Source organism: Stenella coeruleoalba (assembly GCF_951394435.1).
Source record: "Stenella coeruleoalba genome assembly, chromosome: X".
Lineage (NCBI taxonomy): Eukaryota > Metazoa > Chordata > Mammalia > Artiodactyla > Delphinidae > Stenella > Stenella coeruleoalba.
In genome coordinates, this window is record NC_137152.1 from 41,810,786 (window position 1) to 41,882,874 (window position 72,089).

Consider the following 72,089-nt stretch of genomic DNA (forward strand, 5'->3'; position numbering starts at 1 on the left):
ATGCTTGTACTGAGTTCGTTTCTCTTTTTTATTTTTTCTTTTTGTCCTATTCATGGGCTTGGACTGAACTGTCCCTGAAAATTATTTTTTGTTCCTGAGAGAAGTGCATGCATATTTTTGCCCAGGCTTTTGCTCACAGGAGATATGCAGTTTGGACCATCAAAAAATGTGCAGGCTTGGATTGCTGTTGGCTCCTATTGGAGGACGGACCATAAAAAGGAACTAGTCTGGATTATTGTTTCCACAACATATATTGCTATTTAACATTAAAGACAATCCACCCTATGAAATGTGCTGCTGACTACTGTGATTGCCTTGTGTAGGACACAGGGACCAGGTCACCACTGTGGGAAGTAGGTGTGAGAATATCCCAGAAAGAAAATGGATATGGGCAGTGTCGTGCTGGTGCAGGAAATACAGTTGGCCTGGGAGTGGGGAACAGAACAGTGACCTCCTCTCTCTGATGTCAAGGTGAGAGCTGGAGATCTGGCCTCCAGGTAGGGAGCATATGGCCAAAAACCATCCAGTTGGTGGATAATAATCTTTCCCATACATGATACCAGGCTAGGGGGCTAAGGAGAGGGACAGCCAATAAGCGGTCCCTTTCAGAGGAGCGTGGGTGACATTCTTGTGGAGAGGTAATATCTGGTATCCATTTACAGTTTTCCTTTGTGGCCTGGTAATTATCATCTGTTATCCCCAAGACTCCTGTAAAATTCTATTAAGCACACATACAGAGAAGATATTGCATCCATTAAAAAACAAAACAAAACAAAGCGATGTTATGAAAAAGGCATCTTTGGAGAATAAGAAAGAGTGCTTAGAAATTTTAAATGACTGCCAAAAATAAAAATCTTCAATAGAAGATAAAGTCAAGAAAATGTCCCAGAATGCAGAACAAAAAGGCAAAGATATGGAAAATATGAGAGAAAATAAAAAGACAATCACCCAGGAGGTCAAAATCCAACTAACAAGAGGTCTAGAAAGGGAACAGAGAAAATAGAGGAGAAAATTTGCAAAGAAATAAAACAGTGATTTCTTAGAGGAGGCGGACCTGAGTCTTCAGATTGAAAAGGCCCAACCACCAGGTGCCCAGTAAAACAGATGAGGAAAAAACACACTTTTGGGCTCATCATTGTGATATTTCAAAACACTTAAGTATGAAGGGAAAAAAATGTAAGCTTCCAGAGGTAGGGAAAACAGGTCGCCAACAAAAAATTAGAACCCGGCTTCTAATCAGCAACACTACATGCTAAAAGCAATATGTGCAACATTCAGAGGAAAAATATTTTTAACGTAGAATTCTAAAGACAAACTATCATTCAAATATAAAGGTAAAATAATGCTACATTATCAGACATGCAAAGACCCCAAAATTTGCCTTCTTAGGAAGTTACTTGAGGATGTTCTCCAACAAAATATGTGACGTATCAGTCAGGATTGTTGGATGCAAGTAAGAGAAGCTGACTCTAGTTAACTAGAGCAGAAAAGGGATTTATTGCAAGGTCATTATTGTAGCTCACAGAAGTCTGGAGAATCGGGCAGGAGAAGCCACAACTAAGGCCATGCTGGGGGGACAGCTGGGTTTGAATACTGCTACTGTCACTGCTAGCCCCACTGCTGTGACCCCTGGACGTGACCCCAGCATCACATGCCATTGAAGATGAACTCTAATCATCTTTCTGTCTGTTCTCATTTATTTGTGGTCACCTTCAGCATTGTGTTAATCATGCTCTTCAGTCCATGGCACATTATTTTCATCAGTCCATTCAAGGCCCCTTTTTTGCTTGATTTCATTGTAGTATTATTTTTCCCTGTCAGTCCCCACCCCACCCCAACTCCCACTCTCCTGCCCACTTCAGTGAACAACTCCAGTGTTTGTCATGTATATACACTTCCAATCCATCTTCCACAGATCTCCTTAGATATATGCACAGCCATCATATTATACAGTGTTGTTTTACATTTACACAGGTGGTATTATGCTGTAAGTCTCATTCTCTTTTTCACCTTTTCCATTCAACACTAGGTTTTGGAGACCTATCTATGTGACTATATGTAAATTTAGCTATTTTCTTTTTACTGTTTTATATATTCCATCTTATGAATATATCAATTTGCTTATCCAGTCACACGTGATGGTCACCTGGGTTGCTTCCAATTCTTCACTATCACAAACAGTGCTGCAAAAAACCACCTCAACTATATTTCCTTAATGACCTGTGTAAGAATTCTCTGGAGTATATACCCAGGAGTGCAATTGCTGGGTCGTAGGGTATACACCTACTGAATTTCAGGAGGTACTGCCAACTTAGTCTCTGGAATACCTGTAGCAGTTTACACTCCCACCCACACTTTTCCTTTTCCTCACATCCTCATCAGCACTTGATAATATCTGAATTTCTACATGTTGCCATCCTTTTTTTGATTTCTCAATGTTATTTTAATTTTCATTTCTTTAATTATTAAGAGAGTTGAAAATCTTTTAATATATTCAAGTTTCCTCTTGGGTAAATTCAAGTTTCTCATTCTGTTACTCTTCATATCCTTTGCCTGTTTTCCTATTGAGTTTACTATCTTCTTTTTCTAGTTATTAATCTTTTGTCAGTTTTGCTCATTGCAAATATATTCTCCTAATCTATCACCCACCTGTTAATCTTGTATATTTCTGTCTCCTTTGTGTTGCTTACTCTGGATTCAAAACCATGAACAGAGTATCCAGCCCTTGCTGCCTGGTGGGCAGGGAAAGGAAATCTGACCACCTTCAGTTTCCATAGAGGAAGTGGGGGCCTGCCTTCCACCGAGACTCACACGATGGGGAATCCTCCCAATCAGGATGGAGATTTAGATACTAGGTAGTCAACAGAGTTCACTCCTTTGGTTGGCCAACATCCACATATACCCTTCTTCCCAGACTTACTCTAAAAAAACGCTTTCACAATATAGTGCGTCATATAACCAAAAAATGCACTCATTCCTTCTCTGAAGGGTGAGACCAGCAAGTATAAGTTATAATGGTTTCTGGTGCAGGTGATATAAAACCCAACTCAAACTGGTTTAAATAACACAAGCAATTTATTGGCTCGCTTAACCGACAAGCCCATAGGCAGGGAAGACTTCAGGCCTGGTATGATCAGGAATATGGTTCCATTTCCCTGTAATTCTCTTGGCTGTGCCTTCTCCATTTGTCAGCTCCATCCTCAGGTAGGCCTTCCACATGTTCACAAGATGGTTAATAGCAGCGACCAGGCTACATGCTTCTTTGTTCATGTCCAAGGGAAGACAGGCTACGTCTTCCCTCAAAAACTGAACAAAAGCTTCATTGTGACTGGATCATCTCTGAACCAATCATCACTGTGGCAAAGGGGAGAGAGAGATTATCCATAAAGTTCTATACCTAGAGCTGGCAATGGGGTCAGTCTCACTCAAATTGCATAGTTGTTGTACAATGGGGGAGGAGAGGAATGGATGTTGGAGAACAACTACAAAGTCCACTACAAAGGAGTAAACTAAGAAAGAGGAAGTTATGGGGTCCAGGAAAGATTGTGTCCAACCCAGAAGAGTAATGAAGGGACGTCCCAGGATGACAGTTTTGCTGCAAGCCTATAGAGCAATCAGTCCAAATTGGAGCAGGAAGACAGAGGGCTGAGGAGGAACATATCTGGGAAAAAGCAGGATTCAAATGATTTTATACTTTCAATTATTTTGAACAACTTAAGAAGGTAATATATCAGAAGATGCAAGGAAAAAAGAAAGACAATTAGAAACCCCTGGGTGAAAAATATATAAGAAAAGAGATTTAATCCTACTATACTAATTAGACTTTTATGGAACAGTATTTATGTAATCATAACAACATAAAGACTTTATTGACTTTAAACTTTTAGAATGACCTGTTGGCACAGTATGGATGATTTAATTGTGGTTACAGAACAGAACATAAATATTACTAACCTTATTAATAGAAACATAAAAGTACAGCTAACAGGGGCTTCCCTGGTGGCACAGTGGTTAAGAATCCGCCTGCCGATACAGGGACACGGGTTCGAGCCCTGGTCCAGGAAGATCCCACTTGCCGCAAAGCAACTAAGCACGGGTGCCACAACTACTAAGCCTGCCTGCCACAACTACTGAAGCCCACACACCTAGAGCCCATGCTCCACAACAAGAGAAGCCACTGCAATATGAAGCACATACACCACAACCAAGAGTAGCCCCCACTCGCCACAACTAGAGAAAGCCCGTGTGCAGCAACGAAGACCCAATGCAGCCAAAAATAAATAAATAAATAAACAAATAAATATTTTAAAAAGTACAGCTAACAGAAATTGAGAGAAAGAGGGGAGTTAAGTCTATTATTTAAAAATGCAAAGCTGGGGCTTCCCTGGTGGTGCAGTGGTTGAGAATCCACCTGCTAATGCAGGGGACAAGGGTTTGAGCCCTGGTCTGGGAAGATCCCACATGCCGTGGAGCAACTAGGCCCGTGAGCCACAACTACTGAGCCTGCGCGTCTGGAGCCTGTGCTCCACAACAAGAGAGGCCGCGATAGTGAGAGGCCCGCACACCGCAATGAGGAGTGGCCCCTGCTTGCCACAACTAGAGAAAGCCCTCGCACAGAAACGAAGACCCAACACAGCCCAAAATTAATTAATTAATTAATTAATTTTTAAAAATGCAAAGCTAAGGAATAGCTGATATATAATTAGCAATATGGTTATATTAAGGGCATGGGAGGAGGGCCCTTGGGTGGTATAAATAGCAGGATATCAACAGATAATGTCTAAAATTGATAAATAAGTTTATAAATAGAAAAATCTATATATTATTTAGATATATGTAGATATTTACCAGAACAACAACAAAACTCAGTTAAGTGTTAAAAGTAAACCAGTAGACTTCCAGGTCAAGAGAGCAGACTTATCACATGTTTTAGCAGAGTTTCTTCCTGAGAATCTGCTAAAATGACAGTGAAAACATAAAAATAAGGTATTATAAACACAATGATGAAGTGAATGGGAGCTGGTCCATCAGCAAAAAATATATACATTCCAATAAATTTCTGGAAGATAGGAAGTAAAGGGAGGAATGGTGACTGATGAAGAATGGTGAGGGAAACTATAGTCTGGAGTATGCATGGAAGTATTGTCATGAAGGAGAAGCTGATCTTTTTCTCCAGAAGCCTGCAATGTCTTGGGTCTTGACAGTGCCAGGTATGATGAAAAGTGGAAGGGAGATGTGTGGCTGAAAACAGTTTAATTGAAAGGCTGTGTATAAAGCCATCAACTCACCCCCTTGGGCACAATTCACAGCAGCCAGGTGCCTAACCATTAGGGTTCTGCTTTAAGGAAATTAAACAACCTCAGAGAAAATATTTATGCATTCTGGAATTCAGGGACTCTGCAGCATAGCAGTCAGTTCTCCTCCAATCATCTTAAAGGAAAGTCGCCAGTTGCCTAGCACTTTCCCCATACACAGAGCTTCCAGTCAAATTTTTATTTCTGCATCCTTAAATATTAGTCAACAACCATGGATCACTAGGCATTTGAGAAAAGATTGCAACATGAAAAAAAGAGACCAAAATAAGTAATAGGGGAAAAACAATCTCAAATGAAATAGGTATTTCAAAGAAGAGAAGGAAATATTAAAATGCCTCTAATTATTATCTCAGAGAGATTCAAGGTGATAGTGCATACACAAAACATGAACAGGATGCTCTAAGAAAGGAAAAGAGAACATTAATGAAATACTTGGAAATTATAAAAGTGGTTGGCAAAACGAAAGGAAATGCAATACAACAGTTGGAAGATAAGTTAAAATTTCTTCCAGAAAAATAAACAAAAATAAAAAGAAGAGATAGAGTTATGAAAGGAGAATTATGAAAGGAGGGAGGTGGGAGGCAAGGAGAAAGTGAGGGAGGGAGAAATAGGAGGGGTGGAAAATAGGAAAGGAAGTACAAAAACTATAAAAGATCAATTCCAAAGGTCTAACATTCAACTTGAAGGAGTTCCAGAAGGAGAACAAAAAAATTGGAGAGGAACGTATCAAACAAATATATAAGAGACTTTCCCAGAGTTAAAGGACTTCAAAGTGAAGAGACCTAACAAATGATCATAATTATGTAAAAATTTTACATTATTTATTTATATATTTATTTATTTTAGCCATGCACATGCAGGATCTTAGTTCCCTAACCAGGGATCAAACCCATGCCCTCTGCAGTAGAAACACTAAGTCCTAACCACTGGACTGCCAGGGAATTCCCTACATAATTTTAGAATACCAAGAATAAAATTTTTATAAACAACTATTTTTAAATGGGGAGGAATAGCATAGAAGTACTTTCCCCTATTCCTTCCACCAAGTATGACTAAATCCTAGGACTCAGTCTCCATTGCTTTATAAAACAAACCTAAGAAGACTCTGAAATGGGGAGAGAAAAAGGCAAGTCAGCTAGGGAACTCAGCAACAGAAGAGCAGCACTGTGGTGAGTTTCCTGGGTTTGCTTTTGCCCCCACATATCAAGGACTTGGTGCTGGAGAAGGTGGCAATTAGTTAATAGCCACTCGAATCCAGCCAAACACCACAGAAAAATCTTTGGCCCTACCAGAAAAGGCCACATGGGGAGCCTAGGCTTCCACACTTGCTGGCTCTAGTGAGTAATCCCTCCCCCTTCCCACTGGGGAGGTGCCAGAGAAAGTTGAGTTGGAAGCCAGAACTCGCAACCTCAACTGAGTGGGGATCTTGGACTTCCACACCCAACCGGCAGTAATGAGGACATCAATTGTTCCCTCTTCCACTGGGACAGCGGTGTCTGAGGAGGCAAGCTAAAACAGAATATTTAAATAAGATCCAGGGTCACATAACACAATACCCCAAATGCCCAGTTTTCAGTAGAAAATTACTCATCATACCAAGAACCAAGAAAATCTCAACTTGAATGAGAAAAGACACTTGATAGACTCCAACATTGAAATGACAGAGATGTTGAAGTTATCTGACAAAAGTTTTTAAGGAGCTGTCATAAAATGCCTCAATAGATAGTTAGAAACCATGCTTAAAAGAAATGAAAAAAATAGAAACTTTCAGCAAGGAAATAGGAGATATAAAGAAGAACCAAATGGAAATTTTAGAACTGAAAACACAACCAAAACAAAAACCTCAATGGATGGGCTAACAGGAAAATGGAGAGGACATGGGAAAGAATCACTGAACTTGAAGACTGAACAAAGGAATTTACCCAATCTAGACAACAGAGAGAAAACAAACTGGTAAAAAAAAAAAAAAAAGAACAGAATGAGGGTGTGTGGCTCAGAGACATGTGAGACTATAAGAAAACATTTGAAATTCATGCCATTGGGGTCCCAGAGGAGAGGAGAGAAAGAAATGGGGAAACTTACCTGTAACGCAATGAGATTCAGACTGCCTATCAAACCTATTATCGATACTGGAATGCTAGAAGTAAATGGAGCAATGCCTTTAAAGTTCTGTGGGAAATTGACATTGAGCCTCAAACTGCATAACCAAATGTGAGGATGAAACAAAGATATTTTCAGACATGCAAGGACTCAGGAAGTCTATCTCCCACACAACCTTTCTGAGGAAGAAATCCCCTACAATTATTTTATTGCTGTCAATTTTGCCTTCAGATCTGTCAATATTTTCTCTATATATTTAAGTGCTCTGATGTTGTGTGAATATATGTTTATAATTGTTCTATTTTTCTATTGAATTGACCCTTTTATCATTATATAATGACCCTTTTCTCTAGAGATAACTTTAGACTTGAAGTCTATTTTGTCTGATGTAAATATAGCCACTCTTGTTTTCTTTTGGTTACCGTTTGCATGAAATATCTTTCTTCAACTCTTGACTTTTAGCCTATGTGCGTCTTTAAATTTTAAGTAAGTCTCATAGACAGCATATTGCTGGATAATTTTAAAATATCTGTTCAACCACTTTATGTCTTTTGATTGGTGAGTTTAATCCATTTACATTTAATTATTTATAGGTGAGGACTTACTATTGCCATTTTGTTGTTTTCTGTCTGTCTTGAAGTTGTTTTGTCCCTCTCTTCCTCTCTTGCTGTCTTCCTTTGTAATTTGATGATTTTTTTGTAGTGATTTGCCTTGAATCTTTTCTCTTTATCATATGTACATAGTTTTTTATTTCTGGTGAGTTTGAGGCTTGCATAAAGTATGTTGTAGTTGTAACATTCTATTTTAAATTGATAACAACTTAACTCTAATCACACACAAAAACACTACATACACTTTTACTTCCACCCACACACTTTGTGTTCTTGTAGTGAGAGTTTGCTTATTTTTATACTATGTACCCATTAACAAATTTTTATCTAGTAAATTTATGTTAGGGTTAAAAGTAATTTATGGGGGAGATTAGCTCAAGATGGCAGAGTCAAAGGACATGAGCCCACCCACTTCTCATGAAAACACCAAAATCACAACTAACTGATGAACATGCATTGACAAAAAACAAACAAACAAACAAAAACTCGCTGGAACCTACCAAAAACATGATACCCTACATCAAAAGACAAAGAAGAAGCCACAACAAGATGGTAAGAGGGGTGCAATCATGATAAAATCAAATCCCATACATACCAGGTGGGCAACCCCAAACTGGAAAACAAATAAATCACAGAACTTATCCCACAGAAGTGAAAGTTCTGAGCCCCACATCAGGCTTCCTAGCCTGGGAGTTGGACAAAGGGAGGAAGGGTCCCCAGAGAATCTGGCATTTGAAGCCAGAGGCATTTGATTGCTGGAAATCCATGGGATGGGGGGAAACAGAAACTCCTCTCTTGGAGGGTGCCCACAAAGTCTTATGTGCACCAGGACCCAGAGGAAAAAAACAGTGACCCCATAAGAGACTGGGCCAGACATACCTGCTAGTATTGGATGGACTCCTGTGGAAGTGGGGGGTGGCTATGGCTCACTGCAGGGACAAAGACACTGGCAGCAGCAGTTCTGGGAAGTACTCATTGGCATGAGCCCTCCCAGAGGCCACCATTAGCCACACCCAACAGCCCATAGGCTCCAGTACTGGGTCACCACAGGCCAAACAATCAACAGGGCAGGAACACAGCCCCACCCACAGGCAGATTAGCAGATTAAAGTTTTACTGAGCATGCCACTGCCCAGCAGAGGGACAAGACCCAGCTCCAACAACCACCAGTCCCTCCCATCAGGAAACTTCCATGAGCCTCTTAGACAGCCTCATCCACCAGAGGGCTGACAGCAGAAGCAAGAATAACTACAATCCTGCAGCCTATGGAACAGAATCCACAATCACAGAAAATTAGACAAAATGAAATGGCAGAGGAATATGTCCCAGGTGAAGGAGCAAGATAAAACCCAAGAAAAACAACTAAGGGAAGTAGAGATAGGCAACCTGCCAGAAAAGGAATTCAGAATAATGATAGTGAAGATGATCTGGGATCTCAGAAAGAGAATGGGGGCAAGGATCAAGAAGATGAAAGAGAGCTTCCTGGTGGTGCAGTGGTTGAGAGTCCACCTGCTGATGCAGGGGACACAGGTTTGTGCCCTCGTCCGGGAAGATCCCACATGCCATGGAGCAGCTGGGCCTGTGAGTCATGGCAGCTGAGCCTGTGCGTCTGAAGCCTGTGCTCTGTAACAGGAGAGGCCACAACAGTGAGAGGCCCGCATACTGAAAAAAAAAAAAGATGCAAGAAATGTTTAACAGAGACCTAGAAAAACTAAAGAACAAAAACCAGAAATGAACAATAATATAACAAATGAAAAATACACTAGAAGGAATTAATAGCAGAATAAATGAGGCAGAAGAACAAATAAGTGACCTAGAAGACAGAATGGTGGAAATTACTTCCATGGAACAGAATAAAGAAAAAAGAATGAAAAGAAATGAAGACAGTCTCAGAGGCCTCTGGGACAACATTAAATGCACCAATATTTGCATTATAGGGGTCCCAGAAGAAGAGAGAGGGAAAGGAGATGAGAAAATATTTGAAGAGATAATTGCTGAAAAATTCCATAACATGAGAAAGGAAACAGTCACCCAACTCCAGGAAGTGGAGAGAGTCCCAAGCAGGATAACCCAAGGAGGAACACACTGAGACACAGAAAAAGACAAAGAAAAAATATTAAAGCAACAAGGGAAAAATGACAAATAACATTCAACAGAACTCCTATGAGGTTATTGGATGATTTCTCAGCAGACTCTGCAGGCCAGAAGGGAGTGGAACAATATATTTAAAATGATGAAAGGGAAGAACCTACAACCAAGAATATTGTACCCAGCAGCCAAGGCTCTCATTCAGATTTGATGGAGAAATCAAAATCTTTACAGAAAAGCAAAAACTAAGAGAATTCAACACCACCAGACCAGCTTTGCAACAAATGCTAAAGGAACTCCTCTAGGCGGGAAAGAGATTAGCAACTTAAAAGAACCTTGTACGTATATAGACTGCTATATCAAAACCTCATGAGAAGGGAGACCTTCAAGATGGCAAAGGACTAAGACGTGGAGATCACCTTCCTCCTCACAAGTACATCAGAAATACATCTACATGTGGAACAACTCATACAGAACACCTATTGAATGCTGGAAGAAAGCCTCAGACTTCCCAAAAGGCAAGAAACTCCCCATGCACCAGGATAGGGCAAAAGAAAAAACAGAGACAAAAGATTATGAATGGGACCTGCACCTCTGAGAGGGAACTGTGAAGGAGGAAAAGTTTCCACACAATAGGAAGCCCCTTCACTGGCGGAGACAGGGGGTGGGAGGGTGGGGGGGAAGCTTCGGAGCCATGGAGGAGAGCACAGCAACAGGAGTGCAGGGGGCAAAGCAGAGAGATCCCTGCACAGAGAATTGGTGCTGACCAGCACTCAAAGGCCTGAGATGCTTGTCGGCTCACCTGCCGGGGTGGGTGGGGGCTGGGAGCTGAAGCTCCGGCTTCAGAGGCCAGATGCCAGGGAGAAGGCTCGGGTTGGCTGCATGAACACAGCCTGAAGGGGGCTAGTGTGCCACAGCTACCTGGGATGGTGTCCAGGAAAAAGTCTGGAACTGCCTAAGAGGTAAGAGACCATTGTTTTGGGGTGCGTGAGGAGAGAGGACTCAGAGCACCACCTAAACGAGTTCCAGAGATGGGCGCAAGCCATGGCTATCAGCATGGACCCCAGAGATGGGCATGAGACGCTAAGGCAGCTGCTGCAGCCACCAAGAAGCCTGTGTGCAAGCACAGGTCACTATCCACACCTACCCTCCCCAGAGCCTGTGCAGCCCGCCACTGCCAGGGTGCCGTGATCCAGGGACAAGTTCCCTAGGAGAACACATGGCGTGCCTCAGGGTATTGCAATGACATGCTGGCCTCTGCTGCTACAGGCTCACCCCACACTCTGTACCCCTCCCTCCCCCGGTCTGAGTGAGACAGAGCTACCTAGTCAGCTGCTCCTTTAAACCCCTCCTGTCTGGGCAGGCAACAAATACCCTCAGGCGACCTAAATGAAGAGGCAGGGACAAATCCAAAGCTGAACCCCAGGAGCTGTACGAACAAAGAAGAGAAAGGGAGATTTCTCCCAGCAGCCTCAGGAGCAGCAGATAAAATCTCCACAATCAACTTGATGTACCCTGCATCTGTGGAATACCTGAATAGACAATGAATCATCCCAAAATTGAGGCAGTGGACTTTGGGAGCAACTGTAGACTTGTGATTTGCTTTCTACATCTAATTTGTTTCTGTTTTTAGGTTTACCTTAGTTTAGTATTTGCAGTTTATTATCATTGATAGGTTTGTTTACTGATTTGCTTGCTCTCGTCCATATATATATATTTTTTCCTTTTCCTCTTTTTGTGAGTGTGTATGTGTATGCTTCTTTGTGTGATTTTGTCCTTAAAGCTTTGCTTTTACTATTTGTCCTAGGGTTCTGTCTGTCCGGTTTTTTGTTTTTGTTTTTGTTTTGTATACTTTGTAGTGCTTGTTATCATTGGTGAATTTGTTTCTTGGTTTGGTTGCTCTCTTATTTCTTTCTTTTATTTTTTACTTTTCTTTTTACTTGGTAATTTTTTATTTTAAATAAATTTTTAATTTTATTTTATTTTATTTCTTTCTTTTTTCTCCCTTTTCTTTTACTCAGACCAGGAGTCAGGACTGTGTCTCTGAGGTGGGAGAGCCAACTTCAGAACACTGGTCCACCTGACACCTCATGGTTCCACATAATATGAAACAGCGAAAGCTCTCCCAGAGATCTCCATCTCAACACTAAGACCCAGTTCCACTCAATATCTAGCAAGATACAGTGCTGGACACCCAATACAAAACAACTAGCAACAGAGGAACAAAACCCCACCCATTAGCAGAGAGGCTGCCTAAAATCATAATAAGGTCACAGGTACCACAAAAAACGCCACTGGACCCAGTCTGGCCCACCAGCAAGACATGATCCAGCCTCATCTACCAGAACACAGGCACCAGTCCCCTCCACTAGGAAGGCTACACAACCCACTGAACAAACCTTACCCACTGGGGGCAGACATGAAAAACAATGGGACTATGAGCTGGCAGCCTGTGAAAAGGAGACCCCAAACACAGTAAGGTAAGCAAAATGAGAAGACAGAGAGACACACAGCAGATGAAGGAGCAAGGTAAAAACCCATCAGACCAAACAAATGAAGAGGAAAGAGGCAGTTTACCAGAAAAAGAATTCAGAGTAATGATAGTAAAGATGACCCAAAATCTTGGAAATAGACTGGAGAAAATAAAAGAAATGGTTAACAAGGACCTAGAAGAACTAAAGAGCAAACAAACAATGATGAACAACACAATAAATGAAATTAAAAATTCTCTACAAGGAATTAATAGCAGAATAATTGAGGCAGAAGAACGGATAAGTGACCTGGAAGATAAAATAGTAGAAATAACTACTGCAGAGCAGAACAAAGAAAAAAGAATGAAAAGAACTGAGGACAGTCTCAGAGACCTCTGGAACAACATTAAATGCACCAACATTCGAATTATAGGGGTCCCAGAAGAAGAAGAGAAAAAGAAAGGGACTGAGAAAATACTTGAAGAGATTATAGTTGAAAACTTCTCAATATGGGAAAGGAAATAATCAATGAAGTCCAGCAAGTGCAGACAGTCCCATACAGGATAAATCCAAGGAGAAACACACAAAGACACATACTAATCAAACTATCAAAAATTATAAACAAAGAAAAAATATTAAAAGCAGCAAGGGATAAACACCAGATAACACACAAGGGACTCCCCATAAGGTTAACAGCTGATCTTTCAGCAGAAATGCTGCAAGCCAGAAGGGAGTGGAAGGACATATTTAAAGTGATGAAAGGGAAAATCCTACAACCAAGACTACTCTACCCAGCAAGGATCTCATTCAGATTTGACAGAGAAATTAAAACCTTGACAGACAAGCAAAAGATAAGAGAATTGAGCACCACCAAACCAACTTTACAACAAATGCTAAAGGAACTTCTCTAGGCAGGAAACACAAGAGAAGGCAAACACCTACAATAACAAACTCAAAACAATTAAGAAAATGGTAATAGGAACATACATATTAATAACTACCTTAAATGTAAATGGATTAAATGCACCAACCAAAAGACAAACACTGGTGGAATGGATACAAAAATGACCCCTATATATGATGTCTACAAGAGACCCACGTCAGACCTAGGGACACATACTGACTGAAAGTGAGGAGATAGAAAAAGATATTTCATGCAAATGGAAATCAAAAGAAAGCTGGAGTAGCAATTCTCATACCAGACAAAAGAAACTTTAAAATAAAGACTATTAAAAGAGACAAAGATGGACGCTACATAATGATCAAGGGATCAATCCAAAAAGATATAACAATTGTAGAAGATATAATAACAATTGTAAATGTTTATGCACCCAACATAGGAGCACCTCAATATATAAGGCAAATGCTACCAGCCATAAAAGGGGAAATCGACAGTAACACAATACTTGTAGGTGACTTTAACACTCCACTTTAGCCAATGGAGAGATCATCCAAAATGAAAATAAATAAGGAAACACAAGCTTTATATGATGCATTAAACAAGATGGACTTAATTGGTATTTATAGGACATTCCATCCCAAACAACAGAATATGCTTTCTTCTCAAGTGCTCATGAAAAATTCTCCAGGATAGATCATATTTTGAGTCACAAATCAATCCTTGGTAAATTTATGAAAGTTGAAATCATATCAAGTATCTTTTCTGACCAGAACGCTATGAGATTAGATATCAATTATAGGAAAAATAACTGTAAAAATACAAACACATGGAAGGTAAACAATACACTACTAAATAATCAAGATGTCACTGAAGAAATCAAAGAGGAAATCAAAATATATCTAGAAAAAATGACAATGAAAATATGACGACCCAAGACCTATGGGATGCAGCAAAAGCAGTTTTAAGAGGGAAGTTTATAGCAATACAATCCTACTTCAAGGAATAAGAAATATCTCAAATAAACAACCTAACTTTACACCTAAAGCATGTAGAGAAAGAACAAAAAAATCCCAAAGTTACCAGAAGGGAAGAAATCATAATGACCAGATCAGAAATAAATGAAGAATAAATGAAGAAAACAATAGCAAAGATCAAGAAAATTAAAAGCTGGTTCTTTGACAAGATAAACAACATTGATAAATCATTAGCCACACTCATGAAGAAAAAAAGGGAGAAGACTCAAATTAATAGAATTAGAAATGAAAAAGGAGAAGTAACAACTGACACTGCAGAAATAAAAAGGATCATGAGAGAGTACTACAAGCAATTATATGTCAATAAAATGGATAACATGGAAGTAACGGACAAATTCTTAGAAAAGCACAACCTTCCAAGACTGAACGAGGAAGAAATAGAAAATATGAACAGACCAATCACAAGCACTGACATTGAGACTGTGTTTAAAAATCATCCAACAAACAAAAGCCCAGGACCAGATGGTTTCACAGGCGAATTCTATCAAACATTTAGAGAAGAGCCAACATCTATCCTTCTCAAACTCTTCTAAAGTATAGCAGAGGGAGGAACACTCCCAAATGCATCCAACGAGGCCACAATCACCCTGATACCAAAACTAGACAAAGATGTCACAAAGAAAGTAAACTAGAGGCCAGTATCGCTGATGAACATAGTGCAAAAATCCTCAACAAAATACTAGCAAACAGAGGCCAACAGCACATGAAAAGGGCCATACACCATGATCAAGTGGGGTTTCCCCCAGGAATGCAAGGATTCTTCAATATATGAAAATCAATCAATGTGATACACGATATTAACAAATTGAAGGAGAAAAACCATATGATGATCTAAATAGATGCAGAAAAAGCTTTCAACAAAATTCAACACGAAGTTATGATACACACCCTCCAGAAAGTAAGCATAGAGGAAAATTATCTCAACATAGTAAAGACCATATATGACAAACCCACAAGCAACATCGTTCTCAAGGGTGAAAAACAGAAACGATTTACTCTAAGATCAGGAACAAGACAAGGTTGCCCACTCTCACCACTCTTATTCAACATAGTTTTGGAAGTTTTAGCCACAGCAATCAGAGAAGAAAAAAGATACAAAAGTAATCCAAACTGGAAAATAAGAAGTACAGCTGGCACTGTTTGTAGATGACATGATACTATACATAGAGAATCCCAAAGATGCTACCAGAAAACTATTAGAACTAACCAATGAATCTGGTAAAGTAGCAGGATACAAAATTAATTTACAGAAATCTCTTGCATACCTATACACTAATGATGAAATATTTGAAAGAGAAATTAAGTAAACACTCCCACTTACCACTGTAGCATACATAATAAAATACCTAGGAATAAACCTTCCTAAGGAGACAACAGACCTGTATGCAGAAAGCTACAAGACACTGATGATAAAAATTAAAGATGATACAAACAGATGGAGAGATATACCATGTTCTGGATTGGAAGAATCAACAGTGTGAAAATGACTATACTTCCAAAAGCAATCTACAGATTCAACGCAATCCCTAACAAACTACCAATGCATTTTTCACAGAAGGAGAACAAAAAATTTCATAATTTGTGTGGAAACACAAAAGACCCGGAATAGCCAAGGCAATCTTGAGAAAGAAAAACGGAGCTGGAGGAATCAGGTCCCCTGACTTCAGACAATACTACGAAGTTACAGGATAAAGACAGTATTGTACTGTTAGAAATATAGCTCAATGGAACAGGATAGAAAGCCCAGAGATAAACTGATGCACATATTGTCACCTTATATTTGATAATGGTGGCAAGAATATACAATGGAGAAAAAGCCTCTTCAATTAATGGTTCTGGCAAAACTGGACAACTACATGTAAAAGAATGAAATTAGAACACTCCTTAACACCATACACAAAACTATACTCAAAATGGATTAATGACCTAAATGTAAGGCCAGACACTATAAACTCTAAGAGGAAAACATAGGCAGAACACTCTATGACATAAACCACAGCAAGATCCCTTTTGACCCACTTCCTAGACAAATGGAAATTAAAAAAAAATAAACAAATGGGACCTAATGAAACTTAAAAGCTTTTGCACATCAAAGGAAACCATAAAAAAGACGAAAAGACAACCCTCAGAATGGGAGAAAATATTTGCAAATGAAGCAAGTGACAAAGGATTAATCTAAAAAATTTACAAGAAATTCATGCAGCCCAATATGAAAAAAAACGAACAACCAAATCCAAAAATGGGCAGAAGACCTAAGTAGATATTCCTCCAAAGAAGATATACAGATTGGCAACAAACACATGAAAGGATGCTCAACATCACTAATCATTAGAGAAATGCAAATCAAAACTACAATGAGGTATCAACTCACACCAGTCAGAATGGCCATCATCAAAAAATCTACAAACAATAAATGCTGGAGAGGGTGTGGAGAAAAGGGAACCCTCTTGCGCTGTTGGTGGGAATGTAAACTGATACAGCCACTGTGGAGAACAGTATGAAGGTTCCTTAAAAAACTACAAATAGAACTACCATATGACCCAGGAATCCCACTACTGCGCATATACCCTGAGAAAACCATAATTCAAAAAGAGGCATGTACCACAATGTTCATTGCAGCTCTATTTACAATAGCCAAGACATGGAAGCAACCTAAGTGTCCATCGGCAGATGAATGGATGAAGATGTGGCACACATATACAATGGAATATTACTCAACCATAAAAAGAAACGAAATTCAGTTATTTGTAGTGAGGTGGATGGAGCTAGAGTCTATCATACAGAGTGAAGTAAGTCAGAAAGAGGGAAACAAATACCTTATGCTAACACATATATATGGAATCCAGAAAAAAAAAAGGTTCTGAAGAACCTAGTGGCAGGACAGGAATAAAGATGCAGACGTAGAGAATGGACTTGAGGACATGGGGTGGGGGAAGTGTAAGCTGGGACGAAGTGAGAGAGTGACATGGACATATATACACTTCCCAGTGTAAAATAGATAGCTGGTGGGAAGCAGCGACATAGCACAGGGAGCTTGGTTCAGTGCTTTGTGACCACCTAGAGGGGTGGGATAGGGTGGATGGGAGGGAGACGCAAGAGGGAGGAAATATGGGGATAAATGTATATGTATAGCTGATTCACTTTGTTATAAAGCAGAAATTAACACACAATAGTAAAGCAATTATACTCCAATAAAGTAGTTTAAAAATGCAAAAACAAAAAGCCTCATGGGAACAGCAAACCCAAAAACTATGACAGATATACACACAAGGAACCCCTGGTGGCACAGTGGTTAAGAATCCACCTGCCAATACAGGGGACATGGGTTTTATCCCTGGTCTGGGATGATCCCACATGCCATGGACCAACTAAGCCCGTGCACCATAACTACTGAGCCTGAACTCCTGAGCCCATGAGCCACAACTACCGAGCCCACGAGCCACAACCACTGAAACCCCCACATCTTAGAGATTGCACACCACAACTGCTGAGCCCACATGCCGCAACTTCTGTGCCTGCAAGCTGCAGTTAATGAAGCCCACGTGCCTACAGCCCATGCTCTGCAGCAAGTGAAGACACCACAATGAGAAGCCCACACACCACAATGAAGAGTAGCCCCACTTGCTGCAACTAGAGAATGTCCTCACACAGCAATGAAGAAAGAATGCAGCCAAAAATTTTTTTAAAATACACACACATAAAAGAAAAAGCAACCCAAACACAACACTAAAGATGGTTATCAAACCACAGGAGAAGAGAAAAAAGAGGAAGGGAAGTAAAAAGCCCTGCAGAAACAAACACAAAACAATTAAGAAAATGGCAATAGGAACATACATATTGATAATTACCTTAACTGCAAATGGATTAAATGCTCCAAGCAAAAGACATAGACTGGCTAATGGACACAAAAACAAGACCCATATATATGCTGTGTACAAGATACCCACTTCAGAACTAGGGACACATAGACTGAAAGTGAGGGGATAGATAAAGATATTCCATGCAAATGGAAATCTAAAGAAAGCTGGAATAGCAATACTCATATCAGAAAAAATAGACTTTAAAATAAAGAGTGTTATAAGAGACAAAGAAAGACACTACATGATGATCAAGGGATCAATCCAGGAAGAATATATAACAATCGTAAACATATATGCACCCAACATAGGAGCACCTCAATATATAAGGCAAATACTAACAGCCATAAAGGGAGAAATTGAGAGTAACACAGTAATAGTGGGGGACTTTAACAACACACTTTCATCAATGAACAGATCATCCAGGCAGAAAATTAATAAGGAAACACAGGCTTAAATGACACATTAGATCAGATGGACTTAATTGATATTTATAGAGCATTCCAACCCAAAGCAGAAGATTACACTTTCTTATCAAGTGCACATGGAACATTCTCCAGTGTTGACCACATGCTGGGTCACAAAGTGAGCCTCGATAAATTTAAGAAAACTGAAATTCTATCAAGCATCTTTTCTTACCACAATACTATGAGACTAGAAATCAACTACAAGAAAAAAAACTGTAAAACACACACACACGTGGAGGCTAAACAATATGTTATGAAAAAAACAGTGGATCACTAAAGAAATCAAAGAGGAAATAAAACAATACCTAGAGACAAATGAAATCACAATGATTCAAAACCTATGGGATGCAGCAAAAGCAGTTCTAAGAGGGAAGTTTATTTGGTTTTTTTTTTACATCTTTATTGGAATATAATTGCTTTACAATGGTGTGTTACTTTCTGCTTTACAACAAAGTGAATCAGTTATACATATGTTCCCATATCTCTTCAATCTTGTGTCACCCTCCCTCCGACCCTCCATATCCCACCACTCTAGGTGGTCACGAAACACCCAGCTGATCTCCCTGTGCTATGCAGCTGCTTCCCACTAGCTATCTATTTTACGTTTGGTAGTTTATATATGTCCATGCCTCTCTCTCGTTTTGTCACAGCTTATCATTCCCCCTCCCCATATCCTCAACTCCATTCTCTAGTAGGTCTGTGTCTTTATTCCTGTCTTACCCCTAGGTTCTTTATTTTTTTTTGTTAACATCTTTATTGGGGTATAATTGCTTTACAATGGTGTGTTAGTTTCTGCTTTATAACAAAATGAATCAGTTACACATATACATATGTTCCCATATCTCTTCCCTCTTGCATCTTCCTCCCTCCCACCCTCCCTATCCCACCCCTGCAGGCGGTCACAAAGCACTGAGCTGATATCCCTGTGCTATGCGGCTGCTTCCCACTAGCTATCTACCTTACGTTTGGTAGTGTATATATGTCCATGCCTCTCTCTTGCTTTGTCACAGCTCGCTCTTCCCCCTCCCCATATCCTCAAGTCCATTCTCCAGTAGGTCTGTGTCTTTATTCCTGTCTTACCCCTAGGTTCTTCATGACATTTTTTTTTCTTAAATTCCATATATAAGTGTTAGCATACGGTATTTGTCTTTCACTTTCTGACTTACTTCACTCTGTATGACAGACTCTAGGTCTCTCCACCTCATTACAAATAGCTCAATTTCGTTTCTTTTTATGGCTGAGTAATATTCCATTGTATATATGTGCCACATCATCTTTATCCATTCATCCGATGATGGGCACTTAGGTTGTTTCCATCTTCGAGCTATTGTAAATAGAGTTGCAATGAATATTTTGGTACATGACTCTTTTTGAATTATGGTTTTCTCAGGGTATATGCCCAGTAGTGGGATTGCCAGGTAAAATGGTAGTTCTATTTTAGTTTTTTAAGGAAACTCCATAATGTTCTCCATAGTGGCTGAAACAATGCACATTCCCACCAGCAGTGCAAGAGAGTTCCCTTTTCTCCACACCCTCTCCAGCATTTATTGTTTCTAGATTTTTTGATGATGGCCATTCTGACTGGTGTGAGATGATATCTCACTGTAGTTTTGATTTGCACTTCTTGAATGATTAATGATGTTGAGCATTCTTTCATGTGTTTGTTGGCAGTCTGTATATATTCTTTGGAGAAATGTGTATTTAGGTCTTCTGCCCATTTTTGCATTGGGTTGTTTTTTTTGTTGTTGTTTTTTTTTGTGGTACGCAGGCCTCTCACTGCTGTGGCCTCTCCCGTTGTGGAGCAGAGGCTCTGGACACGCAGGCTCAGTGGCCATGGCTCATGGACCCAGCCGCTCTGCCCCACGTGGGATCCTCCCGGACTAGGGCACGAACCTGTGTCCCCTGCATCAGCAGGTGGACTCTCAACAACTGCGCAACCAGTGAAGCCCTGTTTTTTTGTTATTGAGCAGCATAAGCTGCTTATAAGTTTTGGAGATTAATCCTTTGTCAGTTGCTTCATTTGCAAATATTTTCTCCCATTCTGAGGGTTGTCTTTTGGTCTTGTTTATGGTTTCCTTTGCTGTGCAAACGCTTTGAAGTTTCATTAGATCCCATTTGTTTATTTTTGTTTTTATTTCCATTTCTCTAGGAGGTGGGTCAGAAAGGATCTTGCTGTGATTTACATCATAGAGTGTTCTGCCTATGTTTTCCTCTAAGAGTTTGATAGTTTCTGGACTTACATTTAGGTCTTTAATCCATTTTGAGCTTCTTTTTGTGTACGGTGTTAGGGAGTGATCTAATCTCATATTTTACATGTACCTGTTCAATTTTCCCAGTGCCAATTATTGAAGAGGCTCTCCTTCCTCCACTGTATATTCCTGCCTTCTTTATCAAATGTAAGGTGATCATACGTGCATGGGTTTATCTCTGGGCTTTCTATCCTGTTCCATTGATCTATCTTTCTGTTTTGTGCCAGTACCATACTCTCTTGATTACTGTAGCTTGTAGTATAGTCTGAAATCAGGGAGCTTGATTCCTACAGCTCCGTTTTTCATTCTAAAGATTGCTTTGGCTATTCAGGGTCTTTTCTGTTTCCATACACATTGTGAAATTTTTTGTTCTAGTTCTGTGAAAAATGCCAGTGGTACTTTCATAGGGATTGCATTGAATCTGTAGATTGCTTTGGGTAGTAGAGTCATTTTCACAATGTTGATTTTCCAATTCAAAAACATGGTATATCTCTCCATTTATTTGTATCATCTTTAATTTCTTTCATCAGTGTCTTATAATTTTCTGCATACAGATCTTTTATCTCCTTAGGTAGGTTTATTCCTAGATATTTTATTCTTTTTGTTGCAATGGTAAATGGGAGTGTTTTCTTCTTTTCACTTTCAGATTTTTCATCATTAGTGTATAGGAATGCCAGAGATTTCTTTGCATTAAGTTTGTATCCTGCTACTTTACCAAATTCATTGATTAGCTCTAGTAGTTTTCTGGTAGCATCTTTAGCATTCTCTATGTATAGTATCATGTCATCTGCAAACAGTGACTAGTTTACTTCTTCTTTTCCGGTTTGGATTCCTTTTATTTCCTTTTCTTCTCTGATTGCTGTGGCTAAAACTTCCAAAACTATGTTGAATAAGAGTGGTGAGAGTGGGCAAACTTTTCTTGTTCCTGATCTCAGTGGAAACGCTTTCAGTTTTTCACCATTGAGGACAATGTTGGCTGTGGGTTTGTCAAATACAGCCTTTATTATGTTGAGGAAACTTCCCTCTAGGCCTACTTCTGCAGAGTTTTTATCATAAATGGGTGTTGAATTTTGTCAAAAGCTTTCTCTGCATCTATTGATGATGATATGTTTTTTCTCGTTTAATTTGTTGATATCGTTTATCATATTGATTGATGTGCATATATTGAAGAATCCTTGCATTCCTGGAATAAACCCCACTTGATCATGGTGTATGATCCTTTTAATGTGCTTTTGGATTCTGTTTCCTAGTATTTTGTTGAGGATTTTTGCATCTATGTTCATCAGTGATATTGGCCTGTAGTTTTCTTTCTTTGTGACATCCTTTTCTGGTTTTGGTATCAAGGTGATGGTGGCCTCGTAGAAGGAATTTGGGAGTGTTCCTCCCTCTGCTATATTTTGAAAGAGTTTGAGAAGGATAGGTGTTAGCTCTTCTCTAAATGTTTGATAGAATTTGCCTGTGATGCCATCTGGTCCTGAGCTTTTGTTTGTTGGAAGATTTTTAATCACAGTTTCCATTTCAGTGCTTGTGATTGGTCTGTTCATATTTTCTATTTCTTCCTGATTCAGTCTTGGCAGGTTGTGTATTTCTAAGAATTTTTCCATTTCTTCCAGATTATCCATTTTATTGGCATAGAGTTGTTTGTAGTAATCTCTCATGATCTTTTGTATTTCTGCAGTGTCATTGGTTAGTTCTCCTTTTTCATTTCTAATTCTATTCATTTGAGTCTTCTCCCTTTTTTTCTTGATGAGTCTGGCTAATGGTTTATGAATTTTGTTTATCTTCTCAAAGAACCAGCTTTTAGTTTTATTGATCTTTGCTATTGTTTCATTCATTTCTTTTTCATTTTTTTCTGATCTGATTTTTATGATTTCTTTCCTTCTGCTAACCTTGGGGTTTTTTTGTTCTTCTTTCTCTAGTTGCTTTATGTGTAATGTTAGGTTGTTTATTTGAGATGTTTCCTGTTTCTTAAGGTAGGATTGTATTGTTATAAACTTCCCTGTTAGAACTGCTTTTGCTGCATCCCATAGGTTTTGGGTCGTTGTGTCTCCACTGTCACTTGTTTCTAGGTATTTTTTTATTTCCTCTTTGATTTCTTCAGTGATGACTCATTATTAAGTCGTGTATTGTTTAGCCTCCATGTGTTTGTATTTTTTACAGATCTTTTCCTGGAATTGATATCTAGTCTCATGATGTTGTTGTCGGAAAAGATACTTGATACAATTTTCAATTGTCTTAAATTTACCAAAGCTTGATTCGTGAGCCACGATATGATCTATCCTGAAGAATGTTCCATGAGCACTTGAGAAAAATGTGTATTGTTTTGTTTTTGGATGGAATGTCCTATAAATATCAATTAAGTCCATCTTGTTTAAAGTATCATTTAAAGCTTGTGTTTCCTTATTTATTTTCATTTTGGATGATCTGTCCATGGGTGAAAGTGGGGTGTTTAAGTCCCCTACTATGAATGTGTTACTGTCGATGTCCCCTTTGATGGCTGTTAGTATTTGCCTTATGTATTGAGGTGCTCCTATGTTGGGTGCATAAATATTTACAATTGTTACATCTTCTTCTTGGATTGATCCCTTAATCATTATGTAGTGTACTTCGTTGTATCTTCTAATAGTCTTTATTTAAAGTCTATTTTGTCTGATATGAGAATTGCTACTCGAGCTCTCTTTTGGTTTCCATTTGCATGGAATATCTTTTTCCATCCCCTTACTTTCAGTCTGTATGTGTCTCTAGGTCTGAAGTTGGTCTCTTGTAGACAGCATATACATGGTGTTGTTTTTGCATCCATTCAGCCAATCTGTGTCTTTTGGTGGGAGCATTTAGTCCATTTACATTTAAGGTAATTATTGAATGTATGTTCCTGTTCCCATTTTCTTAATTGTTTTGGGCTCGTCATTGTAGGTCTTTTCCTTCTTTTGTGTTTCTTGCCTAGAGAAGTTCCTTTAGCATTTGTTGTAAAGCTGGTTCGGTGGTGCTGAACTCTCTGAGCTTTGGCTTGTCTGTAAAGGTTTTAATTTCTCCATCAAATCTGAATGAGATCCTTGCTGGGTAGAGTAATCGTGGCTGTAGGTTTTTCTCCTTTATCACTTTAAATATGTCCTGCCAGTCCCTTCTGGCTCCAGAGTTTCTGCTGAAAGTTCAGCTGTTAACCTTATGGGGATTCCCTTGTGTGTTATGTCTTATTTTACCCTGGTTGTTTTTAATATTTTTTCTTGGTATTTAATTTGTGACAGTTTGCTTAATATGTGTTTTGGTGTATTTCTCCTTGGATTTATCCTGTATGGGACTCTCTGTGCTTCCTGGACTTGATTAATTATTTCCTTTCCCATATTAGTGAAGTTTTCAACTATAATCTCTGCAAATATTTTCTCAGTCCCTTTCGTTTTCTCTTCTTCTTCTGAAACCCCTATAATTTGAATATTGCTGAATTTAATGTTGTCTCAGAGGTCTCTGAGACTGTCCTCAGTTCTTTTCATTCTTTTTTCTTTATTCTGCTCTGCAGTAGTTATTTCCACTATTTTATCTTCTAGGTCACTTCTCAGTTCTTCTGCTTCAGTATTCTGCTACAGATCCAATCTAGAGAATTTGATTTTAACATCTTTATTGGGGTATAATTTCTTTACAATGATGTGTTAGTTTCTGCTTTATAACAAAGTGAATCAGTTATACATATACGTATGTTCCCATATCTCTTCACTCTTGCATCTCCCTCCCTCCCACTCTCCCTATCCCACCCCTCCAGCCTGTCACAAAGCACTGAGCTGATATCCCTGTGCCATGCGGCTGCTTCCCACTAGCTATCTACCTTACTTTTGTTAGTGTATATATGTCCATGACTCTCTCTCGCCCTGTAGCAGCTCACTCTTCCCCCTCCCCATATCCTCAAGTCCATTCTCCAGTAGGTCTGTGTCTTTGTTCCTGTTCTACCCATAGGTTCTTCATGACATTTTTTTTCTTAAATCCCATATATATATGTTAGCATATGGTATTTCTCTCTTTTTTTCTGACTTACTTCACTCTGTATGACAGACTCTAGGTCTATCCACATCATTACAAATAGCTCAATATCATTTCTTTTTATGGCTGAGTAATATTCCATTGTATATATGTGCCACATCTTCTTTATCCATTCATCCGATGATGGGCACTTAGGTTGTTTCCATCTCCGGGCTATTGTAAATAGAGCTGCAATGAATATTTTGGTACATGACTCTTTTTGAATTTTGGTTTTCTCAGGGTATATGCCCAGTAGTGGGAGTGCTGGGTCATATGGTAGTTCTATTTGTAGTATTTTAAGTAACCTCCATACTGTTCTCCATAGTGGATGTACCAATTCACATTCCCACCAGCAGTGCAAGAGTGTTCCCTTTTCTCCACACCCTCTCCAGCATTTAGTGTTTCTAGATTTTTTGATGATGGCCATTCTGACTGGTGTCAGATGATATCTCATTGTAGTTTTGATTTGCATTTCTCTAAGGATTAATGATGTTGAGCATTCTTTCATGTGTTTCTTGGCAGTCTGTATATCTTGTCTGGAGAAATGTCTATTTAGGTGTTCTGCCCATTTTTGGATTGGGTTGTTTTTTTTTTTTGTTATTGAGCTGCATGAGCTGCTTGTAAATTTTGGAGATTAATCCTTTGTCAGTTGCTTCATTTGCAAATATTTTCTCCCATTCTGAGGGTTTCTTTTGGTCTTGTTTTTGGTTTCCTTTGCTGTGCAAAAGCTTTGAAGTTTCATTAGGTCCCATTTGTTTATTTATTTTTTTATTTCCATTTCTCTAGGAGGTGGGTCAGAAAGGATCTTGCTTTGATTTATGTCATAGGGTGTTCTGCCTATGTTTTCCTCTAAGAGTTTTGTAGTATCTGGCCTTACATTTAGGTCTTTAATCCATTTTGAGCTTATTTTTGTGCATGGTGTTAGGGAGTGACCTAATCTCATACTTTTACATGTATCTGTCCAGTTTTCCCAGCACCACTTATTGAAGAGGCTGTCCTTTCTCCATTGTAAATCCTGCCTCCTTTATCAAAGATAAGTTGTCCATATGTGTATGGGTTTATCTCTGGCTTTCTATCCTGTTCCGTTGATCTATCTTTCTGTTTTTGTGCCAGTACCATACTGTCTTGATTACTGTGGCTTTGTAGTATAGTCTGAAGTCAGGGAGCCTGATTCCTCCAGCTCTGTTTTTCGTTCTCAAGATTGCTTTGGCTATTCGGGGTCTTTTGTGTTTCCATACAAATTGGGAAATTTTTTGTTCTAGTTCTTTGAAAAATGCCAGTGGTAGTTTGATAGGGATTGCTTTGAATCTACAGATTGCTTTGGGTAGTATAGTCATTTTGACAATGTTGATTCTTCCAATCAAGAACATGGTATATCTCTCCATCTATTTGTATCATCATTAATTTCCGTCATCAGTGTCTTATAATTTTCAGCATACAGGTCTTTTGTCTCCTTAGATAGGTTTATTCCTAGATATTTTATTCTTTTTGTTGCAATGGTAAATGGGAGTGTTTTCTTCTTTTCACTTTCAGATTTTTCATCATTAATGTATAGGTATGCCAGAGATTTCTGTGCATTAATTTTGTAACCTGCTACTTTACCAAATTCATTGATTAGCTCTAGTAGTTTTCTGGTAGCATCTTTAGCATTCTCTATGTATAGTATCATGTCATCTGCAAACAGTGACTAGTTTACTTCTTCTTTTCTGGTTTGGATTCCTTTTATTTCCTTTTCTTCTCTGATTGCTGTGACTAAAACTTCCAAAACTATGTTGAATAAGAGTGGTGAGAGTGAGCAACCTTGTCTTGTTCCTGATCTTAGTGGAAATGCTTTCAGTTTTTCACCATTGAGGACTATGTTGGCTGTGGGTTTGTCACACATGGCCTTTATTATGTTGAGGAAAGGTCCCTCTATGCCTACTTTCTGCAGAGTTTTTATCATAAATGGGTGTTGAATTTTGTCAAAAGCTTTCTCTGCATCAATTGAGATGACCATACGGTTTTTCTCCTTCAATTTGTTAATATGGTTTATCACATTGATAGATTTGCGTATATTGAAGAATCCTTGCATTCCTGGAATAAACCCCACTTGATCATGGTGTATGATCCTTTTAATGTGCTGTTGGATTCTATTTCCTAGTATTTTGTTGAGGATTTTTGCATCTATGTTCATCAGTGATATTGGCCTGTAGTTTTCTTTCTTTGTGACATCCTTTTCTGGTTTTGGTATCAAGGTGATGGTGGCCTCGTAGAAGGAATTTGAGAGTGTTCCTCCCTCTGCTATATTTTGAAAGAGTTTGAGAAGGATAGGTGTTAGCTCTTCTCTAAATGTTTGATAGAATTCGCCTGTGACGCCATCTGGTCCTGAGCTTTTGCTTGTTGGAAGATTTTTAATCACAGTTTCAATTTCAGTGCTTGTGATTGGTCTATTCATATTTTCTATTTCTTCCTGATTCGGTCTTGGCAGGTTGTGCATTTCTAAGAATTTGTCCATTTCTTCCAGATTGTCCGTTTTATTGGCATAGAGTTGCTTGTAGTAATCTCTCATGATCTTTTTTATTTCTGCAGTGCCATTGGTTACTTCTCCTTTTTCATTTCTAATTCTATTGATTTGAGTCTTCTCCCTTTTTTTCTTGATGAGTCTGGCTAGTGGTTTATCTGTTTTGTTTATCTTCTCAAAGAACCAGCTTTTAGTTTTATTGATCTTTGCTATTGTTTCCTTCATTTCTTTTTCATTTATTTCTGATCTGAATTTTATGATTTCTTTCCTTCTGCTAATTTTGGGGTTTTTTTGTTCTTCTTTCTCTAATTTCTTGAGGTGCAAGGTTCGGTTGTTTATTCGAGATGTTTCCTGCTTCTTAAGGTGGGCTTGTATTGCTATAAACTTCCCCTTAGAACTGGTTTTGCTGCATCCCATAGGTTTTGGGTCGTTGTGTCTCCATTGTCATTTGTTTCTAGGTATTTTTTGATTTCCTCTTTGATTTCTTCAGTGATCACTTCATTATTAAGTCGTGTATTGTTTAGCTTCCATATGTTTGTATTTTTACAGATATTTTCCTGTAATTGATATCTAGTCTCATAGCATTGTTGTCGGAAATGATACTTGATACAATTTCAATTTTCTTAAATTTACCAAGGCTTGATTTGTGACCCAAGATATGATCTATCCTGGAAAATTTTCCATGAGCACTTGACAAAAACGTGTATTCTGTTGTTTTTGGATAGAGTGTCTTATAAATATCAATTAAGTCCATCTTTTTTAATGTATCATTTAAAGCTTGTGTTTCCTTATTTATTTTCATTTTGGATGATCTGTCCATGGGTGAAAGTGGGTTGTTAATGTCCCCTACTATGAATGTGGTACTGTCGATTTCCCCTTTTATGGCTGTTAGTATTTGCCTTATGTACTGAGGTGCTCCTATGTTGGGTGCATAAATATTTACAGTTGTTATATCTTCTTCTTGTATCGATCCCTTGATCATTATGTAGTGTCCTTCTTTGTCTCTTTTAATAGTCTTTATTTTAAAGTCTATTTTGTATGATATGAGAATTGCTACTCCAGCTTTCTTTTGGTTTCCATTTGCATGGAATACCTTTTTCCATCCCTTTACTTTCATTCTGTATGTGTCTCTAGGTCTGAAGGGGTTCCCTTTTAGACAGCATATATAAGGGTCTTTTTTTTGTATCCATTCAGCCAATCTATTCCTTTTGGTGGTAGCATTTAGTCCACTTACATTTAAGGTAATTATCGATAAGTTTGTTCCTATTCCTATTTACTAAATTGTTTTGGGTTCGTTATTATAGGTCTTTTCCTTCTCTTGTGTTTCTTGTCTAGAGAAGTTCCTTTAGAACTTGCTGTAAAGCTGGTTTGGTGGTGCTGAACTCTCTCAGCTTTTGCTTGTCTGTAAAGATTTTAATTTCTCCATCAAATCTGAATGAGATCCTTGCTGGGTAGAGTAATCTTGGTTGCAGGTTTTTCTCCTTTATCACTTTCATTATGCCCTGTCACTCCCTTCTGGCTTGTAGGGTTTCTCCTGAGAGATCAGCTGTTAACCTTATGGGGATTCCCTTATGTGTTATTTGTTGTTTTTCCCTTGCTGCTCTTAATATGCTTTCTTTGTATTTAATTTTTGACAGTTTGATTAATGTGTGTCTTGGCACATTTCTCCTTGGATTTATCCTGTATGGGACTCTCTGTGCTTCCTGGACTTGATTAACTATTTCCTTTCCCATATTAGGGAAGTTTTCAACTATAATCTCTTCAAATATTTTCTCAGTCCCTTTCTTCTTCTCTTCTTCTTCCGGAACCCCTATAATTTGAATGTTGGTGCGTTTAATGTTGTCCCAGAGGTCTCTGAGACTGTCCTCAGTTCTTTTCATTCTTTTTTCTTTATTCTGCTCTGCAGTAGTTATTTCCACTATTTTATCTTCCAGGTCACTTATCCATTCTTCTTCCTCAGTTATTCTGCTATTTGTCCCATCTAGAGTACTCTTAATTTCATTTATTGTGTTATTCATCATTGCTTGTTTCATCTTTATTTCTTCTAGGTCCTTGTTAACTGTTTCTTGCATTTTGTCCATTCTATTTACATGATTTTGGATCATCCTTACTATCATTATTCTGAATTCTTTTTCAGGTAGACTGCCTATTTCCTCTTCATTTTTTATGTCTGCTGTATTTTTATCTTGCTCCTTCATCTGCTGTGTGTTTTTCTGTCTTCTCATTTGCTTATCTTACTGTGTTTAGGGTCTCCTTTTTGCAGGCTGCAGGTTCGTAGTTCCCACTGTTTTTGATGTCTGTCTCCAGTGGCTAAGGTTGGTTCAGTGGGTTGTGTAGGCTTCCTGGTGGAGGGGACTAGTGCCTGTGTTGTGGTGGATGAGGCTGGATCTTGTCTCTCTAGTGGGCAGGTTCACGTCTGGTGGTGTGTTTTGGGGTGTCTGTGGACTTATTATAATTTTAGGTGACCTCTCTGCTAATGGGTGGTGGTGTGTTCCTGTTTTGCTAGTTGTTTGACATAGGTTGTCCAGCACTGTAGCTTGCTGGTCATTGAGTGAAGCTGGGTGCTTGTGTTAAGATGGAGGTCTCTGGGAGATTTTCACCCTTTGATATTATGTGGAACTGGGAGGTCTCTTGTTGACCAGTGTCTTGAAGTTGGCTCTCCCACCTCAGAGGCAGAGCCCTGACTCCTGGCTGGAGCACCAACAGCCTTTCCTCCACATGGCTCAGAATAAAAGGGAGAAAAATTAGAGAGAATTAGTAGAAGTATGAAGAAAGAAGGAAAGAAAGAAAGAAAGAAAGGAGGGAAGGAAGGAAGGAAGAAAGAAAGAAAGAAGCAAAGAAGGAAAGAAGGCAAGAAGGAAAGAAAGGAAGGAGGGAGGGAAGAAGGAAGGAAGAAGGGAAGGAAGGAAAAAAGACAGAAAGAAAGAAGATACAGTAATATAAAATAAAGTATAATAAAGTTATTGAATTAAAAAATAATTATTTAGAAAAAAAAGAAGGGACGGATAGAACCTTAGGACAAATGTTGGAAGGAAAGCTATACAGACAAAATCTTACACAGAAGCATACACATACACCCTCACTAAAAAAGGTAAAGGGGAAAAAATCATAAATCTTGCTCTCAGAGACCACCTCCTCAATTTGGGATGATTTGTTGTCTAAAGGAGGGAAGGAAGGAAAGAAAGAAGGAAAGAAGGAAAGAAAGAAAGAAAGAAAGAAAGAAAGAAAGAAAGAAAGAAAGAAAGAAAGAAAGAAAGAAAGAAAGAAGGTAAAGTATAATAAAGTTATTAAAGTTAAAATTAATTATTAAGAAAAAATTTTTTTAAAAAAACCATAGACGGATAGAACCCTAGGACAAATGGTGGAAGCAAAGCTATACAGACAAGATCTCACACAGAAGCATACACATACACATTCCCAAAAAGAGGAAAAGGGGAAAAAATCACAGATCTTGCTCTCGAAGCCCACCTCCTCAATTCGGGATGATTCGTTGACTATTCATTTATTCCACAGATGCAGGGTACATCAAGTTGATTGTGGAGCTTTAATCCGCTGTTTCTGAGGCTGCTGGGAGAGATTTCCCTTTCTCTTCTTTGTTCTCACAGCTCACAGGGGCTCAGCTTTGGATTTGGTCCTGCCTCTGCATGTAGGTCGCCGGAGGGCATCTGTTTTTTGCTCAGACAGGACGGGGTTAAAGGAGCCGCTGATTTGGGGGCTCTGGCGCCCTCAGGCCGGGGTGTGGGAGGGGCACTGCATGCGTGGCGGGCCTGCGGCGTCAGAGGCTGGTGTGACGTTGCACCAGCCTTAGGCCCGCCGTGCGTTCTCCCGGGGAAGTTGTCCCTGGATCCCGGGAACCTGGCAGTGGCGGGCTGCACAGGCTCCCCGGAAGAGGGGTGTGGATAGTGACCTGTGCTCGCACACAGGCCCCTTGGTGGTGGCAGCAGCAGCCATAGCATCTCCCGCCCGTCTCTGGGGTCCGTGCTTTTAGCCGCGGCTCGCGCCCGTCTCTGGGTTTCGTGCTTTTAGCCGTGGCTCACTCCCGTCTCTGGGTTTCGCACTTCTAGCCGTGGCTCGCGCCCATCTCTGGAGTCCTTTAAGCAGCGCTCTTAAACCCCTCTCCTAGCGCACCAGGAAACAATGAGAGAAGAAAAAGTTTCTTGCCTCTTTGGCAGGTGCAGACTTTTCCCCGGACTGCCTCCCGGCTAGCTGTGGTGCACTAACCCCTTCAGGCTATGTTCAAGCCGCCAACCCCAGTCCTCTCCCTGCGCTCTGACCAAAACCCGAGCCTCAGCTCGCAGCCCCGCCTGCCCCGCGGGTGAGCAGACAAACCTCTCGGGTTGGTGAGTGCTGGTCGGCACCGATCCTCTGTGCGGGAATCTACCCGCTTTGCCCTCCGCACCCCTATTGCTGTGCACTCCTCCACGGCTCCGAAGCTGCCCCCTCTGCCCCCCGCAGTCTCCGCCCGTGAAGGGGCTTCCTAGTGTGTGGAAACTATTCCTCCTTCACAGCTCCCTCCCACTGGTGCAGGTCCCATCCCTATTCTTTTGTCTCTGTTTTTTCTTTTGCCCTACCCAGGTACGTGGGGAGTTTCTTGCGTTTTGGGAGGTCTGAGGTCTTCTGCCAGCCTTCAGTAGGTGTTCTGTAGGAGTTGTTCCACGTGTAGATGTATTTCTCGTGTATCTGTGGGGAGGAAGGTGATCTCCGCGTATTACTCTTCCGCCATCTTCAAGGTCCCCCCATCTAGAGTATTTTAATTTCATTTATTGTGTTGTTAATTGTTGTTTGTTCCATCTTTATTTCTTCTAGGTCCTTGTTAAATGTTTCTTGCATTTTGTCTTTTCTGTTTCCAAGATTTTGGATCATCTGTACTATCATTATTCTGAATTCTTTTTCAGGTAGACTGCCTATTTCCTCTTCATTTGTTAGGTCTGGTAGGTTTTTACCTTGCTCATTCATCTGCTGTGTGTTGTTCTGTCTTCTCATTTTGCTTCTCTTACTGTGTTTGGGGTCCCCATTTTGCAGGCTGCAGGTTCGTAGATCCCGTTGTTTTTGGTGTCTGTCCCCAGTGGCTGAGGTTCGTTCAGTGGGTTGTGTAGGCTTCCTGGTGGAGGGTACTAGTGCCTGTGTTCTGGTGGATGAGTCTGGATCTTGTCTTTCTGTTGGGCAGGTCCACGTCTGGTGGTGTGTATTGTGGTGGCTGTGGAATTATGATTTTAGGCAGCCTCTCTGCTAATGGGTGGGGTTGTGTTCCTGTCTTGCTAGTTGTTTGGCATAGGGTGTCCAGCACTGTAGCTTGCTGGTCGTTGAGTGAAGCTGGGTCCTGGTGTTGAGATGCAGATCTCTGGGAGATTTTCTCCATTTGATATATATATATATATATATATATATATATATATATATATATATATATATATATATATATATATATTTAAATAGATCTATTATTTTTTTATTTTTTATTTATCTATTTATTTTATTTTTGGCTGTGTTGGGTCTTCATTTCTGTGCGAGGGCTTTCTCTAGTTGTGGCAAGCGGGGGCCACTCTTCATCACGGTGCACGGAAGGAGGGAAAGAAGGAAAGAAAGAAAGAAAGGAAGAAGATAAAGTAAAATAAAATAGGATAAAATATAATAAAGTTAATAAGATAAAAATATTTATTAAGAAAAATATTTTTTAAAAAAACAGACAGATAGAATCCTAGGACAAATGGTGGAAGCAAAGCTATACAGACAAAATCTCACACCGAATCATAAACATACACACTCACAAAAAGAGGAAAAGGGAAAAAATCATAAATCTTGCCCTCAAAGTCCACCTCCTCAATTTGGGATGATTCATTGCCTAAAGGAGAGCAGGAAGGAAAGAAAGAAAGAAAGAAGATAAAGTTAAATAAAATAATTAAAATAAAAAATAATTACTAAAAAAATAATTTTAAAAAACAATGGACAGATAGAACCCTAGGACAAATGGTGGAAGCAAAGCTATACAGACAAAATCTCACACAGAAGCATACACATACACACTCACAAAAAGAGGAAAAGGGGAAAAAATCATAAATCTTGCTCACAAAGTCCACCTCCTCAATTTGGGATTATTCGTTGTCTATTCATGTATTCCACAGATGCAGGGTACATCAAGTTGGTTGTGGAGCTTTAATCCGCTGTTTCTGAGGCTGCTGGGAGAGATTTCCCTTTCTCTTCTTTGTTCTCACAGCTCCCGGGGCTCAGCTTTGGATTTGGCACCGCCTCTGCGTGTAGGTTACCGGAGGGCGTCTATCCTTCACTCAGACAGGATGGGGTTAAAGGAGCAGCTGCTCCGGGGGCTCTGGCTCACTCAGGCTTGGGGGAGGGAGGGGCACGGAGTGCGGGGCGAGCCTGCGGCAGAGGCCAGCATGATGTTGCACCAGCCTGAGGTGCGCTGTGCGTTCTCCCGGGGAAGTTGTTCCTGGGTCCCGGGACCCTGGCAGTGGCGGGCTGCTCAGGGTCCCTGAAGGGGTGTGTGGATAGTGACCTGTGCTCGCACACAGGTTTTTTGGTGGTGGCAGCAGCAGCCTTAGCGTCTCATGCCTGTCTCTGTCATCCGTGCTTTTAGCCGCGGCTCGCACCCATCTCTGGAGGTCCTTTAAGTAGTGCTCTTAATCCCCTCTCCTCGCGCACCAGGAAACAAAGAGGGAAGAAAAGGTCTCTTGCCTCTTCGGCAGGTCCAGACTTTTCCCCGGACTCCATCCCGGCTAGCCGTTGTGCACTAACCCCCTGCAGGCTGTGTTCATGCTGCCAACCCCAGTCTTTTCCCTGTGCTCTGATCGAAGCCCGAGCCTCAGCTCACAGCCCCCGCCCGCCCCGGCAGGTGAGCAGAGAAGCCTCTCGGGCTGGTGAGTTCCGGTTGGCACCAATCCTCTGTGCGGGAATCTCTCCACTTTGCCCTCCACACCCCTGTTGCTGTGCTCTCCTCCGTGGCTCTGAAGCTTTCCCCCTCCGCCACCCACAGTCTCTGCCCTCGAAGGGGCTTTCTAGTGTGTGGAAAACATTCCTCCTTCACAACTCCCTCCCACTTGTGCAGGTCCCGTCCCTATCATTTTGTCTCTGTTTATTCTTTTTTCTTTTGCCCTACCCAGGTACGTGGGGAGTTTCTTGCCTTTTGGGAGGTCTGAGGTCTTTTGCCAGCGTTCAGTAGGTGTTCTGTAGGAGTTGTTCCACGTGTAGATGTATTTCTCGTGTATCTGTGGGGAGGAAGGTGATCTGCGCGTCTTACTCTTCCGCCATCTTCCCCTCGTCTCCTCTAAGAGGGAAGTTTATAGCAATACAATCTTACCTCAGGAAACAAGAAAAATCTCAAATAAACAACCTAACCTTACACTTAAAACAACTAGAGAAAGAAAAACAAACAAAACCTATAGTTAGTAGAAGGAAAGATATCATAAAAATCAGAGCAGAAATAAATGAAACAGAGACAAAGAAAACAATGGCAAAAATCAATGAAACTAAAAGCTGGTTCTTTGAAAAGATAAACAAATTTGATAAATCTGTAACCAGACTCATCAGGAAAAATAAGGAAGAGGACTCAAATCAATAAAATTAGAAAGTTAAAAGGAGAAGTTAAAACTAACACTACAGAAATACAAAGGAAAATAAGAGACTCCTACAAGCAACTGTATACCAATAAAATGGACAGCCTGGAAGAAATGGACAAATTCTTAAAAAAGTAAAATCTCCCAAGACTGAATCAGGAAGAAATAGAAAATATGAACAGACAAATCACAAGTACTTAAATTAAAAGTGTTATTACACACCTCCCAACAAACAAAAGTCCAGGACCAGATGGCTTCACAGGTGAATTCTATCAAACATTTAGAGAAGAGCTAACACCTGTCCTGAAGCTGTTGCCAAAAATTGCAGAAGAAGGAAAAATCCCAAACTCATTCCATGAGGCCACCATCGCCCTGATACTAAAACCAGACCAAAGGAAAATTACAGGCCAATATATCTGTTGAACATAGATGCAAAATCCTTTAACAAAATACCAGCAGTCTGAATCCAACAATACATTAAAAGAATCATACACCATAATCAAGTGGGACTTATCCCAGGGAAGCAAGGATTTTTCAATAGCTGCAAAGCAATCAGTGTGATGCACCACCACAACAAATTGAAAAATAAAAGATTATCATACGGTCATCTCCATAGACGCAGAAAAAGCTTTTGACAAAGTTCAATGCCCATTTATGATAAAAAAAAAAAAAAGCTCCAGAAAGTGGGGATAGGGTGAACATACCTCAATATAATAAAGGCCATATATGACAAACCTACAGCTAGCATCATACTCAATGGTGAATAGCTGAAAGCATTTCCTCTAAGATCAGGAACAAGAGAAGGATGTCCACTCTCACCACTTTTATTCAACATAGTTTTGGTAGTCCTAGCCATGGCAATCAGAGATGAAAAAGAAATATATGGAATCCAAATTGGAAAAGAGGAAGTAAAAACGTCACTGTTTGCAAATGACATGATACTATACATAGAAAAGCTTAAAGATGCTACCAGAAAACTACTAGAGCTCATCTATGAATTTGGCAAAGTTGCAGGTTACAAAACTAATACACAGAAATCTATTGCATTTCTACACACTAACAACAAAAGATCAGAAAGAGAAATTCAAGAAACAATCCCATTTACCATCGCATCAGAAAGAATAAAATACCTAGGAATAAACCTACCTAAGTAGACAAAAGACCTGTACTCTGAAAACTATAAGACACTGATGGAAGAAATTAAAGATGATACAAACAGATGGAGAGATATACCATGTTCTTGGATTGGAAGAATCAACATTGTGAAAATGACTATACTATCCAAGGTAATCTACAGATTCAATGCAATCCCTATCAAATTAGCAAGGGCATTTTTCACAGAACTAGAACAAAAAATCCTAAAATTTGTATGGAGACACAAAAGACCCCGAAGAGCCAAAGCAATCTTGAGAAAGAAAAGCAGAGCTGGAGGGATAAGGCTCTGTGCCTTCAGACTCTACTACAAAGCTCTAGTCATTGAAACAGTATGGTCCTGGCACAAACATAGAAATATAGGTCAATGGAACAGGATAGAAAGCCCAGAAAAAACCCATGTACCTATGGTCAATTAATCTATGACAAGGGAGGCAAGACTATACAATGGAGGAAAGACAAGTCTCTTCAACAAATGGTGCTGGGAAAACTGGACAGCTACATGTAGAAAATGAAATTAAAACATTCTTTAACACCATACACAAAAATAAACTCAACATGGATTAAATACCTAAATGTGAATCTGGACACTATAAATCTCTTACAGGAAAACATAGGTAGAACACTCTCTGACATAAATCACAGCAATATCTTTTTCAATCTGTCCCCCAGAGAAATGGAAATAAAAACAAAAATAAGCAAATGGCACCTAATTAAACTCAAAAGCTTTTGCACAGCAAAGGAAACCATAAACGAAAAGACAACCAACAGAATGGGAGAAAATATTTGCAAATGATGTGACCAACAAGGGATTAGTCTCCAGAATTTACAGACAGCTCATGCAGCTTAATGTCATTTTTAAAAACCCAATCAAAAAATAGGGAGAAGACCTAAATAGATCTTTCTCCAAAGAAGACATACAGATGGCCAAGAGGCACATGAATTGATGTTCAACATCACTAATTAGTAGAGAAATGCAAATCAAATCTACAATGAGATATCACCTCACACCAGTCAGAATGGCCATTTTCAAAAAATCCACAAACAATAATTGCCGGAGAATTTGTGGAAAGAAGGGAACCCTCCCACGCTGTTGGTGGGAATGTAAATTGGTACAGCCACTGTGGAGAACACTGTGGATGTTCCTTAAAAACCTAAAAGTAGAGCTACCATATGATCTTGCAATCCCACTCCTGGCATATATCCAGAGAAAAACATGGTCTGAAAGGATGCATGCACCCCAATGTTCATTGCAACGCTGTTTACAATAGCCAAGACATGGAAGCAACCTAAATGTCCATTGACGGAGGAATGGATAAAGAAGTTGTAGTACATATATACAATGGAATATTACTCAGCCATTAAAGAGAATTAAATAATGCCATTTGCAGCAACATGGATGGATCTAGAGATTGTCATACTGAGTGAAGTCAGACAGAGAAAGAGAAACACTGTAGGATATAGCTTTTATGCGGAATCTAAAAAAATTATACAAATGAACTTATTTACAAAACAGAAACAGACTCACAGACTTAGAGAACAAACTTATGGTTACCAGGGCGCAAGTGTGTGGGGGGGGTGAGTGATAGTTAGGGAGTTTGGAATTGACACACTGCTATATTTAAAGTGGATAAACAACTAGGACCTACTGTGTAGCACAGGGAACTCTGCTTAATATTATGTAACAACCTAAATGGGAAAAGAATTTGAAAAAGTATAGATATATGTATATATATATAACTGAATTGCTTTGCTGTACACCTGAAAATATCACAACATTGCTTATCAACTATACTCCAATATAAAATAGAAAGTTAAAAATAGTAATTTAGGTACCACCTTTACAGTGCTACATTAATCTGTATATGTCTATATATTTACCTTAACCAGTGAGATTTATGCTTTCATCTTCTTGTTTAGCACATTTTTGTTTCATTTTGAAGAACTCCCGTAAGTGTTTCTTGTGAGGCAGACCCAGTGGTGATGAACTCACTCAGTTTTTGTTTGTATGGGAAAGACTTTATTTCTACTTCCTTTTTCTTCCATTCTTCTATTTTTTCAATATCTTTATTGGAGTATAATTGCTTTACAATGTTGTGCTAGTTTCTGCTGTACAACAAAGTGAATCAGCTATCCCACCCCTCTAGGTCATCACAAAGCATCAAACTGATCTCCCTGTGCTATGCAGCAGCTTCCCACTAGCCATGCATTTTACATTTGGTAGTGTATATATGTCAATGCTACTCTCTCACTTCTTCCCAGCTTCCCCTTCCCCTGCTGTGCCCTCAAGTTCGTTCTCTATGTCTGCGTCTTTATTCCTGCCCTGCAATTAGGTTCATCAGTGCTGTATTTTTTTAGATTCCATGTATATGAGTTAGCATATGGTATTTGTTTTTCTCTTTCTGACTTACTCCACTCTGTATGACAGACTCTAGGTCCATCCGTCTCATTACAAATACCTCAATTTCGTTCCTTTTTATATCTGAGTAATATTCCATTGTATATATGTACCACATATTCTTTATCCATTCATCTGTCAATGGACATCTGTTGCTTCCATGTCCTGGCTGTTGTAAGTTCTACTTCCTTTTTAAGGAAAATTTTGCCAGGTATAGTATTTTTTAAATTGGAGTATAGTTGTTTTACAATGTTGTGTTAGTTTCTGCTGTACATCAAATTGAATCAGCTATATGTATACATATATCCCCTCATTTTTGGATTTCCTTCCCATTTAGGTCCCCATAGAGCACTGAGTAGAGTTCCCTGTGCTATACAGTAGGTTCTCATTAGTTATCTATTTTATACATAATAGTGTATATATGTCAATCCCAATCTCCCAATTCATCCCACCCTCCTTCCCCCACTTGTTGTCCATACGTTTGTTCTGTACATCTGTGTCTGGTTAGTACTTGGATGGGAGGCCAGGTATAGTATTTTTGGATGGCTTTTTTTTTTCTTTCAGTACTTTGAATATATCATCCCACTCTCTCTTGGCCTGCAAAGTTTCTGCTGAGAAATCTGCTGACAGTCTTTTCTGGGTGAGGCTTATATGTGATAAGTTGCTTTCTTGTGCTGCTTTTAAAATTGATTTTTTCCTTGACTTTTGACAATTTGATTACACCATCTCTTGGTGTAGTCTTCTTTTAGTTGATTATGTTTGGGGATCTTTGAACTTTATGAATTTGGATATCCATTTCCCTCCCAAGATTTGAGAAATTTTCAACCAAATCAGTTTTCCTGATTTCACTGAGTTGTCTCTCTTGTATTCTCTTGTAGTCTATCTGTGTTCTCTTGTAGCTTGCTTAAGAGTCCTTAAAACAATTATTTTGAATTCTTTGTCAATTTCTAGATCTCTATTTCTTTGGAATCAGTTCCTGGAAAGTTCTTGTATTCCTTTGATGGTGTCATGTTTTCTTGATTCTTTTGTGTTTCTTTTAGCCTTGCACTGATATCTGCACCATTGAGGGAGCAGTCTGTAAAGTCCAGAAGTGACTCAGACTCACTTCAGTGGGGAAAGACCTACTAGTGGGTGTGAACGTGCTGGCTTGGTGGAGTGTGGCAGTTTCAGCTCCTAGTGGGCATAGTGGCGGTTCCAGGTATGGGGAGGGTGCAGCAACAAGGGTCTCCATGGAGCTGCATCAATGGAAGTCAGCATCAATAAAGACTATGGGGTCCTCTGTAGCCAAGACTGTAGGTGTGCATTGTGGCAATAAGACCTGTTAGGATCCTCAGTGGCAAAGGCTCCTATGGTCTTTTTGTTCTTCTTTTCCCTTGCAAGATGAAGTCATGTCAGAGGATATCTTTCTTGGCATCAGGTTTGGTACATGGGTGCACAAGTGACAGCAATGGTGCTGGAATCCAGGACATGTGCATGCTTGTGGTGGTGGTGATGGCTGGTGTCTGAGGTCTACACGTGGAGCTTCCATGAAGCTGGATCCAGAGCTTGAAGGCATGCAGATGACTACAGTGCTATGGATTGAGGCTTAGATGCACTCACTGTGGTGATGGCGCCAGTGTCTGAGGCACAGGCACTTAGTAAATGGCCATGGAGCTGGGGTTTAGAGCATACAGGTGGTTTCAGGGGGAAGTGCCAGCCCTAGTCCTGAGGACAAGTGATGCCGTAGAACAGCAGTTCCCAACCCTTTTGGCAGTAGGGACCAGTTTCATGGAAGACAATTTTTCCATAGACTGGGGGTGGGGGATGATTTGGGGATGATTCAAGCACATTACATTTATTGTGCACGTTATTTCTATTATTTATAAATGTTTTTAATTAATTAATTAATTTATTTATTGGCTGCAATGGATCTTCATTGCTGTGCGGGCTTCTCCTTGTGGTGGCTTCTCTTGTTGTGAAGCACAGGCTCTAGGCATGCAGGCTTCAGTAGTTGTGGCACAGGGGCTCAGTAGTTGTGGCACACCGGCTCTAAAGCACAGGCTCAGTAGTTGTGGCGCACAGGCTTAGTTGCTCTGCAGCATGTGGGATCTTCCCGGACCAGGGCTTGAACCCATGTCCCCTGCCTTGGCAGGTGGATTCTTAACCACTGAGCCACCAGGGAAGTCCCTATTTCTATTATTATTACATTGTAATATATAATGAAATAATTATACAATTCACCATAATGCAGAATCAGTGGGAACCCTGAGCTTGTTTTCACTTGCCACTCACTGATAGGGTTTTGATATGTCTTCAAGCAGTTGATATATTATGGTCTCTGTGCAGTCAAACCTCTCTGCTAATGATAATCTGTATTTGCAGCTGCTCCCCAGTGCTAGCATCACCACCTCACCTCCACCTCAGATCATCAGGCATTAGATTCTCATAAGGAGCAGATCCCTAGATCCCTTGCATTCACAGTTCACATTAGGGTTTATGCTCCTATGAGAATCTAAATCCTCCACTGATCTGACAGGAGGCAGAGCTCAGGCGTTAATGTGAGTGATGGGGAGCAGCTGTAAATACAGATGAAGCTTCGCTCACTTGCCCTCCACTCACTTCCTGCTGTGTGGCCTGGTTCCTAAAAGGCCACGGACCAGTACCAGTCCATGGCTCAGGGGTTGGGGACCCCTGCTCTAGAGGCTCTGGTCTGGGCTTGGGCATAGGTCTCCAATGTGGTGGGTCTTTGATGACTACTTCTTGCGGGATGAGGAGCATGGGGAGCTCCTTCACTCTGTGGTGTGGGGAGTAGAGTGGCATAGACCCCAGACAGCTGTGTCAGCTGGGTTCCATACTGATGAAGACTGTGGGGGCCCTTAGTGGTAAAAGCCACAGGTGTCAGCAGTGGTGACGAGGGCTGCTGGGGTCCTCATGTTTTCCTTTTCCCCACTGGGGGAGTTCACACTGAGGGGACCCCTCTTGGCACCAAATTGCTGGACTGGGAGATGGGTAACATAGGCCAAGTGCTTCCTAAGCTTTTCTATGCAGCTTTCCTATGCAGCTTTCCTCAGTTTCTGCACTACACAGGATTTCTGCAGCTCTGTTATTATATTCTGGAGCTCTCTCAGAGCTATTTTTGTCAGTATGCAGTTGTTTATTCATTTTTTTTTATTGGTGGGGGAGACGAGTGTTGGGGACCTCCTACTTTGCCATCTTGCTGACATCACTTCTTCCTTAATACTTCTCCCTGTCTTTTCAGTAGTTTACTAAATAATCTCCCTGTCTCCATCATCACCCTCAAAAATGCATTCATTCTTTCAAAAACTATTTATTGGGTGTCTGTTTTACGCCAGGTACTGTGCTTATTGCTGGGGATATACCAGTAGCAAGGTAACCCCAGGCCCACCCTAGTGGTGCTTACAGCTTATTCAGTGAAACAAAACAAGCAAATATAAAACAGTGTGAGAATTGAACAGCAGGGAAACTACAGGCATGGCAGCATACAGCATGAGCAGATATCTAACCTAATCCTGGCCAGAAAAAGGTTTGTTAAATTCACATTGGACCCAGATTTTCCCCTGCTTAAAGCCACTCATTCCATGGGTCCCCCACTGCCTTCAGGCTACCCTTCCCAAAACTGGCTATACCCTAGAGTCATGTGTTGACTTTTATAAGCATTCAAGATTCTGAGGCCCCATGCCATAGTTGCTGAAACTGAATTTTCAGAGGTTGGGGTCCAGCATGCCCCATGTGTTTCTGGTGCACAGCCAGTTTGGGAACCACACAGTCCCATGAGATATATCTGAACTCTGTAGCCAGGTTCTTACAACCCTCTTCAAATCTGCTTCCTGACTACCTCTCCAGCTTCATTTTCTGCTGTTTTCCCCCAGCCCAGGAAATCTTATGCTTCCGTATTTCTGAATTGCTAGGATGTTTCTTGCCTTCAGGTCTTTGTGCATACTGTTCCCACTACCTGGAAATTCCTTCCACTTGTTTCTCAACTGGTTAATTCCTGACAGTCCCCCAAGAGTCAGCTCAGGTGTCACTTCCTAGACTAGAGGACGTCTTCCCTGAACCTCTACCTAAGCTAGATGCTTCTCCTTTATGCATGCTGCTGTCAGAGCACTGATCACACTGCTTTATGAATTGCCTCCCCAACTAGACAGTGAGTTCCTCAATGACAGGAGAAAGATTTGACTCATGTTTGTGTCCTGAGACTAAGGCTACTGGGTCCAGAACATAAGGGAGTCAACCTAGTGTCCTCCAACTAGCCCTAGGGATTCTACTCAGATCCAGCTGGCTCTTGAAAACACACCATGGTGTCTGCTCTTCTCTGGGCACAGCCTGCACTGAGCACGTGTTGCCTTGTGATGATAGGAGGTGGTGTGGCACAAGGGAAAACACTGGGCAAGCACAGAGGAGATCCCAGCGGAAGTCTAGGCTCTGCCAGCAAACCACTGGGATCTCAGACAAGTCATCTCACCTCTTTGATCCTCAGGATTTAAATCTTTTATAGAACTTGTGTTCCTATGTTCCAGGGTCTTATCCCAAGGCATCTCATGTAATGCTTTCTACCTTGTGAGGTAGGAATTAGTTATCCAGATTATTATCCACACCCACTGAATTGAATTTCCAGAACCAAGATGAGAGAAATTTGTTCATTTTTTTAATTGGTTCACAATATTAATTTTTTATTGTAAAATATACATGACAAAATTTTACCATTTTAATCATTTTAGATGTATAGTGCAGTGTCACTATGTACATTTGCATTGTTGTGCAACCATCACAACTATCCATCTCCAGAACTTTTTCATCTTCCCAAACTGAAATTCTGTACCCATTAAACAATAACTCCCCATTCTCCCCTCCCCCACCCACATCCCCTGGCAAAAACCATTATATTTTCTGTCTCTATGAATTTGACTACTTTAGGTACCCCATATAAGTGGAATCATACAGTATTTGTCCTTTCACGTCTGGCTTAATTCACTTATGATGTCTTCAAGGTTCACCTGTAACATCTGTCAGAATATCATTCTTTTTTAAAAGCTGAATATTTGAATTAAGGTTCTCCAGAGAAAAAAGTAGGAGATATATATCTATATGATGTATAGACATATAGATCTACATATGAGAAGACAGAGAGAGAAATTGTGAGGAATTGGCTCACACAGTTATGGAGGCTGAGAAGTCTCATGACTTTCTGTTTGCAAGTTGAGACCCAGGAAAGCAGGTGGTGTAAAATTCGGAAGGCTTGAGGACCACAGGAACCAATGGTATCCGAGAGCAGAAGATGAGATGAGATGTTTGAGCTCAAGTAGTCAGGCAGAAAAAAAAAGAGGCAAATTCGAGATGGCCTCATCCACCAGACAGCAGACAGCAAAAGCAAGAAGAACTATAATCCTGCAGCCTGTGGAACAAAAACCACATTCATAGAAAGATAGACAAGATGAAAAGGCAGAGGGCTATGTACCAGATGAAGGAACAAGATAAAACCCCAGAAAAATAACTAAATGAAGTGGAGATAAGCAACCTTCCAGAAAAAGAATTCAGAATAATGATAGAGAAGATGATCCAGGACCTTGGAAAAAGAATGGAGGCAAAGACCGAGAAGATGCAAGAAATGTTTAACAAACACCTAGAAGAATTAAAGAACAAGCAAACAGAGATGAAGAATACAATAATTGAAATGAAAAATACACTAGAAGGAATCAATAGCAGAATAACTGAGGCAGAAGAACGGATAAGTGACCTGGAAGACAGAATGGTGGAATTCACTGCTGCAGAAAAGAATAAAGAAAAAAGAATGAAAAGAAATGAAGACAGCCTAAGGGATCCCTGGGACAACGTTAAACGCAACAACATTCGCATTATAGGGGTCCCAGAAGGAAAAGAGAGAGAGAAAGAACCAGAGAAAATATTTGAAGAGATAATAGTCAAAAACTTCCCTAACATGGGAAAAGAAATAGCCACCCAAGTCCATGAAGCACAGAGTCCCATACAGGATAAAACCGAGGAGGAACATGCTGAGACACATAGTAATCAAATTAGCAAAAATTAAAGACAAAGAAAAATTATTGAAAGCAGCAAGGGAAAAACGACAAACAACATACAAGGGAACTCCCATAAGGTGAACAGTTGATTTCTCAGCAGAAACTCTACAAGCCAGAAGGAAGTGGCATGATATACATAAAGGGGGGAAAGGGAAGAAAGAACAACCACGATTACTCTACCTGACAAGGATCTCATTCAGATTTGATGGAGAAATCAAAAGCTTTACAGACAAGCAAAAGCTAAGAGAATTCAGCACCATCAAACCAGCTCTACAACAAATGCAAAAGAAAATTCTCTAAGTGGGAAACACACGAGAAGAAAAGAACCTACAAAAACAAACTCAAAACAATTAAGAAAATGGTCATAGGAAATTACATATTGATAATTACCTTAAACGTGAATGGATTAAATACTACAAACAAAAGACACAGGCTTGCTGAATGGATACAAAAATGAGACTCAGAATAAGGGAGGGGAAGATGGTGGAAGAGTAAGACAGGGAGATCACCTTCTTCCCCACGGATACACCAGAAATACATCTACACATGGAACAACTCCTACAGAACACCTAACTGAACACTGGCAGAAGACCTCAGACCACCAAAAAGGCAAGAAACTCCCCCATGTACATGGGTAGGGCAAAAGAAAAAAAAAACAGAAACAAAAGAATAGGGATGGAACCTGCACCAGTGGAAGGGAGCTGTGAAGGAGGAAAGGTTTCCACACACTAGGAAGCCCCTTCGCAGGTGGAGACCGCAGGTGGTGGAGCAGGGGAGCTTCGGAGCCGCAGAGGAGACCGCAGCAACAGGGGTGCGGAGGGCAAAGTGGGGAGATTCCCGCACAGAGGATCGGTGCTGACCAGCACTCACCAGCCCGAGAGGGTAGTCTGCTCACCCACCAGGGTGGGCAGGGCTGCAAGCTGAGGCTCGGGCTTTGGTCGGAGCGCAGGGAGAGGACTGGGGTTGGTGGCGTGAACACAGCCTGAAGGGGTTAGTGCACAACTGCTAGCCAGGAGGCATTCCGGGAAAAGGTCTGGAGCTGCCAAAGAGGCAAGAGACTTTTTCTTCCCTCTTTGTTTCCTGGTGCGCGAGGAGAGGGGATTAAGAGCGCTGCTTAAAGTAACTCCAGAGACGGGCGCGAGCCGCAGCTAAAAGCACGGACCCCAGTGATGGGCAGGAGATGCTAAGGCTTCTGCTGCTGTGACCAAGAAGCCTGTGGGTGAGCACAGGTCACTCTCCACACCTCCTTCTGGGGAGCCTGTGCAGCCTGCCACTGCCAGGTTCATGGGATCCAGGGACAACTTCCCCGAGAGAACGCACGGCGCGCCTCATGCTGGTGCAAAGTCATGCCAGCCTCAGCCGCCGCAGGCTTGCCCAGCACTCCGTGCCCCTCCCTCCCCCACGGCCTGAGTGAGCCAGAGACCCCGAATCAGCGGCTCCTTTAACCCCGTCCTGTCAGAGCGAAAAACAGACGCCCTCCAGCGACCTACATGCAGAGGCGGGGCCAAATCCAATGCTGAGCCCCTGAGAGCTGTGAGAACAAAGAAGAGAAAGGGAAATCTCTCCCAGCAGCCTCAGAAGCAGGGGATTAAAGCTCCACAGTCAACTTGATGTACCCTGCATCCGTGGAATACATGAATAGACAATGAATCATCCCAAATTGAGGAGGTGGACTTTGAGAGCAAGATTTGTGATTTTTTTCCCCAATTCCTCTTTTTGTGAGTGTGTATATGTATGCTTCTGTATGAGATTTTGCCTGTATAGCTTTGCTTCCATCATTTGTCCTAAGGTTTTATCTGTCCGTATTTTTTTTCTTAATAATTATTTTTTAATTTAATAACTTTATTATATTTTACTATATTTTATTTTACCATATCTTCTTTCCTTTTTCCTTCCACCCTCCTTCCTTCTTTCCTTCCTTCCTTTGTTCCTTTTTCTTTCTTTCTTTCTTCCTTCCTACTTCTACTAATTCTGTCTCTCTACTTTTTCTGCCCTTTATTCTGAACCGGGCGGAGGAAAGACTCTTGGTGCTGCAGCCAGGAGTCAGTGCTCTGCCTCTGAGGTGGGAGAGCCAACTTCAGGACACTGGTCCACAAGAGACCTCCCAGCTCCACATAATATCAAATGGTGAAAATCTCCCAGAGATCTCCATCTCAACACCAGGACCCAACTTCACTCAATGACCAGCAAGCAACAGTGCTGGACAACCTATGCCAAACAAGTAGCAAAACAGGAACACTACATCACCCATTAGCAGAGAGGCTGTCTAAAATCATAATAGGTCCACAGACACCCAAAAACACACCACCAGAAGTGGACCTGCCCCCAAGATAGACAAGATACAGCCTCAACCACCAAAACACAAGCACTAGTCACCTCCACCAGGAAGCTTACACAACCCACTGAACCAACATTAGCCACTGGGGACAGACACCAAAAACAATGGGAACTACAAACCAGCAGCCTGCAAAAAGGAGACCCCAAACACAGTAAGATAAGCGAAATGAGAAGACAGAAAAACACACTGCAAAAGAAGGAGCATGATAAAAACCCACCAGACCTAACAAATGAAGAGGAAATAGGCAGTCTACCTGAAAAAGAATTCAGAATGATGATAGTAAAGATGATCCAAAATCTTGGAAATAGAATAGACAAAATGCAAGAAACATTTAACAAGGACCTAGAAGAAATAAAGATGAAACAAGCAATGATGAACAACACAATAAATGAAATGAAAAATACTCTAGATGGGATCAAGAGCAGAAAAACTGAGACAGAAGAATGGAGAACTGACCTGGAAGATAAAATAGTAGAAACAACTACTGCAGAGCAGAATAAAGAAAAAAAATGAAAAGAACTGAGGACAGTCTCAGAGACGTCTGGGACAACATTAAACGCACCAACATTCAAATTATAGGGGTTCCGGAAGAAGAAGAGAAAAAGAAAGGGACTGAGAAAATATTTGAAGAGATTATAGTTGAAAACTTCCCTAATATGGGAAAGGAAATAGTTAATCAAGTCCAGGAAGCACAGAGAGTCCCATACAGGATAAATCCAAGGAGAAATACACCAAGACACATATTAATCACACTGTCAAAAATTAAATACAAAGAAAGCATATTAAAAGCAGCAAGGGAAAAACAACAAATAACACACAAGGCAATCGCCATAAGGTTAGCAGCTGATCTCTCAGTAGAAACTCTGCAAGCCAGAAGGGAGTGGCAGGACATACTGTAAGTGATGAAGGAGAAAAACCTGCAACCAAGATTACTCTACCCAGCAAGGATCTCATTCAGATTTGATGGAAATATTAAAACTTTTACAGACAAGCAAAAGCTGAGGCAGTTCAGCACCACCAAACTAGCTTTACAACAAATGCTAAAGGAACTTCTCTAGACAAGAAACACAAGAGAAGGAAAAGACCTACAATAACGAACCCAAAACAATTAAGAAAACGGGAATAGGAACATACATATTGATAATTACCTTAAATGTAAATGGACTAAATTCTCCCACCAAAAGACACAGATTGGCTGAATGGATACAAAAACAAGACCTTTATATCTGCAGTCTACAAGAGACCCACTTTAGATCTAGAGACACATGCAGACTGAAAGTAAGGGGATGGAAAAAGATATTCCATGAAAATGGAAACCAAAAGAAAGCTGGAGTAGGAATTCTCATATCAGACAAAATAGACTTTAAAATAAAGACTATGAGAAGAAACAATGAAGGACACTACATAATGATCAAGGGATCGATCCAAGAAGAAGATATAACAATCGTAAATATTTATGCACCCAACATACGAGCACCTCAATACATAAGGCAAATACTAACAGCCATCAAAGGGGAAATTGACAGTAACACATTCATAGTCGGGGACTTTAACATCACACTTTCACCAATGGACAGATCATCCAAAATGAAAATAAATAAGGAAACACAAGCTTTAAATGATACATTAAACAAGATGGATTTAATTGATACTTATAGGACACTCCATCTAAAAACAACAGATTACACATTTTTCTCAAGTGCTCATGGAACATTCTCCAGGATACATCATATCTTGGGTCACAAATCAAGCCTTGGTATATTTAAGAAATTGAAATTGTATCAAGTATCTTTTCCGACCACAATGCCATAAGACTAGATATCAATTAAAGGAAAAGATCTGTAAAAAATACAAACGCATGGAGGCTAAACAATACACTACTTAATAACGAAGGGATCACTGAAGAAATAAAAGAGGAAATTTAAAAATACCTAGAAACAAATGACAATGGAGACACAACGACGCAAAACCTATGGGATGCAGGAAAAGCAGTTCTAAGAGGGAAGTTTATAGCAATACAAGCCCACCTTAAGAAACAGAAAACATCTCGAATAAACAACCTAACCTTGCACCTAAAGCAATTACAGAAAGAAGAACAAAAAATACCCAAAGTTAGCAGAAGGAAAGAAATCATAAAAATCTGATCAGAAATAAATGAAAAAGAAATGAAGGAAATGATAGTAAAGATCAATAAAACTAAAAGCTGGTTTTTTGAGAAGAAAAACAAAATAGATAAACCATTAGCCAGCCTCATCAAGAAAAAAAGGGAGAAGACTCAAATCAATAGAATTAGAAATGAAAAAGGAGAAGTAACAACTGACACTGCAGAAATACAAAAGAACATGAGAGGTTACTACAAGAAACTCTATCCCAATAAAATGGACCACCTGGAAGAAATGGACAAATCCTTAGAATTGCACAACCTGCCAAGACTGAATCAGGAAGAAATAGAAAATATGACCAGACCAATCACTAGCACTGAAGTTGAAACTGTGATTAAAAATCTTCCAACAAACAAAAGCCCAGGACCAGATGGCTTCAAAGACGAATTCTATGAAAAATTTAGAGAAGAGTTAACACATATCCTTCTCAAACACTTCCAAAATATAGCAGAGAGAGGAACACTTCCAAATGCATTCTACGAGGCCACCATCACCTTGATACCAAAACCAGAGAAGGATGTCACAAAGAAACAAAACTACAGGACAATATTACTGATGAACATAGATGCAAAAATCCTCAACAAAATACTAGCAAACAGAATCCAACAGCACATTAAGAGGATCATACACCATGATCAAGTGGGGTTTATTCCAGGAATGCAAGGATTCTTCAATATACGCAAATCAATCAATGTGGTAAACCATATTAAAAAATTGAAGGAGAAAAACCATATGATCATCTCAATAGATGCACAGAAAGCTTTGGACGAAATTCAACACCCATTTATGATAAAAACCCTGCAGAAAGTAGTCATAGAGGGAACTTTCCTCAACATAATAAAGGCCATATATGACAAACCCACAGCCAACATCATCCTCAATGGTGAAAAACGGAAAGCATTTGCACTAATATCAGGAACAAGACAAGGTTGCCCACTCGCACCACTCTTATTTAATATAGTTTTAAAAGTTTTAGCCACAGCAAACAGAGAAGAAAGGAAATAAAAGGAATCCAAATAGGAAAAGAATTAAGATGTCACTGTTTGCAGATGACATACTATACATTGAGAATCCTAAAGATGCTACCAGAAAACTACTAGAGCTAATCAATGAATTTGGTGAAGTTCCAGGATGCAAAATTAATGCACAGAAATCTCTTGCATTCCTATACACTAATGATGAAAAATCTGAAAGTGAAATCAAGAAAACACTCCCATTTACCACTGCAACAAAAAGAATGAAATATCTAGGAATAAACCTACCTAAGGAGACAAAAGACCTGTATGCAAAAAATTATAAGACACTGATGAAAGAAATTAAAGATGATACAAATAGATGGAGAGATATTCCATGTTCTTGAATTGGAAGAATCAATGTTGTGAAAATGACTCACTAGGCAAAGCCATCTACAGATTCAATGCAATCCCTATCAAACTGCCACTGGCATTTTTCACAGAACTAGAACAAAAAATTTCACAGTTTGTATGGAAGCACAAAGGACCCCAAATAGCGAAAGCAATCTTGAGAACAAAAAACGGAGCTGGAGGAATCAGGCTCCCTGACTTCAGAGTATACTACTAAGCTACAGTAATCAAGACAGTATGGTACTGGCTCTAAAACAGAAAGATAGATCAATGGAGAGGACAGAAAACCCGGAGATAAACCCACTCACCTATGGTCACCTTATCTTTGATAAGGGATGCAGAAATGTACAGTGGAGAAAGGACTGCCTCTTCAATAAGTGGTGCTGGGAAAACTGGACAGGTACATGTAAAAGTATGAGGTTAGATCACTCCCTAACACCATACACAAAAATCAGCTCGAAATGGATTAAAGACCTAAATTTAAGGCCGGAAACTATCAAACTCTTGGAGGAAAACATAGGCAGAATACTCTATGACATAAATCACAGCAAGATCCTTTTTGACCCACCTCCTAGAGAAATGGAAATAAAAACAAAATAAACAAGTGGAACCTAATGAAACTTCAAAGCTTTTGCACAGCAAAGGAAACCATAAACAAGACCAAGAGACAACCCTCAGACTGGGAGAAAATATTTGCAAATGTAGCAACTGGCAAAGGATTAATCTCCAAACTTTACAAGCAACTCAATAACAAAAAAACAAACAACCCAATCCAAAAATGGGGAGAAGACCTAAATAAGCATTTCTCCAAAGAAGATATACAGACTGCCAACAAACACATGAAAGAATGCTCAATATCATTAATCATTAGAGAAATGCAAATCAAACCTACAATGAGATATCATCTCACACCAGTCAGAATGGCCATCATCAAAAAATCTAGAAACAATAAATGCTGGAGACGGTGTGGAGAAAAGGAAACACTCTTACACTGCTGGTGGGAATGTGAATTGGTTCAGCCACTATGGAGAAGAGTATGGAGGTTCCTTAAAACTACAAATAGAACTACCAAATGACCCAGCAATCCCACTGGGCATATACCCTGAGAAAACCAAAATTCAAAAAGAGTCATGTACCTAAATATTCATTGCAGCTCTATTTACAATAGCCCACAGTTGGAAACAACCTAAGTGCCTATCATTGGATGAATGGATAAAGAAGATGGTGCACATAAATACAATGGAATATTACTCAGCCATAAAAAGAAAGGAAATTGAGCTATTTGTAGTGAGGTGGATAGACCTAGAGTCTGTCATACAGAGTGAAGTATGTCAGAAAGAGAAAGACAAATACCATATGCCAACACATATATATGGAATTTAAGAAAAAATAATGTCATGAACAACCTAGCGGTAAGACAGGAATAAAGACACAGACCTTCTGGAGAACAGGCTTAAGGATATGGGGAGGCAGAAGGGTGAGCTGTGACAAAGTGAGAGAGAAACATGGACATATATACACTAACAAACATAAGGTAGATAGGAGTGGGAAGCAGCCGCATAGCACAGGGATATCAGCTCGGTGGTTTGTGACTGCCTGGAAGGGTGGGATTGGGAGGGTGGTAAGGAGGGAGACGCAAGAGGGAAGAGATATGGGAACATATGTATATGCATAACTGATTCACTTTGTTATAAAGCAGAAACTAACACACAGTTGTAAAGCAATTATACCCCGATAAAGATGTTAAAAAAATATGAGACCCATATATATGCTGTCTAGTAGAGAGCCATTTCAGACCTAGGGACACATACAGACTGAAAGTGAGTGGATGGAAAAAGATATTCCATGCAAATGGAAATCTAAAGAAAGCTGAAGTAGCAGTACTCATATCAGATAAAATAGACTTTAAAATAAAGAATGTTACAAGAGACAAGTAAGGGCACTACATAATGATCAAGGGATCAATCCAGGAAGAAGATATAACAAATATAAATATATACGCACCCAACATGGAGCACCACAATACATAAGGCAACTGCTAACAACTCTAAAAGAGGAAATCGACAGTGACACAATAATAGTGGGGGAATTTAATACCTCACTTACACCAATAGACAGATCATCCAAACAGAAAATTAATAAGGAAACAAAAGCTTTAAATGGCACAATAGACCAGATAGAGTTATCTGATATTTAAAGGACATTCCATCCAAAAACAGCAGATTACACTTTCTTCTCAAGTGTGCACGGAACATTCTCCAGGATAGATCATCTCTTGGGTCACAAATCAAGCCTTAGTAAATTTAAGAAAATTGAAATCATATCAAGCATATTTTCTGATTACAATGCTGTGAGATTAGAAATCAATTACAGTGAGAAAAACATAAAAAACACAAAAACATGGAAGCTAAATGATACGTTACTAAATAACCAAGCTATCACTGAAGAAAACAAAGAGGAAATCAAAAAATACCCAGAGAGAAATGTCAATGAAAACACGATGATCCAAAACCTATGAGATGCAGCCAAAGCAGTTCTAAGAGAGACATTTATAGCTATACAAGCCTACCTCAAGAAACAAGAAAAATCTCAAATAAAAAATCTAACGATACACAAAAAGGAATCAGAGAAAGAAGGACAAGCAAAACCCAAAGTTAGCAGAAGGAAAGAAATCATAAAGATCAGAGCAGAAATAAATGAAATAGAACAAAGAAAACAATAACAAAGATCAATAAAACTAAAAGCTGGTTCTTTGTGAAGACAAGCAAAATTGATAAACCATTAGCCAGACTCATCAGGAAAAATAGGGAGAGGCCTCAAATCAATAAAATTAGAAATGAAAAAGCAGAAGTCACAAGAGACACCACAGAAATAAAAGGGACCCTAAGAGACTACTACAAGCAACTCTATGTCAATAAAACGGACAACCTGGAATAAAAGGACAAATTATTAGAAAGGTATAACCTCTCAACACTGAACCAGGAAGAAATAGAAAATATGAACAGACCAATCACAAGTAATGAAATTGAAACTGTGATAAAAACCTTCCATAAAACAAAAGTCCAGGAACAGATGGCTTCACAGGTGAATTCTATCAAACATTTAGAGAGGAGCTAACACCAATCTTTCTCAAACTCTTCCAAATAATTGCAGAGGAAGGAACACTCCCAAACTCATTCTATGAGGCCACCATCAACCTGATACCAAAACCAGACAAATATACTACAAAAATAGAAAATTACAGACCAATATCACTGATGAATATAGATGCAAAAATCCTTAACAAAATACAAGCAAAACGAATCCAACAACACATTAAAAGGATCATACACCATGATTAAGTGGAATTTATCCCAGGGATGCAAGGATTCTTCAATATATGCAAATCAATCAATGTTATACACCATATTAACAAATTGAAGTAAAAAATCCATATGATTATCTGAGTAGATGCAGAAAAAGCTTTTGACAAAATTCAACACCCATTTATGATAAAAACTCTCCAGTGGGCATAGAGGGAACCCTACCTCAACATAATAAAGACCATATATGATAAACCCACAGCAAACATCATTCTCGATGGTGAAAAACTGAAAGCATTTCCTCTAAGATCAGGAACACGGCAAGGATGTCGACTCTCACCGCTGTTATTCAACATAGTTTTGGAAGTCCTAGCCACAGCAATCAGAGAGGAAAAAGAAATAAAAGGAATACAAATTGGAAAAGAAGAAGTAAAACTGTTACTGTTTGCAGGTGACATGATACTATACATAGAGAATCCGACAGATGCCACCAGAAAACTACTAGATGTAATCAATGAATTTGGTAAAGTTGCAGGATACAAAATTAATGCACAGAAATCTCTTGCATTCCTATACACTAATGATGAAATATCTGAAAGAGAAATTAAGGAAACTCTCCCATTTACCATTGCAACAAAAAGAATAAAATACCTAGGAATAAAGTTATCTAGGGAGACAAAAGACCTGTATGCAGAAAACTATAAGACACTGATGAAGGAAACTAAAGATGATACCAACAGATAGAGAGATATACCATGTTCTTGGATAGGCAGAGTCAATATTGTGAAAATGACTATAGTACCGAAAGCAATCTACAGATTCAATGCAATCCCTATCAAATTACCAATGGCATTTTTTACGGAACTAGAACAAAAAATCTTAAAATTTGTGTGGAGACACAAAAGACCCCGAATAGCCAAAGCAGTCTTGAGGGAAAAAAACGGAGTGGGAGGAATCAGACTCCCTGACTTCAGACTATACTACAAAGCTACAGTAATCAAGACAATATGGTACTGGCACAAAAACAGAAACATGGATCAGTGGAACAAAATACAAAGCCAAGAGATAAACCCAGGCACCTATCGTCAACTAATCTATGACAAAGGAGGCAAGGATATACAATGGAGAAAAGGCAGTCTCTTTAATAAGTGGTGCTGGGAAAACTGGACAGCTACATGTAGAAGAATGAAATTAGAACACTCCCTAACACCATTTACAAAAATAAGCCCTAAATGGATTAGAGAACTAAATGTAATACCGGACACTCTAAAACTCTTAGAGGAAAACATAGGAAGAACACTCTTTGACATAAATCACAGCAAGATCTTTTTTGATCCACCTCCTAGAGTAATGGAAATAAAAACAAAAATAAACAAATGGGACCTAATGAAAGTTAGATGCTTTTGCACAGCAAAGAAAACCATAAAGAAGAAGAAAAGACAATCCTCAAATGGGAGAAATGATTTGCAAATGAATCAATGGACAAAGGATTAATCTCCAAAATATATAAACAGCTCATGCAGCTCAAGATTAAAGAAACAAGCAACCCAATCCAAAATAGGCAGAAGACCTAAATAGACATTTCTCCAGGAAGACATACAGATGGCCAAGAAGCACAAGAAAAACTGCTCAACATTGCTAATTATTAGAGAAATGCAAATCAAAACTACAGTGAGGTATCACCTCACACCAGTTCGAATGGGCATCATCAGAATATCTACAAACAACAAATGCTGCAGAGGGTGTGGAGAAAAGGGAACCCTCTTGCACTGTTGGTGGGAATGTAAATTGATACAGTCACTATGGAGAACAGCATGGAGGTTCCTTAAAAAACTAAAAATAGAATTACCATGTGATCCAGCAATCCCACTACTGGGCATATAGCCAGAGAAAACCATAATTCAAAAAGACACATGCACCCCAATGTTCATTGCAGCACTATTTACAATAGCCAGGTCATGGAAGCAACTTAAATGCCCATTGACAGATGAATGGATAAAGAAGATGTGGTACATATATTCAATGGAATATTACTCAGTCATAAAAAGGAACGAAATTTGGTCATTTGTAGAGACGTGGATGGATCTAGAGACTGTCATACAGAGTGAAGTAAGTCAGAAAAAGAAAAACAAATATCGTATATTAACGCATATATGTGGAACATAGAAACATGGCACAGATGAACCAGTTTGCAGGACAGAAATTGAGACACAGATGTAGAGAACGTATGGTCAGCAAAGGAGGAAAGTGGCAGGTGGTGTTGGTTGTCGTGTGATGAATTGGGAGATTGGGATTGTCATGTATACACTGAGTTGTATAAAATATATGACTAATAAGAACCTGCTCTATAAAAAACTAAATTAAAAAATATGCAAATTCCTCCTTTCTCCACCTTTTGTTCTATTCAGGTCCTCAACGGATTGGATTATGCCCATCCACATTGTGGAGTGGAATCTACTAAATCCACCAATTCAAATGCTAATATTATCTGGAAACACCTTTACAGACATGCCCAGAAATAATATTTAATCTGGGCACCCCATGGTCAGTCAAGTTGATGCATAAAATTAACTACCACAGAATTACGTTGTATATATATATACACTTTTTATTTATCCCTTCAATTGCCAATGGATATTTGGGTTGTTTACCTTTTGGCTATTTTGAATAATGCTGCTTGAACACTGTCGTACAAATATCTTTTTCAGGACCTGCTTTCAATTCTTTTGGGCACTTACTCAGAAGTGGAATTGCTGGATAATATGGTAATTTTATTTTTAATCTTTTGAAGAAACTTCATACTAGTTTTCATAGTGGCTGCACCTATCTACGTTCCTACCAACAGTGCACAGGATTCCAATTTCTCCACATCCCCATCAACACTCATTATTTTCTGTTTTTTTGATAGTGATAATCCTAAATGGGTGTGAGGTTATAATTCATTGTGTTTTTTAAATTTGCATTTCCCTGATGATAAGTGATGTCGAATATGTTTCATATGCTTATTGGCCATTTGTATACCTTCTTTGGAGAAACTTGTTTTCAAATCTTTTGTCAAATTTTGAATTAGGTTTTTTGTTATTGAGTCATAGGAGTTCTTTATAAATTATGTACATGAATCCCTTATAATATATATGATTTGCAGGTATTTTTCCATTTCTGCAAGTTGCCTTTTCATTCTATTGATGGTGTCCTTTGATGCACAAAAGCTTTTTATTTTAACAATGCCCAAATTTATTTTTTCTTTCGTTGCCTGTGTTCGTGGTGTTGTGTCCAAGAAATTATTGCCAATCCAATGTCAAAATATTCCCCCTATGTTTTCTTCTAAGAGTTTTATAGTTTTATTACTTGCTTTTAGATTTTTAGTTATCTTTTGAGTTAAATAAAGGTCCAACTTCATTATTTTGATGTGGATATCCAGTTTACTCAACATCATTCTTTGTCCTTTCCCCATTGAATGGTCTCAGAACCCTTGTCAAAAATAATTTGGCCATATATGTAAGCGTTTTTTTTCTGGGCTCTCTATTCTATTTCATTGATCTATATGTCTGTCTTTATGCCCTACCACACTGTTTTAATTACCTTAGCTTTGTAGTAAATTTTGAAATTAAAAGTTTGAGTTCTCCAACTTTTTTCTTCTTTTTCAAGATTGTTTTGGCTATTCAGGGTCCATTGAGATTCCATGGGAATTTTAGGTTGGGTTTAACCTTTCCGTGAAAATGTCACTAGATTTTGTTAGGAATTGCATTGATTCTGTGGATTGCTATGGGGTAGTATTGTTATGATAAAAATAGTTAGTCTTCCAATCCATGAACAAGGATATATTCCCATTTATTTTTATTTTCTTTAATTTCTTTCAGCCATATTTTTTAGTTTTCAGTATACAAGTGGTTTTCCTCCTTGGTTAAGTTTATTCCTAAGTATTTTGTTCTGTTTGATGCTATTTTATTTATTTTTAAAATTAATTTTTATTGGAGTATAGTTGATTTACCATGTTGTGCTTGTTAGTTTCTGCTGTACAGCAAAGTGAATCAGTTATACATATACATATATCCACTCTTTTTTGATTCTATTTGTTTGATGCTATTTTAAGTGGGCTCATTTTTAAAATTTCCTTTCCTTTCTGGTTGTTCACTGTAAATGTATAGCAATAAAGCTAATTTTTGCATGTTGATACTGTATCCTGAAATTTTGCTGACTGTGTTTATTAGCTCTAACAGTGTGTGCATGTGTGTGTGAAATACACATATTTGTACATATAGCACCTGGTCATCTGTAAACAGAGATAATTTTAATTCTTCCTTGGCAGTTTAGATGTCTTTGCTCTAGAAAAACTTCCATGTTGAATATTCAACTTTTAGGTTGAATACAAGTGGTGAAAGCAGGCATCCTTGTTTTATTCCTGATCTTAGGGGGACAACTTTCAGTCCTTCTCCATTGAGTATGATGTTAGCTGTAGCTTTTTCATATAGAACCTTTATTATTTTCAGGAGGTTTTCTTCTAGTCTTAGTTTCTTGAGTGTTGTTATCACAAAATGGTGTTGAATTTTGTCAAATGCTTTTACTTCATCAATTGTAGTTATCATATGGTTCTTTCCCTTCACTCTGTTAATGTGGTGAGGTACATTGATTGATTTTCATGTGTTTAACCATCCTAGTATTCTAGGAATAAGTCATTCAGGACCTGGGTCCCTATGCTCCCCCACTCTCATGCCCCTCCACTGCAGCCTCCCCTTCCTGTCCTGGGGAGTCAGGTAGGGAGTGGGGCTGGCTCCTGAGCCAGGCCCACCTTACCTTAGGGTAGACTCCAATGAGGAGTCTTGATGTATAACTCCTCCTTGAGAGAAATGACGATGGCCTGGAACTTGCAAGTCAACTGCTCCTTGATGTAATTTGCCACCCGTGGGAGGGACCACCGAGCACTTAGCAGGGCTGAAGCCCTAACACTCCCTGTGTTTTCCAGTCAGAACCATAGGTGGAGGGGAGTGACGTCAGCAAAATGGCAGCATAGGAATTTCTAGTGTTCATCCAAACACAGAAACATCAATTTGAACAAATATCCACACACGAGAATATCTTCACAAGAGTTAAGGATTTCAAGTGAAGAATTATGACACCTTGGTGAAGCTCAGAAATAATAAAAGATTCATTCAAGAGTGTAGGAAAGATAGATTTACATTACCCCTATCACGCCTCCCCCAAGTGTGGCAGCCCATGGGAGAGACACCTTCCCTGTTGTGGGAGGAGAGTGAAGTGAGCACCTGACTTCACGATGAACTGAAGAGCCAGCCTGAAACAGCACCAGGGTGACTCCAACAACTATAAGTGGCTCCCTGCAAGCTCCCATGAACCTAGGCCCCTAATTCACCCTGGCACCTGCTGGCTCCAGTGCACCCAGGTGGCTTCCATGGCACTAAGCTCCAGGTGGGCTCCTACAAACCCAGGTCCCTGCTCACCCCAACACTTGCTGGTGCCAGCTGCCCCAGGCAGTTCCCACAGTCCCACGTGGCTTCCTCAACTCCAGGCTTTCAGTGGGCCCCCATGAACCTGAGACTCTGGCCCACCTGGGCACTGGCTGATTTCATTGGTCCCAGGCAGCACCCACAGCACCAGGTAGCTCCTGGCAGGCTCCCGCAAACCCAGGCTTTCAGCCCACCCCAGCTCCAGCCTTCTCTTGTGGCCTGGGCAGCTCCTGAGGGCCTCAGCTCCTGGCAGACTTCTGAAAACCTAGGTTCCTGGCCCACCCCAATGCTGGCTGATTCCCATTGCACTAGGCTCCTGGCACATCCCAGCACCAGCTGGTTCATGCAATCCTGTTGGCTTCTATGGCCACAGGCTCCCAATCAACCCCCGTGAAAACAGGCTCTAAATGGGCACCTGTAAACCTAGGCTCCCAGCTGGGTCCAGCACCAGGAAGACTACCACAGACCCAGGCCCCTAGCCCACGCCAGTGCTAGGCTGGCCTCCATGGACCTAGACACCATACTGGCTTCCACAGATCCAGGCTCCTTGTCTGCCCAAGCACCAAACTTGCACTAGTAGAACAAACCTCCAGGTTGGCCCCTGAGGCCCCAGGTTACAGATATACTCTCACAGCCCCAGCCTCCACGTTCACATTAGCACAAGGCTGGCCCCCATCATCCCAGTCCCCCGGCCAGCTCTCATGAAACCTGGCTCCTACCCATCCCAGTATCAGACTGGCCTCCATGGGCCCAGACACCAGGCCACCCCAGGAGTCCCAGTGCCTGACTTGTCCCTGTGGACGCCGGATCCAGGTCTGCCCATGCAGACCCCAATCCCAGGTCCATCACTACAGTCTAAAGCACGAGGCCCACCCCAGTGAACCCAGGTTCCAGGCCCACCTCCATAGACTGAAGCACCAGGCTGGTTCCCATGTACACAAGCACCATGCTTGCCCACCTGCTGACCCAGGCACTAGACTTCCCATCCAAGGACCCCAGCAGCAAACCTTCCCATGGATACCACTAGAAAGCCCACACAGAATCTTTAGACAGTCTGATTGGTGAAGGGCTGTGTCTGCAAAAGCCAGTCTGTAAACATTGGAAAAAGTGCCTACTCCCTGAAATGTGCATACACCAATGCAATGCACAAGGATCATGAATAATCAAGGAAACATGACACCACCGAGGAAACTAATAAAACTTATTGACTGAACCTAAAGAAATGGAGGTCTAAGAACTGCCTGACAAATAATTCAAAATAATTTTATTAACACTTACAAATAGTTTAAATGACAACATTTATGTTAGCTATATTATATCTCAAAGTTTTAAAAAATTTAAAGATAGATTTTGGGGAAAAAATCCTATTAAAGAAATTCAGTGAACAAAAAGAACACAAAGATAGATATCTAAATGAAATTAGGAAAACAATGGAGGACAAAATAAGTTCGACAACAAAAACAAACAGAAACTATTAGAAAACAAACAGAAATCCTAGAATTGAGGGATACAATGACTTCACTGAAAGAAAAACAGCTCCAAGAGTAGACTTGACGAAACAGAAGAAAGAATTTGAAAGACCTGGAAAACAAATCATCCAAAATCATCCATTCAGAAGAGTAAAAAGAAAAAAGAATAAGTGAAGAAAGATTATGCAAATTATGGAATATCATTAAAAGAAACAATCTATGAATTATTGGAGTCCCAGAATGAGAAGACAAGGAGAAAGAGGCAGAAAGCTTGTTTAAGAAACAATGGCAATGACTGAAGTGGCCTTTAACCCCTTAAGAAGAGAACCTAGAATTCTGTTATATAGAACTATGAACTAATAAATAGATATTGCTCTAGGCCACTAAATTTATGATAATCTGTTATGCAGCATTGTAAACTAATGGATCAGTAATTTTCCCAGCTAAAATTTCTACCCTTCTCAGAATCTTTTACTTAGAAGTGGTCATGAGAAAATATTCTGAATATTCTTGATATGTAAGTAAACGTCTTCATCAGAATTCTGGAGATGTTTCTGCTTACTTTATAGGCTTTATCACTTTCCTCTTGTCTTTTCATCTGTTTTTGTTTTGTTTTGTTTTGTTTTGTTGGCTGTACCATATGTGTCATGTGGGATCTTAGTTCCCAGACTGGGGATTAAACCTGTGTCCCTTGCAGTGGAAGCATAAAGTCTTAACCACTGGACCACTGGGGAAGTCCCATTGTCTTTTTATTATTGACACAAAAAGGAAGAAACCAGTTGTATGGGAGTCATCTTGTGACCTCAGAAACTGGGCAGCTGATAGATGAATGAAACGTGATATTAATCTTAGAATGACTACATCTAGTCTCCCAGTCCTGTGAGAAAAATCTACCCCTCTGTGTTTAAGCTACTAAAGTTGATATGCCAATGACTTGCATCAAACATAGTCATCACTAATATAATAGTAAAAGGGCATTTTAAATTGTGTAGTGTTTGTTTTTTCTTATTCTGGGGGCCAATAGATGGAGGGATATAAGCACCTTTATAGGCTAACACTGGAAAAATTTATATGATTGTATGCCAAGAGAATGAGGATGGAAAAGTTAACTCAAAAAGGAATATGTGAGGGCTTCCCTGGTGGCACAGTGGTTGAGAGTCCGCCTGCCAGTGCAGGGGACACGGGTTTGTGCCCCAGTCTGGGAGGATCCCACATGCTGCGGAGCGGCTGGGCCCATGGCCCATGGCCGCTAGGCCTGCACGTCCGGACCCTGTGCTCCGCAGCGGGAGAGGCCGCAGTGGTGAGAGGCCCACATACTGCGAAAAAAAAAAAAAAAGGAATACGTGAGAGAATACAATAAGGTTAAATAAAAAACAGAGGAGGGAAAGTTCATAGCCATCCTACTTGTATGAAGTGATATACCATTGTGGTTTTGATTTCCATTTCCCTCATGGCTAATGATGCTGAACACCTTTTCATGTGTACACTTTCTTTAGGGAAATGTCTACTCAGACTTGGCTTACTTTTTATTTGGTTTGCGGTTTTTTTTTTCTTTATTGACTTGTAAGAGTTACTTAGAAATTTTGAATAAAATTTCTTGTCAAATATACGAATTGCAACATTTCCCCCTAAAAAAAAAAAGAAAAAGAAACAATGGCAATATTTTGGAAAAGTTTGAGAAGGAGAAGTGTTAGCTCTTCTCTAAATGTTTGATAGAATTTGCCTGTGAAGCCATCTGGTCCTGGGCTTTGTTTGTTGGAAGAATTTTAATCACAGTTTCAATTTCAGTGCTTGATATTGATCTGTTTATATTTTCTATTTCTTCCTGGTTCACTCTTGGAAGGTTGTGCTTTTCTAAGAATTTGTCCATTTCTTCCAGGATGTCCACGGTATTGGCATATAGGTGCTTGTAGTAATCTCTCATGGTCTTTTGTATTTCTGCACTGTCAGTTGTTACTTCTTTTTCAATTCTAATTCTGCTGATTTGAGTCTTCTCCCTTTTGTTCTTTATGAGCCTGGCTAATGGTTTATCAATTTTGTTTATCTTCTCAAAGAACTAGCTTTTAGTTTTATTGATCTTTGCTATTGTTTCCTTCATTTCTTTTTCATTTATTTCTTATCTAATCTTTATGATTTCTTTCCTCCTCCTAACTTTGGGGTTTCTTTGTTCTTCTTTCTCTAATTGCTTTAGGTACAAGGTTACGTTGTTTATTTGAGATTTTTCCTGTTTCTTGAGGTAGGATTGTATTGCTATAATATTCCTTCCTAGAACTGCTCTTGCTGCATTCTATTGGTTTTAGATCATCACATTTTAAAACTCATTCTACAAGGCCACCATCACCCTGATACCAAAACCAGACAAAGATGTCACATAAAAAGAAAACTACAGGTCAATATCACTGATGAACATAGATGCAAAAATCCTCACAAAATACTAACAAACAGAATCCAACAGCACATTAAAAGGATCATACACCATGATCAAGTGGGGTTTATTCCACGAATGTAAGGATTCTACAATGTACGCAAATCAATCAATGTGATACACCATATTAACAAACTGAAGGATAAAAACCATATGATTATCTCAATAGATGCAGAAAAAGCTTTTGACAAAATTCAATACCTATTTATGATAAAAACTCTCCAGAATGTAGACATAGAGAGAACCTACCTCAACATAACAAAGACCATATATGAAAAACCCACAGCCAACAGCATTCTCAATGGTGAAAAATTAAAATCATTTCCTCTAAGAACAGGAACAAGACAATGTTGCCCACTCTCACCATAATTATTCAACATAGTTTTGGAAGTTTTAGCCACAGCAATCAGAGAAGAAAAAGAAATAAAATGAATAAAAATCGGAAAAGAAGAAGTAAAACTGTCACTGTTTGCAGATGACATGATACTATATATAGAGAATACTAAAGATGCTAATCAATGAATTTGGTACAGTAGCAGGATACAAAATTATGCACAGAAATCTCTTGAATTCTTATACACGAATGATGAAAAATCTGAAAGAGAAATTCAAAAAACACTCCCATTTACGATTGCAACCAAAAGAATAAAACACCAAGGAATAAACTTACCTAAGAAGACAAAAGACCTGTATGCAGAAAAGTACAAGACACTGATGAAAGAAATTAAAGATGATACAAACAGATGGAGAGATATACCACGTTCTTGGATTAGAAGAATCAACATTGTGAAAATGACTCTACTACCCAAAGCAATCTACAGATTCAATGCAATCCCTATCAAACCACCAATGGCATTTTTCACAGAACTAGAACAAAACATTTCACAATTTGTATGGAAGACCCCAAATAGTCAAAGCAATTTTGAGAAAGAAAAATGGAGCTTGAGGAATCAGGCTCCCTGACTTCAGACTATACTACACAGCTACAGTGATCAAGACAGTATGGTTCTGGCACAAGAACAGAAATATAGATTAATGGAACAGGATAGAAACCTCAGAGATAAACCCATGCACATATAGTCACCTTATCTTTGATAAAGGAGGCAAGAATATACAATGGAGAAAAGAATCTTCAATAAGTGGTGCTGGGAAAATTGGACAGCTACATGTAAAAGAATGAAATTAGAACACTCCTTAACACCGTATACAAAAATAAGCTCAAAATGGATTAAAGACCTAAATGTAAGGCAGAAACTATCAAACTCTTGGAGGAAAACATAGGCAGAACAATCTATGAAATAAATCACAGCAAGATCCTTTTTGACCCACCTCCTAGAGAAATGGAAATAAAAACAAAAATAAACAAATGGAACCTAATGAAACTTCAAAGCTTTTGCACAGCAAAGGAAAGCATAAACAAGACCAAAAAGACAACCCTCAGAATGGGAGAAAATATTTGCAAATGAAGCAACTGACAAAGGATTAATTTCCAAAATTTACAAGCAGTTCATGCAGCTCAATAACAAAAAACAAACAACCCAATCCAAAAATGGGGAGAAGATTTAAATAGACATTTCTCCAAAGAAGATATACAGACTGCCAACAAACACATGAAAGAATGCTCAACATCATTGATCATTAGAGAAATGCAAATCAAAACTACAATGAGATATCATCTCACACCAGTCAAAATGGCCATCATCAAAAAATCTAGAAACAATAAGTGCTGGAGAGGGTGTGGAGAAAAGGGAACACTCTTGCACTGCTGGTGGGAATGTGAATTGGTACAGCCACTGTGGAGAACAGTACGGAGGTTCATTAAAAAACTACAAATAGAACTACCATATAACCCAGCAATCCCACTACTGGGCTTATACCCTGAGAAAACCATAATTCAAAAAGAGTCATGTATCAAAATGTTCATTGCAGCTCTATTTACAAGAGCCCAGAGATTGAAACCACCTAAGTGCCCATCATCAGATGAATGAATAAAGATGATGTGGCACATATATACAATGGAATATTACTCAGCCATAAAAAAAGGAAATTGAGCTATTTGTAATAATGTGGATAGACTTAGAGTCTGTCATACAGAGTGAAGTAAGTCAGAAAGAGAAAGACAAATACCGTATGCTAACACATATATATGGAATTTAAGAAAAAATAATGTCATGAACAACCTAGGGGTAAAACAGGAATAAAGACCCAGACCTACTTGAGAATGGACTTGAGGATATGGGGACGGGGAAGGGTGAGTTGTGACAGGGCGAGAGAGAGGCATGGACATATATACACTACCACACATAAGGTAGATAGCTAGTGGGAAGCAGCCGCATAGCAGAGGGATATCAGTTCGGTGCTTCGTGACTGCCTGGAGGGGTGGGATAGGGAGGGTGGGAGGGAGGGAGATGCAAGAGGGAAGAGATATGGGAACATATGTATATGTATAACTGATTCACTTTGTTATAAAGCAGAAACTAACACACAATTGTAAAGCAATTATACCCCAATAAAGATGTTAAAAAAAAAAAGTACAATGAGGCATCAGCTCACACCAGTCAAAATGGCCATCATCAAAAAATCTACAAACAATAAATGCTGGAGAGGGTATGGAGAAAAGGGAACCCTCTTGCACTGTTGGTGGGAATGTAAATTGATACAGCCACTATGGAGAACAGTATCGCAGTTCCTTAAAAGCTAAAAATAGAACTATCATACGACCCAGCAATCCCACTACTGGACATACACCCTGAGAAAACCGTAATTCAAAAATAGGCATGTACCACAATGTTCACTGCAGTTCTATTTACAATAGCCAGGTCATGGAAGCAACCTAAGTGTCCATCGATAGATGAATGGATAAGGAAGATGTGGCACATATAAACAATGGAATATTCCTCAGCCATAAAAGGAAACAAAATTGAGTTATTTGTAGTGAAGTGGATGGACCTAGGGTCTGTCATGCAGAGTGAAGTAAGTCAGAAAGAGAAAAAGAAATACCTTATGCTAACACATATATATGGAATCTAAGAAAGAAAAAAAAAGAAGGTTCTGAAGAACATAGGGGCAGGACAGGAATAAAGACACAGGCATAGAGAATGGACTTGAGGACACCGGGAGGGGGAAGGGTAAGCTGGGACAAAGTGAGAGAGTGACATGGACTTATATATACTACCAAATGTAAAATAGATAGCTAGTGGGAAGCAGCTTCATAGCACAGGGAGATCAGCTCAGTTCTTTGTGACCCCCTAGAGGAGTGAGATAGGGAGGGTGGGAGGGAGACTCAAGAAGGATGAGATATGGGGATGTATGTATGCTTATAGCTGATTCACTTTGTTATAAAGCAGAAACTAACACACCATTGTAAAGCAATTATACTCCAATAAAGGTGTTAAAAAATAAATAAAAATTTTTTAAAAAAGAAAAAGATATTTCATGTATCTAGAAACCAAAAGAGAGAGGGGATAGTTATACAAGACAAATAGACTTTAAGTAAAAAACAAATGTAGACACAGAAAGTCATTGTATAATGATAAATTGGTCAGTTCATCAAAAGGATATAATAATTGTAAATATATCTGCACCCAACATCAGAATACTTAAATATATTAAGCAAATATTAACATGTCTGAAGGGAGAAATAGATAACAATACAATAATATTAAGGGACTTCAACATCCTACATTCAACAATGGATAGATCATCCAGAGAGAAAACCAATGAGGAAACCTTGGCTTGAACTATATCTTAGACCAAATGAACCTAACGGACATATACAGAGCTTTCCACCCAACAGCAGAAGAACACATGTTCTTCTTAAACGCACATGGAACATTCTCCAGGATATATCATATATTAGGTCCCAAAACATACCTTAGAAAATGTAAGAGGATTGACATAATACTTTTCTGACCACAATGGTATGAAAGTAGAAAGCAATAGCAGAAGGAAAACTGGAACTTTCACAAATGTGTGGAAATCAAACAACACATTACTGAACACTCAATGGGTTAAAGCAGAAATCAAAAAGGAAATCAAACAATATCTTGAGACAAATGAAAATGGAAACACAATTTACCAAACCTTATGGGATGCAGAAAAGGCTGTTCTAAGGGGAAATTTTATAGTGATAAATGTCTACATTAAGAAAAAAAAAGGTCACAAATAAACATAACTTTACAGCTCGAAAGTGTAGCAAAAGAACAAACTAAGTGCAAAGTTGGCTGAAGGGAGGAAATAACAAAATCACAGTGAAATAAATGAAATGGAGACTAGAAAAAGTATAGCAAAGATCAACAAAACTAAGAGCTGGTTTTTTGGGAAAAAAATGACAAACTTTCAGCTAGATGAAATAAGGAAATAAGAGACAAGTCTCAAATAAATAAAACAAGAAATGAAGAAGAAGGTATTAAAACTGACACCACAGAAATACAAAAGATCAGAAGAGACTACTATGAACAATTTTACACCAATGAATTAGACAACCTAGAATAAATGGATAAATTCCTGGAAACATATAATCTACAGAGATTGAAACATGAATAGAAATTTTGAACAGAAAAATAATGAGTAACAAAATTGAATCAGTCCAAAACTAGATAGTTTAACTGGTGAATTCTATAGAGATTTAGAGAAGAATCAACACCAATCCTTCTCGAACACTTCCAAAAAATTGAAGAGGAGGGAATCTCATTTTAAAAGGCCAGTATTACCCTGACACCAAAACCAAATAAGGATACTACAAGAAAAGAAAACTACAGATCAATATCCCTGATAAATATAGATACAAAAATCCTTAACAAAATATTAACATACGAAATTCAACAGCATATTAAAAAGATTATACAACATGATTGAGACTAACCCTGGCATGCAAGAATGGTGCAAATCAATAAATGTGATACACCACATTAATATAATGAAAAGTAAAAATTATATGATCATCACAAAAGACATAGAAAAAATACTTAACAAATTTCAACACCATTTCATTACAAAAATTCTCAATAAATTGAGTATGAAAGGATTGTACTTCAATATAATAAAGGCCATATATGAAAAACTCACAGCTAACATCATACTCAATGGTGAAAGGTTGGCTGCTATGATCAGGAACAAGATAAGAATGTCTAAGAATGTCAACTCTAATAACTGGTATTCAATATAGTGCTGGAAGTCCTAGCCAGAGAAATTAGGCAAGAAAAAGAAATAAATATATCCAAACCACAAAAGTAAAATATCTCTGTTTGTAGATGAAATGATCTTATATAGAGAACAACTCTAAAGACTTCATTAAAAAAACTGTTAGAATTAATAAATGAATTCAGTGAAGTTGCAGGATACAAAATCAACTTACAAAAAGCAGTCACATTTCCATATACTCACAATGAACTGAGGGTTTCCGGGAAGATGGCAGAAGAGTAAGATGTGGAGATCACCTTCCTCCTCACAGATACACCGGAAATACATCTACACGTGGAACAACTCCTACAGAACACCTACTGAGCACTGGCAGAACACCTCAGACCTCCCAAAAAAAAAGGAAGTCCCCACGTACCTGGGTAGGGCAAAAGAATAAAGAAAAAACAGAGACAAAAGGATAGGGACATGACCTGCACCAGTGGGAGGGAGCTGTGAAGGAGGAAAGGTTTCCACACACTAGGAAGCCCCTTCACGGGCGGAGACTGCAGGAGGTGGAGGGAGAAAGCTTCAGAGCCGTGGAGGAGAGCACAGCAACAGGGGTGCGGAGGGCAAAGCGGAGAGATTCCCGCACAGAGGATCAGGGCCGACCGGCACTCAGCAGCCCGTGAGGCTTGTCCGCTCACCCGCCGGGGTGGGTGGGGCCAGGAGTTGAGGCTCCGGCTTCGGTCAGAGAGCAGGGAGAGGACTGGGGTTGGTGGAGTGAACACAGCCTGCAGGGGGTTAGTGCACCATGGTTAACCGGGAGGGAGTCCGGGGAAAAGTCTGGACCTGCCGAAGAGGCAAGAGACTTTTTCTTCCCTCTTTGTTTCCTGGTGCGTGAGGAGAGGAGATTAAGAGCGCTGCTTAAAGTAACTCAAGAGACGGGCGCGAGCCGCGGCTAAAAGCGCGGACCACAGAGACGGCCAGGAGACGCTAAGGCTGCTGCTGCCGCCACCAAGGAGTTTGTGTGCAAGCACAGGTCACTATCCACACCCCTCTTCCGGGGAGACTGTGCAGCCCGCCACTGCCAGGGTCCCGGGATCCAGGGACAACTTCCCCAGAAGAACGTACGACACACCTCAGGATGGTGCAACGTCACACCGGCCTCTGCCGCCACATGCTTGCCCCACACGCCGTGCCCCTCCCTCCCCACTACCTGAGTGAGCCAAAGCCCCCGAATCAGCGGCTGCTTTAACCCCGTCCTGTCTGAGCAAAGAACAGATGCCCTCTGGCGACCTACACGCAGAGGCGGGGCCAAATCCAAAGCTGAGCCCCTGGGAGCTGTGATAACAAAGAAGAGAAAGGGAAATCTCTCCCAGCATACTGAGAAGCAGCGGATTAAAGCTCCACAATCAACTTGATGTACCCTGCATCCGTGGAATACATGAATAGACAATGAATCTTCCCAAATTGAGGAGGTGGATTTTGAGAGTAAGATTTATGATTTTTTCCCCTTTTCCTCTTTTTGTGAGTGTGTATGCTTCTGTGAGAGATTTTGTCTGTATAGCTTTGCTTCCACCACTTGTCCTAGGGTTTTTTCTGTCCGTTATTTTTTTTAATTTTTTTCTTTTTTTGTTCTTAATAATTATTTTTTTATTTTAATAACTTTATTGTATTTTATCTTACTTTATCTTCTTTCTTTTTTCCTCCCTTCCCTCCTTCCTTCCTTCCTTCCTCCCTCTCTCCCTCCCTCCCTCCTTTCTTTCTTTCTGTTTCTTTCTTTCTTTCTTTCTACCTCTACTAATTCTTTCCTTCTACATTTTCTCCCTATTATTCTGAGCCGTGTGCATGAAAGGCTCTTGGTGCTGCAGCCAGGAGTCAGTGCTGTGCCTCTGAGGTGGGAGAGCCAACTTCAGGACACTGGTCCACAAGAGACCTCCTAGCTCCACATAATATCAAATGGCGAAAATCTCCCAGAGATATCCATCTCAACACCAGGACACAGCTTCACTCAACGACCAGCAAGCTACAGTGCTGGACATCCTATGGCAAACAACTAGCAACACAGGAACACAAACACACGCATTAGCAGAGAGGCTGTCTAGAATCATAATAAGTCCACAGACATACCAAACCACACCACCAGACGTGGACCAGCCCTTCAGAAAGACAAGATCCAGCCTCATCCACCAGAACACAGGCACTAGTACCCTCCACCAGGAAGCCTACACAACCCACTGAACCAACCTTAGCCACTGGGGAAAGACACCAAAAGCAACCTACAAAAAGGAGACCCCAAACACAGTAAGATAAACAAAATGAGAAGACAGAAAAACACACAGCAGAGGAAGGAGCAAGATAAAAACCCACCAGACCTAACAAATGAAGAGGAAATAGGCAATCTACCTGAAAAAGAATTCAGAATAATGATAGTAAAGATAATCCAAAATCTTGGAAATAGAATAGACAAAATGCAAGAAACATTTAACAAGAACCTAGAAGAACTAAAGATGAAACAAACAATGATGAACAAAAAAATAAATGAAATTAAAAGTACTCTAGATGTGATCAATAGCAGAATAACTGAGGCAGAAGAACGCATAAGTGACCAGGCAGAAAAAATACTGGAAATAACTAATGCAGAGCAGAATAAAGAAAAAAGAATGAAAAGAACTGAGGACAGTCTCAGAGACCTCTGGGCCAACATTAAATGCACCAACATTCGAATTATAGGGGTTCCAGAAGAAGAAGAGAAAAAGAAAGGGACTGAGAAAATATTTGAAGAGATTATAGTTGAAAACCTCCCTACTATGGGAAAGGAAATAGTTAATCAAGTCCAGGAAGCACAGAGAGTCCCATACAGGATAAATCCAAGGAGAAATACACCAAGGCACATATTAAGCAAACTGTCACAAATTAATACAAAGAAAACATATTAAAAGCAGCAAGGGAAAAACAACAAATAACACACAAGGGAATCCCCATAAGGTTAACAGCTGATCTTTCAGCAGAAACTCTGCAAGCCAGAAGGGACTGGTGGGACATATTTAAAGTGATGAAGGAGAAAAACCTACAACCAAGATTACTCTACCCAGCAAGGATCTCATTCAGATTTGATGGAGAAATTAAAACCTTTAGAGACAAGCAAAAGCTGAGAGAGTTCAGCACCACCAAACCAGCTTTCCAACAATTGCTAAAGGAACTTCTCTAGGCAAGAAAGACAAGAGAAGGAAAAGACCTACAGTAAGGAACCCAAAACAATTTAAAAAATGGAAATAGGAACATACATGTCAAAAATTACCTTAAATGTAAATGGACTAAATGCTCCCACCAAAAGACACAGATTGGCTGAATGGATGCAAAAACAAGAACCATATATTAGTTCTCTACAAGAGACCAACTTCAGACCTAGAAACACATACAGACTGAAAAAAGGGGATGGAAAAAGATATTTCATGCAAGTGGAAGCCTAAAGAAAGCTGGAGTAACAATTCTCATATCAGACAAAATAGACTATAAAATAAAGACTATTAGAAGAGACAAAGAAGAACACTATATAATGATCAAGGGATCGATCCAAGAAGAAGATATAACAATTGTAAATATTTATGCACTCAACACAGGGGCACCTCAATACATAAGGCAAATACTAACAGCCATAAAAGGGGAAATCAACAGTAATACGTTCAGAGT